This window comes from Quercus suber, unplaced genomic scaffold (genome assembly GCF_002906115.3).
Source record: "Quercus suber isolate HL8 unplaced genomic scaffold, Cork oak 2.0 scaffold_955, whole genome shotgun sequence".
NCBI classification, from domain to species: domain Eukaryota; kingdom Viridiplantae; phylum Streptophyta; class Magnoliopsida; order Fagales; family Fagaceae; genus Quercus; species Quercus suber.
Genome location: NW_027070375.1, coordinates 95,088 through 167,176, shown reverse-complemented (window position 1 = coordinate 167,176; position 72,089 = coordinate 95,088). Strand labels below are relative to the sequence as shown.

The following is a 72,089-nucleotide window of genomic DNA, read 5'->3' as shown; positions in this document are numbered from 1 at the left end:
AACATCCAACTTATACAATATAAATAATAAACACACTTAACAAGAACAAGTCACATTGTATAGAGAAAAAAACAGTACTAAAAATAGGATGAATGTTCTTTGGGACTTTTTGATAGACCATCCATTCCAATCTTCGACACCAACAATGGATGGTCTAACCAAAAACTCCAAAGAACAGAAGTTTTCCAAACCAAGTATACAATCAAATACAGAGGCCTAAAAACTTAAAAAGCATGGACACAAACACGGACACAACAACCTAGCAATTTTTGAAATATTAGGGCACAGCACGGTGGAGATCCAACAAGTAATTGATTATTTAATGTCTTTAGGTGTATTTTATTTAATTTTTAAGTATATTTTATATTTATGTTAAGTTTTCAAAATAAGTAACAAACTATCAAAATCTATAGAAACGTATCTAAGATATTCTTTTAAATAAAAATTTCAAATTTTCCCCCCAAAACACTGAAGACGCATCCAAGAGTGTTCCAGAAATAGACGCACCAGAGATTTTGGAGTGTTTGTGCTTCTCAACTAACAACTTTAATGCATAATATCATCAACAAGGTTAATATACTACTGCTAAACATTAATACCATTTCTGATCCACTTAGGTTGCTGTCTAAGGGAAAAGTAGATAAATCTCAGCATGCAAATCATATTAATCCAAGTTACAGCTAAGGCAAATCTATCAGTCCAATAGATAAACATTCAATGACTGCCTAGGTAGGGAAGAGGCCTAATAAAGACTTCAAGATACCCAAAAAAAAAAAAATTAATAAGGACTCAAACCCAATCTTATAGTCAATTTCTCTACTCCCCATTACCAACAAAAGGGTTAATAACATAACCACAAATGAGGAATCAGTGTCAATCACCAAGTATTTGGTATAAATGGTCTACTCAATTAACTTTTTCTTACTGTCACCAAAAGATTTGTAATGGCTAAGTTGTGGTCTTATTGTGATCTAATCATAACATGCAATCCTGATCAACCTAGTGAATGACCAAGCTACCAGTCAGTCAGACTGTAAATTTCATCTATGTCAACTAATAACTTCAAGTGGCTTTCTGCAATTTCCAAAAAAAAAAAATATGGGACAATTCCATTTACAATTACCCACCAAATTCTCAATACATTTCCCAAACCATCAAACAATTGTTTTTCCAAAAAAAAAAACACACAACCCAATACAAGAAACATCATTGAAAATATGAATCTTAGCAAACCAAAAACCGCCATGAGAGTCTATCATGGCAAACACCTAGTCAGGCCTTCTGAAGCAAACATTTAAAAACCTATTAAACATAAACACTGCTTAACCTTACAAGATCTACTTATTTAAGCACTTTATAATTGCACAATCACTAAACATCAAAAATACAAACGCTCTTGTTGCTATAAATGAAACCCAAAATTAAATAAAACAAAAAATTAGTTAGCTGTTTCTAAAGTCAAAATCACTAAGCAAAGAAGCAAAATTTACACTCATCTAGTTCTATAATAAAATTTTAAACATTCCAGTATATATCTGGTTCTTAATTCATCAAAAAAAATGGGATCAAACTTTCAAATATACCAGATCCAATAGATTCAAAGTTTAAAGTAGCACAAGCAAGCATACACTAAAACCAGTAACGAAAACCCTAGATTTTCCACCTTACTAACTCTAATGCCCAAAAAAAAAAGCCCAGTACACCGTTTCTCAAAAAAAAAAAAAATACAAAACCTTTTAGTTCCCGAGAAAAAACAGAAGCCCAAAAAACGCAAAAACAGAAAGAAACAACACTGAATATCAGAGTCAAACGCGTTTTCACTTCAAAGTAGCCGCATTAGAGTAGGTTAAGTAGAAAAACTCCCACTTTCCCGACTCCCAAACACAGGAAAACTCAGAGATCCAACTTTAAAAGTTTTTCAGCCACTGTCTTTTTCCCCACAGTTTCTCAGCAGCCAAACAGAGTAACAACATCACAGTTCCACGACAGCAAAAACAACAAACATCAAAAGAAGAAAAAGAGCAGATCCAAGGGCTTACTCTTGATAAGCAGCGAGAATGAAGACCGAAGCAAAGAGCACTCTCCCAACAAACGAAACGAAGGCCATGGCTGTACGGACAACAATTCAAAAAAACACAAAGAAAACAGAGATTCGAAACTTGTTGGTGGCTCGAGAGTGTGTTGTAACACAAAGAGAAAATAAAACCAAAGACACAGAGATATAAGGAGCAAAACAAGGAACGACGTCGTACGATATTTAAAGAGAGAGAGAGAGAGAGTGACTTTTTTTTTTGTGTTTTTCGCTTTTGCCGGCTAAATTGGGTCTGAAATTTTCGGCTATACCGCTCTCTCACCGAGTTTAACTTTAATTTAAATATAAATATTTAAAAAAAATTAAAAGTCTATGAACTGGTTAGGCGTACTCGCGGGTGTGTAGGAAATAGGTGTGAACTCGCTGTGACTGGGTGGCGGTGATTTATTAGCCTTGGGTTACACGTATGGTTAGCCAATGGGGTTTGTTGGGTTGGATTTATTGTTGGATAGGTGGCAATATTAGGGAGCGAGTATGGGTTTGGAAAGTGTTGGAGCTGTGGCTTTATAGATTGAGGGGGTACAGGGATATGGTGAAGGCGCGCTCATGGTTTTGTCACAAGCTTTCCATTAAAATCTAGTTAAGGGCATATTGCATTTAAAAAGTCTAATTTATTCATAAGCCATTGATTTTTTTTTTTTCTTTACTTTTAAGGAATATTTTGAATACAACGTTTGGTATAGATCGAATTCAATTTTTTAATAATCAGTAAAAAAAAATTAATTAAAATTTTTAATCTAAAGTTTAAAATTATACATTGCTCTCTTAAATTCAGTATCAAAAATAAAATTAAGGTTATCAAAAAAAAAATTAGGTATAAATTATTTAAAACAAACAGTTAATTGCAAGAAAATTTTGAGTTCAAAATTCAAATTCTTTTTCCCCCAATTATTCAATTATTAAAAAACAACTATGATCTTCTTTTTTAAAAAGTAAATATATAAAATGCTAAAATGCAAAACTGGCACTTTAACTTTCTTCTGATTTCATTTCACTTCTCAAACTTTATTTTCGTTCATTTCAGTCCTCTAAGTTTCAGATTTATTCAAGTAAGGCATTTCTGTTAACACTTTTAAAAAAAATTTAAAAAAATCTGAAAATTATTTTTCAATCATTAATTGAATTTTTTTAGTTTCAAAAATTTGAAGAAAATTTTATAAAATTGAAAAATTAACCATAACATATAACAAAATTTGATGAAAAATACTTAATTGAATAAACTTGAAAGTTAAAAAACTGAAATGAATAAAAGCAAAATTAGAAAACTGAAATAAAATTTGAAAAAACTTAGAAGGTCAGTTTTGCATTTTATCTTATATAAAACAAATAATAACTTCATTAGAGTATTAATAAATACTCTCTCCATCCTAATTTGTTTGTTATATTTTAAAAATTAAACTTTTTAAGAGAATATTATTTATTATCTTATTTTTTTTATAAAAATATATAAATTTTTAAAACTATCCTTAAATAAATTTATCAAAAAATTGGATTATTAAATCTGAAATTACCGTGTAAAGAAGGGTAATGATAATTTTGAAAAGTATACTATGGAAAAAAGAGCAAAGGATTGCCAAGCGTGAAAAGTGAAATGAGTACAAACTATAATAAAAAAATGACTATAAAAGAGATAAATAAGGCATGGGCCACATGGCCCGCCATACGGCCGAAAAGCATAAAAGTAACAAATTAAATGACTCTAATCAGTTAACACTAATTAAAATTTTGTTCCTTCTCAAAAAAAATTAAAATTTTGTTTTAAATAAATATAATAGGACTTGAACTTATAACATATGTTACATTATGATTATTCTTTATCATCGTATTAATATATCAATGAATTTTTTTTTTTTTTATGTAAACTAGATTTGATCACAAGCTCTTTTTTAGATTTAAACTCTAAATATCTTACTGGATGACAATAAAAAGTTTAATTGAATTAAATATAAAGTATAATATCTCTAATGAGTTCAATAAAAGTATATTAAAATCTTGGATGAACCTTATAAAGCATCAAATTTTATAGAGAGATGCTATATCTATAATAATTTTACAACATTTTTACAACAAATCACAGGTGGTTAGTTGTTATTTGTTCAAATTTGAAACTAACACTAAGATTACTTTTTTGTCCTAATAATAACAACCAGTAACAACCTGCCACTTAGGATTTATTGTAAAATTGTTATAGACATATTATTTCTCAATTTTATATCCAAATTCCATAAATTTGACTCTTATAGGATCACTTTTCACCCCACCCAACTAAGAGCATCTCTTAAAAATGGTCTGGACTGCACTACTAGAAAGAAGCTTACAGGAATTTATGACTAAACAACCGCACGTTAGCCTTTTTCTTTAAAGTTACATTAATATTGATATTAGTGTTTTGCACTAGCGCCCTTCTGCGTGTTTTCCTTTCTGCGTGTTTTCCTTCCATTTTTCATGCTTTTATGGTCCTTTTTTTTGGGGGGAAGGGGAAGTCATACCAGTCAATTATAAATTTGAATGTCAATTAAAATTCAAAGATGTGCAATTTCCAATTGGTGGGTTGGTAAACAAGGTTGATAGAAGTTGGAATTTCTTTCATGACTGAACGAACGTGATTAATAAGTTGATCCAACAGCCAAGCTTCATCGATTAAATCCGGGTCATTACTATTTACTACTTACTAGTAATGCTGGATTCTCCAAAAAAAAAAAAACTTACTAGTAATGCTTACATTTTTCATCAAAAACCGAACCCGATGGAAACTATGGATGATTCTCATTCAGCAGTTGTAATATGTAAGAGCATCCACAGTCGGAATTCCAATCTCATCCTATTTTACCATTTCAAAAAGCCACTTTATTACTTATACAATACCATTTTAACATACATTCAACATCCCAACTTTTATTTTCTTATTCTACTCATTAAAATAATATATTTACACGTTAAAATATATTATCCAATAAAATGCACTCCTCTTAGAAAAATCAAAAAACCCTGTTCCAAAAAAGAAAAACCCAGAACCCACCTTGCCACCACCACGCCACTGGCCAGCAACCACCACTACAACCAAACTCACCACCAACAACAACCACAAGAAACAACCATCAAGAGGAAAAGAAACACAAAAAATTACCAAAAACTACCACCACCGATTGAGGAAATTGCTAAGAAACACAAAAAAATTACCAGAAACACACCAAGAAGAAAAACTACTTCAAACCCACGCTCGAGGAAATCACTTCAAACCCACCACGCCGACTCGCCGGTCTCCACAAGCCATCGATCAGCAACCCCAAGCCACCAATTAGAAAATCCAAGCCACCGATCAGCAACCCCACACCGCTGATTTGAAACTCAGGCCATCGAAAATACTCTATCACCGATTTGAAACCCACGCCACCGATTGGAAACCCACGCCATCACCAATCAGCAAACACCATCACCGCCACGCCTTCAACGGACCTTGCTTCGACCAATAGCGAGTCACAGAGTGAGAGAGCGTAGATGAGAAAACTGAGAGAGAGTTGAGAAAGAAAGAAGATGTCTCACCTCCAGAGACAAAGAGAAAGAGAAGACAGAAGAGAGAAAGAATAAAAGTGATTAAAAAATTTATACAATAGTGCTACAGTACCATTCTGTAGAATGGCACTGTAGCACTATTCTAAAAAATTTTATAATTCTTCAGTTATACAATCCCAGCTGCTGACTCTTTTAGACTTGAAATGCCAAAATTTCATAAGATTTGGCATTTACAATTTCGAGTGCGGATGCTCTAAGGGAGTATAAATGCTTCAAAGGTATCAATGATACCTGCAGTTTGGTGGCATCTAACTTTAGACAAATAAAATTAAAGCTAAAAAAAATGTTATAATATTCACATAGTTGGGTCGCAGATGGATGAATATATGGTTGAATTCTGATCAACTTGTTACTTGTACATATATAAATTTGGCCAAAATGGCATTTTAGTAAATAGTATTTGTGGTGATGGGAGCATGTACACGATCAGATCAAATGCCACATCACCTGGGGTTGAAGTTGAATAAAATTTTCTTTATAAGAAAATGACTGGGCAAAGGCAAGCCAATGGGAGAGAAAAGAAGGTTTAGAACAAGCCAACCTCTCCAGATCTCAATAATTATAAACAAGCAAAGAGTGGTAAAGGAAAAAAGAAAAGTTGCCAATTCATATGCACTTGTAAAGAATTTGCAAGATTGAATTCTAAGTCAACTCAATACAAAAGCAATGAAGAAGTAAGGTCAGGCATGCATGTTCCTACAGGAACAGAACCCTGTTATTCAATTAAGTTAAGCTCGTGGCTGACTTGGGCATTTCTTTTCCTTCCTTTTGCTTTCCCTGTATTTTTATGTGTTTTTTAGATCAGAAACTCTAGAAATGCAGAGTAACATGCTTCACACCACGTTATAAAAGATGCAGTTGCACATGAATATTACAACTCACCTAAATGATATATAGAAGATTAAATGCATGCAATATCCGATGCTATGTTCAAAATCTTTTCCAATATTAAATACTGTGTGTACATAGAGAAGACAGTTTGATGGTATGGACGGTTAATTAATCGCATCGCATGGTCCAATACCATCCAAATGTATTCATTGTTACTTTGAGTAGTAGATGGCTTTTGGATGAGATATTAATGATAGTAAATACAAGTTAGTAATCATTTACTCTTAATGTATAAGAAAACCTCTGTGAATTTATATTAATTCTATAATAAGATGGTGGGAGACACTATAGACTATAGACAGCTCTTAACTTGGATCCAACTTCACCGTCTTTTATTTAGACTCTTAACTGTTTGGATTGAGGGGAAAGGGAAGTAGAGTAGAGTAAAATAGAATAAATTTAATTAGCCTAAAGTTAACTTATTTTCGGCAAACTTTAATCTACTCTCCCTCCTTCTCTCCTCCATCTGAACGGGCGGTAAAGGTAGGTAGGTGAGTGAGAATTACACATCTATATATATAACTTCATGGCATTTTCAATGGTAGAAACTCCAAGTTGATTGATTCTCAGCCAAAAAAAATAAACCTCCAAGCTAAGAGGCAAGTACATATTAGTGACCTGTTTTGCTAAGTCGGCTAAACAAATGGTCACATTGGAAGGTTGTATCTTCGATAAATTATGAAAATCAATTATTGCAAGTCTAATTTTCAAGTTTCAAGTTTCAACTCAATGTATGCGATCGTTGTTCCCATGGTACCAGATTATGGTGTCAATATAATAGAAAACACACCTATATGCCAAATCCCATGGTATCAGATTATGATGTGTACAATTCAGAGCATAGTCCAAACCAAATCCGCCCCCGGGTCCCCCTTTCCTTTTTTCCTAGCCCAAAATCTCTCAATAATGTCACGATGCAATCTGTACCATAATTATTGATATGTTCAATACAATCCAAACTAAAATAGATTGTACCATTATTATGGGTATATTCAATATAATAAAAACAGAAGTTTCAACGTCACCAGTTAGAACAGAGTTTAATGTCTTCAATTTAGGGTTGTAAAGAACACGTTTGGGGTTAGTGTCAAAGTTCTAAAGCTAAAGGCAAAGAAAAGAAGAAGGTTTAGTAGAAAGATGCTGGTGCACAACAGTGAAACTGTAAACGACAGATAGCTTTGGTAGTTAAGCTACAAGTAGCTTTAGTGAGTAGTTTGGATATTTATCAGCTCACAGATGTAAACATAAGTGGTTAGACCACACGTGTTGTAACTAACTTAGGCTACGTTTGGGAAGATGTAAAATATTTTCCGAGTGTAAAATATTTTCAGTTGAAAATATTTTTGAGAAAGGAAAATATTTTCAAGTATTTGGTTGCATTTTGAAAATTGATTTGGAAAATATTTTAAGATGTTTGGTTGCATGTTGAAAATGCTATTTTTCCACTAATTTCTTACATTTTCTCAGCCAAATAAATTTTATAATAGAAAATTTCAATATATAAAGTTAAAGAAATAAAAATCAAAACAAAACCTTTCATTAAACTCAAAAATTCAGTCAAACTAAGAGAGGGAGGAAGAACGAGTGAGAAACTGAGGGAAAGAGAGAGGTAGATCAAGAAAAAGGCAGAGATTGATCATGGGTGGGTAGATCTAGAGGCAGCAACGATGATTTTTAGGCAAAGACGATGAGATCGGTCATGGGTGTGTCGATCTAGAGGGTTGCGGCAACAATATCAAGTGGAGGAGGAGATGATCTCAGATAGGCGGTGATGACGAGATTGAGAGGACGAGAGTTCAATCTAGATGGCGGCAGTGACGTGCTTCAGGCGCTAGCAGGCTTCATGTCCCATGTTCAAGCTCTCTCTCTCTCTCTCTCTCTCTCTCTCGGTTCAGATAGACATAGGAAATGGTTTGAAGGTAAATCTAAAGTGTAAACCATTTTACACTTCAAGCCCACCTATTATATGGTCAAACCATTTCATTTTTGGGTTGACTGAATTTTCAATCCAAACCAAACACTCTTCCTCATGTAAAAGATTTTCTCAATTTCTATTACACCCGAAAGAAACACAGCCTTAGATTTTAGTTTGTTATCCCTATTCTAGTTGTGTATAACAAATTCTTTTTGTGTAGTTTTTCATTCATTCAATGAAATTCACTCAGATAATCCAAAACCCTCTCCAGCTTTCTTCAATTCTAATATGGTATCAGAGCTCGAGCTTTAATGGCGTTGTGAGAGACCTCGACAAAAGCGTCCCTTAAAAAAGAGATTTGGCTACCTTTTAGGGCACCTCTTTTTTTGAGTAAGTGGTATAGAGTCGTCACTTTTTTTTTTAATAAAAAAAATAAGAAAAACTAAGTATATACAAAACATGACTAGATTGTTCTCTTCATTGATTGAATAAATTACATATCTTGAAAAACTTTAAAATTACAAAGCTTTGGGTCCTAATTACAATCTACCAAAAATACATGGCCTGTTGTCTTAGTTACATTCTACCAAAAAAAATAAAATAAAGACAAGGCTAGATCTACTTAACCAAAAACCTAAATCTGGAGGTTAGGTTACGGAATGGAAAGGTGTTAGGCATTCATTTCGCCCAAGCAGAGTATGGTCTTCTAGACTCTTGTGACCAATGTACTTTTTTATGCATGTCATGAATGATATGTTGAACATGTGACACTAAAATTAAATCACACAAATTTATTTATAAATGAAGTCTCTTCTATTGTTTAAAAAAAAAAGAAAAATAGATCTGTTTTGGTGATAAAAAAAAATGGTTTTTAATGACAGAAAAATCAGATCTGTTTTGTAGTATTTAGGAAAAGTGGTTTTTGGAGATAAAAACTCAGATATGTTTTGTGATGATAAAAAAATGGTTTTTAATAACTAAAAAAATCAGATCTGTTTTTATATGTTTAAAAAAAATGAAAATATTTTTTAAGAAGAGAGTTTCACTCATAATATGAATTTATGCAATCATGAATTAAAACAAACACAAACATAGTAGTACATGATCTCTTTCTTTATTTCAACAATTTACATGTATTAAAAAATTAGATTTGTATCTTAAGAAAGATACAAATTGGTTTTGATTTGAGAAGATTTTAGATCTGCATCTCATATAGATGCAGATCTCTTTTTGTTTGAGAAAAAATCAAATCTACATCTAAGAAAGATGCAGAACTGTTTTTGTATTAAGAAAAACTTAGATCTACATCTAGAAAAGATGCAGATCTATTTTTATGTTGAGAAAATTTTAGATCTACATCTAGAAAAGATGCAGATCTGTTTTTATGTTAAGAAAAATCCAGATCTACATCTAGAAAAGATGTAGATTCGTTTTATTTTAATTAAAAAAAAAAAAGTCATTCACATGCAGATTATTGACATTCAAGAAAGAGATTATAACAATCACATAAAAAAAAAAAATCATGTTGTAAACAAAACAATAATTAACAATTCATGTTATGGACATTTGAAAAATAAAAAGATATAACATGCATCATCACATCATAAGTAAAAGGGTTAAGAAACGACACTTTGCATGAGCACTCTTTGTTCTTGAGAGGATGTTTTAGGGTTCAAAGAGATTTATGCAATTCTCTTTGAAACCTAAAAACCCTAATTTAAGCAGCAACACTCAAAGAAGGGATCTGAAAATATAGGCAATTTGAGAGCCTAAAACGTATACCTCCCAGAGCTTAGAAAAAAGATGTTGAATTGTGAGATTCAGTCTCTATCTATAGTGATCAGAGGGCTCTAAAAAATAGGTACGAACGATTAGGGTTTGAATCCAGTTGCGTCCTTTTGCAAAAATATCGAAAATGGTGTGCCTTATCGTCACCCGAAGGCCGTTGGGCCAAAGCCTAATCAAGGAAAATTCGGCCCCTTTAGAGTGCCGAATTGGCCTTTGGACTTCGAACGTTCTTTCGCGTTCGGGTGCTATTTGGACTCTTCTTCTTAGGTTTTTGGCCGATCCTTGTACTTAGTCGTGTTTTCATCCTCCGTCTACGATTTTTCGTCTCTTTTTTGGATAATTCAAGCTATTTAAGAACAATTATCTTGTAGATAAATATTTTAAAATAAATCTTGATAAAATTCAGATTACCCACAATTTTATTGTTATCCAATCATCCATTTTATTCCTATGCATGCAATCCTCTTTTAAACACTAATTATCTACCAATCACAAAATTATTTAATTAATTTTAATGGTTTAACCAATCAGAATTAATTTAAACTAATCATGCGTGGTCGACCTTACCTAAATGTAATGCATGTTGATCGTGCAAACTTGATCATGCGATATCTTTCAATCTAATGATCCGATTTGGAAACCAGGAACACCGCTATGACCGTTAGAATCACAAGATCATTTTTATGATATGCAATGAATGAAATGATGCATGTAATGCAAGAATAAATTGATGCATGTGATGCAATTATGATTTTCGGGGTACATGGATGGTCATTCAAGTCATTCTCCTTGATTAAATCATGGGTGCAAAATTGAGTATCTACAGATGTCAAATTCTAATCCAAGCTTAAACACAACTCATTTTCTCATCGTGTTATTTCATCTATGGAAGATCCAAGCAGTTCATTCTTCCTACATCATGGTGAAACACCTAGAGCTATTCTTGTTCCACATCTTCTAGTTGGCGATAATTTCCTTACTTGGGCGAGAGCCATGAAATTGGCAATGGATGCTAAAAGCAAGCTTGGCTTCATCAATGGAAGCATCACCGCTACAATGGCAGTCTATTTAAGAAGCAAGCTTGGTCAAAATGCAATTTGATGATTTCTTCTTGGATTCTAAACTCAGATTCATCTCAAATCTCTACTAGTGTTATCTATAGAGCCACAACATTTGAGGTATGGAATGTACTCAAGAATCATTTTTCACAAGCTAATGGTCCTAGAATTTCGCAATTGCAAAAGCAAATCTCTGGAATTATGCAAGGAGATTCAACAGTGACCAATTACTTCAGAAATCTTTAAGTATTGTGGGATCAATTGCTGAATTTTAGGCCATGCCATGTTGTTCTTGTGGCAAGTGTGTCTATGGTGTCAATGAGAAGATCAGTAATATGCAACATCAAGATTCCATTATGTAATTCCTCAATGGTCTGAATGAGTCATACTACCAAGTTAGAACTCAGATTCTAATGATGGATCCTATTCCTTCAATTGATAGGGCTATTTCTTTGGCTATTCAAAAAGAAAGACAAAGGTCTTTGGGATTCAATGTCTCTCCTTCAATTGAAACCACAGCCCTTGCTATCAAGAATCAAGGATCTAACTACAATGGTAATCAAGGTAGCAACAATGGAAAGAATTTCAAAAGAAATACTAGAAAAGGCAAACCTTAATACAATCATTGTGGCAAACTTGGCCATATAATGAAGAAGTGTTATAAGCTAGTTGGTTATACACTAGGCTACAAGCAAAATGGAAGGCCTTTGTACATGCAAGTTAGATTTGTAAAACTCATGTGGAAAGTGTGTGAGATATCTAACAGTACATTTTGATGAAAAAGCTCAAAACAATAAAAATGGGAGCTTTAACACCATGATGTCAAGAGAAAAATAAATTAATGCAAGGAAAGTAAAGATAACAATAGGATGTACGTGGAAAACCATTTGGAAGGGAGAAAAAAACCACAGGTAAGCAAGGATGAATATCCCTTGCTCTGTCAAGCTTTGTATTACATAAAAATGGAGATTTCCCTTGTATAGTGGTGATATTCTCACTAAAGGAGGGATCTTTTCTCTACCTCACTTCCTTACAAATTTTCTATCATTTTCTCTATTGTTCTATTCCTGGTTCTTATCCTAATAGTCCAGCAACATGTTCCTCTTATAATCTAAGGAATGTTGTTTGGTACAAGACAGGTGTCACATTATGATTCTCCCATTTGAACCCTAATACAGTTGTTGTACTATGTAGTCACTAAAGGAGAGAATGAGCACGTTGAGGTCAGTATAACAGCGTGAAAAGTAACCCTACCACCACATGGGGGGTAATCCTTGGAGAAGGAAAGGGACATTATGTGCTTGAGAGCAATGCACATGTCCCCAACAGTGGTCCAGCACAAGCACAGCCAATGGGAGGGAAGGAATTCACAACCTCTGACCAAAGAGAATCACTATCCCCCTTTTATAAGTGTTAGGTGTCCATGTTAGGTGCAAATCTCACTTTGATCATGCCATTGGCATGGACCAGAGATCCCTTATCGCAGCCAACATTCCTTTTCCTTGTTCATAGTCATTCCACATGTAGGGTCTAGATCCAACCATGTCAGCATTCTCCCATGCCGTGGCTGGTGTACTATATAGCCTTCAATGACAAATCAGGTTTATGTGGAGGGAGATACTCTTCAGTTTGAAGTTTCCTTCAACAACAATCCTTATTCAACAACAATCATTTTCTCTTCACATCATAGCAGTATCATCAGTTGTTGTCTTTACTAAGTTCCTAGATTTCTAATCAAGCCTCTATGTCTGGAACCAAAAAAGTGACCCATTCAGCCAATTCTACAGTGAATCCCAATGCTCTTTCAAGTAATATACTATCTTATGACCCATTTTCATATTCAACATGTGTAAGCATGCAACATTCTATATTTGCTATTAATCCTATCAATAGAACTACCTATGAAAATGAAATTTGGGTTTTGGACACTCGTGTAGTAGATCACATAGTCCACTCCATTACCTTATTCACCAAAATCACTACTTCTACTTCTACTTTTGTTCAGTTACCTAATGACAAAAAGACAATTGTCACACACATGGGCACAATTCAAGTGACATCCACACTAGTTCTTGAAAATGTGCTTTTTGTACCTTCTTTTAACTTCAACCTTATTTCGGTTAGCAAATTGACCAAATCTCTATCACGTTGTGTTGTTTTTCTTTCAACCTATTGCCTCATACAAGACCTTACATGTTAAAAAACAATTAGAGTGGGTAAGTTGCACAATAAGCTTTGTTTGCTGCAAGATTCTGCAAATTGCATTTCTATTTCTCTTGTTTTATAGTTTATCTTCAAGTCCCTTGTAATTTCAGTTTCTTCCAATGTTTTAAAACCATATATGTGGCATATGGGATTAGGTCATGTGTTTGATAATAAAATGATAACTTTGCAATCTATCATTCTTGATGTACTCAATTTCCAAAGTAATAAAGATTGTCTTGTTTGTCCCATTGCCAAACAAAAAAGACTTTTTTTTCCCTTCTCTTAATCATATGTCTATTTTTGTCTTTGATTTTATACATTGTGATATTTGGGATCCTTCTGCTTAAACCACACAAGATGCTTTCAGATATTTTCTTTCTATAGTAAATGATTCTTCTAGATCAACACGAATTTATCTCATGAAATATAAATCTAAAACTAGGTTTCTTTTACAATATTTCTATAACATGATTTGTACTCAATTCAACACAAAAATTCAAGTCATTAGAACTGATAATGCACAATATTTTTTTATGAAAGATTTCTTTGCAATTCATGGTATAATACATCAGCATTCTTGTGTTGCTACTCTACAACAAAATTTAGTTATAGAGCTCTTAAATTTCAATCTAATGTGTCATTATATTTGTGGGGTGAATATTGCCTAACTGCTGTACATATTATTAATAGATTGCCCTTACCAATTCTTCAAAACAAAATCACCCTATGAGAAATTATATAACGAAATACTTTCATACTCTCATATCAAAGTTTTTTGTTGCTTATGTTTTGTATCAACCTTAAGTCATAATAGATCCAATTTAGTCCTAGGTCCAAACCTTTTGCTTTCTTTGGATATCCTTTTGGTGTAAAAGGATATAAACTCTTAAATCTGACTACCACTATCAGAGATGCAATATTTTTTATGAAGCTACATTCACTTTCATTCCTTCCAATTCTTTATTTTAATCACCCTCTTCAATTCCTTTGCCCCACATATTTCCTACTTCTAATACATTTTTTGATTCCTATATAATGGATAATACCATTCTAGATACCATGGATACTACACTAGCTAATATTGCAATTGAAGTAGAACCTTCTGATAATGTTACCTTTACAACTAATGCAGATAGTGCAAATGGTATAACTGCTGTAGGTTCTTATTCCATTCCAAATACTGCAAATGATACTAATATTGTTTCACTCAATCCTACCCGATCTTCTGTTCCACCCTTAAGGAAATCACAAAAACAATCTACACCACTATCTTATTAGCAGTTTTATAAGTGCAACTCTATTACTTATGCTAAGCAAACTCAGTCCAATTCTTCCATTATGTCAGGGAAGTCATTTCTTTAGGAACAACAGCTTAATCCTAATAAATCGTCTCCTTCATTTAACCATTTTTGTTCCCTTATTTTTACTACTCTTAAACCTAAAGTTTACCGTGAGGCTGTCCAAGATCCCAAATGGCAAGATGCTATGGTAGCTGAGATTGCAATTTTAGAATCTAATCATACTTGGACCCTTACACCTTTGCCTCCTATTAAAAAGGCAATTGGGTGCAAATGGGTTTACAAAGTGAAGTATAATTCTAATAGTACCATTGAAAGATACAAAGATAGATGATTTGTTGCTAAAGGTTTCACATAACAAGAGGGCTTTGATTTCACTGAAACTTTTCCCCCAGTTGCTAAAATGCCTACTATTAAGACCTTGCTTGCTATTTCTGCCATAAGAGGATAGTCATTAACACAATTGGATGTTAATATTGTTGGAAATATTTTAGTAAATAAATAAGTTTTGATACTAAAAATAATATTCTAAATAATTAGCTAGAATATAAAATAAAAAATAGTTTAGAACAATCTCATAATGTTATAGAATCAAGCTGCAAAAGCGTTGTCCTTAAAGGTTGATTCGTGCCACTTGGAGTAAAACTCAGTGCAACTAGTTCTCTTAGCCAAATAACCCCCAGGGATTAGACTATAGTGTCAACGTTCGTAATGGATGCACTTCCACTCACAGAGATTTAAGAACAACCCTCAATTTCCTTTCTTTTAAACAAAAATATAATTGTAGAAAAATATGTGGGAGAGTAATATAATAGAATTGTGTATATCTAAATATAGAGTACTAAAATATGACTTACAGTAAAGGGTGTGATGATGGGTATTACATAGGCTATTCATGACAATAATAGTCTATAATTATTGGTTACTAATAACCCATAAAAGCCCAACGGCTATATTATCCATTATTGTCCAACAATTATTCTTCTCATAAATGCCCAATGGCTACTTTACTCATAAATTCTCAACTGCTAGAAAATAAATAATAATAAAAGTGTTTGGAACACACACCCATACCAACAATTAATGTTTTCCTTCATATAGAGCTTCATGAGGATGTTTATATGCAACTTTCTCAGTGTTTTCATAGCAAGGGGGAGTTAGTATACAAGCTAAATAAGTCTTTATATAGGTTAAAATAAGTTAGCAGACAGTAGTACTCCAAATTTTCTAGCACCATCATGAAGTGTGGATTCAAGCAATTAAAATTAGACTATTCATTGTTTACTAAAAGGTTTAACAATTCATTCATAGCCTTATTAGTATATGTAGATGACAATCTTATTGCTAACAATGATGTTGAAGCTATTCAAGAACTCAAAACATTTCTAGGTCAGCAGTTCATGCTCAAGGACCTTGGAACTCTCAAATATTTTCTTGAGGTAGCTAGATTTAATCAAGGAATTACACTATGTTAGATAAAGTATGCTTTAGAAATTCTAAAGGATTCATTGTTACCTAATCCAGAAATGAATAGAAGATTGGTTGGTAGACTATTGTATCTAACAACCACCAGACCTAATATTACATACTCAATTCATAAGCTTAGTCAGTTTATGGCTAAGCCTAGAAAGCCACACTTAGTTGTAACTTACAAAATTTTGCAGTACATCAACTGTTGTCCAGGACAAGGAATTCTTCTTTCAACAAAGTTAGAATTACATTTAAAAGCTTTTACAATATCTAATTGAGCAATTTGTGTGGATGCTAAAAGGTCCACAATTGGTTATTACATTTTCTTAGGAGACTCATTAATTTCTTGAAAATCCAATAAACAATCAATTATCTCAAGATCATCTACTGAAGCCGAATACAAAGCCATAGAAGTGACAGTATGTGAAATTACATGGTTATTGGCTTTATTGAAGGACCTTGAAGTTACTCATCCATAACCTATCATGATGTATGGTGATAATCAAGTAGCTATTCATATTAGGTAGAATCCAGTGTTCCATGAAAGAATCAAGCATATAAAGGTGAACTACCACCTATAATGAAAAAAAAATAAGTCTCACGGGTATATATATATATGAGTGCTCATTTGGTTTTCAGTCTCTCCTTTGAATTGGCAAGATGCTTGGCAGAATTGTTGACATAATCATTCTTACAATCAACGTAATAGGCTTTATGCTTGAAATTATTTCCTACTTTACCGCATTTCCTTTGAAAAAGGGTTTCAAAGGTACTTGTGATGGCATCAAAGCAAGTAAAAAAGCGTTGATGACGTAGATGGGGAAGAATACTACCACGTTAGGGCAGATCTGTGATAGTTGGCTTCGTTTGATTAGGTTTGGCACAACTAAGTGGACTAGGCTACAAAAGTTGTTTCCATCCGTTAAATTCGAATCTAAGCCTCCCAAGTCGTCTAACGCTAAGCCTGACAAAGAAAACAAGCCTTGACCTGTTGACTCGTGACTGCCTAAGCCTTGACCCCACCTAATCTAAATCACAATCAGAATCAAAATAAGAATGAAAATGTTTTGTTGTTTTTCTTTATGTGTTGGTTCCTTATGAGAAAGTTGAAAATCCCTAGAATCTTTTTTGTTTTTGCCTTTCTTTTTTGTAAAGTTGAAAATTAAAAATGCATTAAGTTCTGTTCTTCTATTAATGTGTTCTATTCTTTACTTGTTTTGGTTCTTATTGTTACTAGTCGTAAACTCATGAGTTGCGTGTAATAATTTTTTTAAGGTAATTTCATTAAATATATTTATTATTATTATTGTTGTTGTTGTTGTTTTAGTTATTAACAATTGATTTTTTGTTATCTTTTAAGGTAATAAAAACCTTACATATACTTTTTTTTAATGTGAATCTTTACATATATCTTAAGTAAACTCTATATATTCCACTTTTTTGGATGTGTAAAATCAGAAACTACAATTCCATAATGATAGCAGCTAATTAGTTTTATCTTCTTTTTTTTTTTTTTTTTTTGTGATCTTACTTTTAACATTTCTTTCTACTTTTTTTTTTTTTTTTTTTCGTGATCTTACTTTTAACATTTCTTTCTACTATTATATATTTAGTGACTAATAATAATTTGCATAATAGAGACGTTAAGTCAGAGGTAGCATCATTCATTAGATTTTTAAAAGTAATGGTGTATGAAGATTATATGTATACTTTTTTTTAACTTAATAAAAACCTTCCGTATTCATTTTTTTTAACCTTTACATATACTTTAAGTAAACTCTATTTATTCCACTTCTTTAGATGTGTAAAGTCATAGACTACTACTCTATAATAATAGTAATTTCTATTATTATTGGAGAACATCTCCTTTTTTAAGTGAATGTAACGGTTGATTTTATTACACTATAAAGTTTTTAATGTTTTCCATATAATCATCTCTATTTTCTTTTTTACTTGTTCTTGATATGGTTATCTTTATTTTATTTTTTCTTTTTTCTTTTTTAGTTCTTTAGAATTGTGTATTGTTTTCTTTTCACGATTTTATTGCATTAAATATGCATTATAGCCTATCTTTTTTTCATTTAATTTTGATACCCTTAACTTAGTATATCTATAAGTATTAGTTTCTTTATGTTATATTTGGTTTGATATCCTCATTATTAATATATATATATATATATATTTAATTTAGTGTTTCTAACGTTGTGAGGTAATGTCTTTGAGTCCACATGGGGTTACCAGGCCGGCTCTGATACGTTAACTATCATGATTCAAGGAAAAGTGTTAGCCATGTTTGCATTATACTTCAAAATGACTAGTCACAATTGAGACTCCTTATAATTGTTAATAAAGCTCATATTTACCCAGTAAATACCTAATGTGGGACTCATCACACACCAGCTCAATATACACTATCAATCAAATTGGGACATCTCCAAACTCGATAACCAAATCAGCAATCTGAAAAGAGAAAAAAGGACTATCGAAGTGCACCGGTGTGGAGCCGGCAAAGGACCCTTCAATGATTAAGTTAGTATTTCTCTCAATGACTCAAATATAGGAAGTGGATAAATAGTTGTACATACCTTTGCTTAGTGAGATTTGGCCCTTTACATAGAGAATTTGGAGTGGGTCTATTTGTTAAATGCCACTACCATCATGGGAGATGTGTGGATTTAGTGGGGGAGAGTGGAACGAATTTCAGGGAATTCACCCCATGTCTCTAAATAGTTGATCATGGCATATTTGGCTCCTTAGTTGATGGGAGTTCTTGAAATTTGCTAAGTGTTTATCCATCATTTATAAGCTCTTATCTTAGACGATCTACTTTCCTTTGTACAAACTCTATTTCTCTTGAGGTGGTTTTCCTTCAATCTCCTTAGACGACTCTTGTGGATGACTGTTGACTTTTTGGCTACCCATCAAAATCTGTTGTATCACAATAACAAAAATAAGTGAACCCCCCCCCCCCTCCCCTCATAAATATTCTCCCATTTCCACAATCAAGGGATGTGTTACAATTAGGTAGGCTATTTTTTATTTTCTTTCTTGCTAAAACTTCTTAATCTCTCCAAAAAATAAAACAAAATTTTATTTGAAACATAAATGTACAAAAAACTTAGATATTCCTTTGTGGATTGCAAAGAAAATGAAGGAACAAAATTCAAATAGCACCATCAAAGTCCAATCCCAATCAAACTCTAAATCAAAACTCATTTGAATTGAAAGTGAAGAACACCCTAAAAACCCCCTTCGAAACCTACCAACGCTAATCAATCATTCTAAGCCTCAATTGGACTAGATTTGATTCATTTGAAAGCAAGTAGCCCCCATTTTGTAAATCTTGACTTGTAAATGACAACGACCGTATAACAACCCCAGATCAGTGATTATCATCGGCTTTTAAAGAAGATTTAGAGGTTTTATTAAAAGGATTGAAACCAAAGTAAGTGAAAGATAGGAAATTGGGAGCGACAAACACTGGATTGTCAAGGAAATTATTTATTCAGTCAAAAAAGAAAAACTTATGGACAAAATTTAGTTACAAAATTGATTGTAGTCTTAGGTTACAATCTTACTCAATATCTTTTTATTAGATGTGAATTTGAATAAATGCACCATTGGATTACATCTTCTTCTTATATATTATATATTTGCAAAATTTCTAGAAAATTAAAGATCAATAGCTATAAAATCAATAAATTGTTTAAATTGAGTTTTTGAAGTTTAAAATTATGTATAAAATATAAGTTTATAGATCATATAATAAATAATATTCGATTGACACAAAATTTGACATGTATATTAAGAGTATAAAGAACACACAATTTAACAGTTAGATTTTCAAAATATGTAATAATGTTTATTTTATTAAGTAATATTGTAACTTTAGGTTATAACCAATTTTGTAACTAAATTTTTATTCAAAACTTATTTTAGTAGGGTATTGTATGATCACCACTTGTTTAAGAAAACAATGGTTGAAGAGAGAAGTCAACATTGAATAGAAAGAAAAAATAAATAAATAAAGTTTATTTTTCATATTATTAGATTTATTTTAATTGCTTTAAGGTTTTTTAGGTTAGTATTTTTTTTTTTGCTAAACAATTTTTTTTAGGTTAGTTAATTACATGGTCCATGTGACACAATTTAATTAGATTAATTAGAATAAAGAAAAAATAATGAGTTAATCTTATATTGGAAAATGAGTGTGAGTTAAAGAGGTTTAAACTATGTGTTGTGTATCCAAGAGTTATGCCCTTTTGAATATATACCACTGTCAATTTTTTTAAGACCTTCTTCCCTCTTCCTGTGTGTGTTAAAAATACTTACGGTATATTTGGTAATTATTTATTCTCCTTATTTTCTATTTTTGGGACTAAAAAACTTGTTTTTTTTTTTTTTTTTTGAGAAACAGACTAAAAAACTTGTTTAGTAACCCAAAATTAACAGAAAACAAAAACTGTTCTCAAAACTCAATTTGTAAAGGAAGCTGAAAACATGCAAACAACATGTTTCAGTTTATAGTTTTCAAAAGTTAATGAAAATATGCATTTGATTTAATAAATTTGTCTCATTTAATAAGTTAGTATTAGAGTTCAAATCCTAGTAACAACATTTTTTTTTCTTCAAAAACTTTTTTTTTTTAATTTCAACTAACCAAACATGTTTTTTTATTTCAAAAATATAAGAAAATTGTTTTTTCTTTATATTTCCAAAAACAAAATTTTAAAAATAGAAAACAAAAATTATTATCAAACATATCCTTAGTATTTAAAAAAAAAAAATGTTTTTCAGTGCAAAATGTGAATAGGAATTCCTATGTAAATAAAATTTAAAATTTCAAAGCTTAAGGGTCTGTTTAGATATCTCTTATTGCTAAAAACTGAAAATTGAAAATACTGTAGCAATTTTTTTTTAAATGTGTGAATAGTGCCGTAGGACATAGTTTTAAAGAAAAATTTGCTGAAATATGTACTTGTGGGTCCCATGAATAGTGCATGGGATCCACACAAAAAAACACAGACATGCAAGTCCCCTGTTTTCAGTGCAATCCAAACATACACTAAGAGTCCGTTTAGATACCACTTATTTTGCTAAAAAATGAAAACAAAAAATACTGTAGCAAAATAATTTTTAAATGTGTGAATAGTGACGTGAGACCTATTTTTAATTTTTTTTTTAATAAAGTAGTTGTGGATTTCGTAAACAGTGCACGAGACTCACTGAACAGTGCATAATGTCTCCTGAATAATGCATAGTGCATGGGACCCTGAGTAATCCGCATGCATTAAAGAAAAAAAAAAATGGGAAGACGCAAACGCATAAATGCCGCTCACAAAACACAATCCAAACGCTTATTAAGTGTGCATTTAACTATAAATTAAAAAAAGTCAGCTTATTTTACTATTCAACTTATTTTTGCTATTATTCATTAATGAATCTTATTACACTTTTTAGTACTATTTATGGGTCTCATTATATTATTTCAACTAACTTTTGTCTTTATCTCTTGTATTTTTAGGAAAAAAAATTTATTTTAAATAAAATAAATAAGCATATCTCAAATAAACTTTTAAACTTGATTTTTTGAAAAACTTTTCTCTAAACACAATTTTTAATAATTATAAATAAAATACTCTTATTCTAAAATTTTTTTTTTTTAAAACTCCAGAAATTTAAATTTTAGCACATTAATTAATTTTGCCGTAAAAACAAAAACCGAAAACGCAGTGGAACAACAAGAGGAGCAACGGGCAACGGGCGATTTGAAATCGGAGTAGTTGTTGCAGCAAGCAACTCACTCCTTCTCTTTCCTTCACCATGGTAACAACTCCCAACTCTCAAACCTCCGAATCTTTTGCTTTCACTTGCACTGCTACTCGGAATTTTAAAAACTATCGTGATTATTTATTACTATTTTGATTTTGGCAGGATTACCTAAAAACCGTGGTACCTTCACAACTCACCGCCGAGCGAGGCCCCAATCTAGTCGTCATCAATCCTGGTTACTACTCTAACCCTAACCCTCTCACCACGCTACTGTTTTATTTTTTACAATCACAAATTGCAAAAACACCTTTCAGGTTCTGCAAATATCAGAATAGGCCTCGCAACACACGACACTCCCTTTAATATTCCTCACTGCATTGCACGCTATACCAGCCAAGTCCCCAAGAAAAATGTTCAAGACCAGGTTCGTTGTTACCGTTTTATCACTTACATTTTCAAAGTTTTTTAATTTATGATTTTCTTCTTGTTGATTCTTGGATTTGGTTTGGGCTTTTTTCAGATGCTCAATTCTCAGATTACTACTGCTCAGCACATGGAGCGTGAGAAGGCATATGATATTGTGAGTCTCAGTCTATGCACATTGTTATCAACTTTATCTTCACAGTTTAGGGAACATTTTTCATTATTTAAATTGTAATTTTGGTTGTTTAATTTTTCTTTGTTTTTGAAAAGATCGCGTCGTTGTTGAAGATACCTTTTTTGGATGAAGAGGTTGCCAACAATTCTTTCCCTCGCAAGGTATGCCTAATGATTGGTACAAATGATTCTTAGATGAAATTAGATGTAGTTATGGTGATTTAATTAACATGACCTGTTTTTTGTATTGTTTATGGTGTTATGTAACGTTTCCTATAAACAACAACACCACCAACAACAACAAGCCTTAGTCCCAAAATTTTGGGGTAAACTATGGATTCTCAATCAACTAGTCAGGGTCGGTCACATGTATTGTTTTCTTTTATTCTATTCTATCCAAACTCATACTCTATCACTTAATTGACATGTTCTTTTGACCATTTCTATAGTGTTATTTTCTATCCAAAGTCATTTTCTTCTATTGCCTACAGAGCAGCCCTTAGTCCACAATCAATTTTTTTTTTCATTTTTCCTTTTCTAATACTGAACTAGAAATTCATTATTAGGGGCAGAATACAAATTTCATTCGCTTTTTGGTTAATCTTAAAATTTCCATCAAATTCCCTTCCTAACTGCTGTGTTGCTCTCTTGGTTTCTCTGTTCTTGCTTCCTCTAACTGATGTCCCCTGGTCTCATTCAATCTCAAAAGTTTAGTTTCTTTCAAAATCACGAATGGTCCATTTGGATTGAGAGGGAGTAGAGTAGAGTTGGCCGGAAATTAGCCTAATTTCCGGCCAACTCTACTCTACTCCCCCTTGCTCCCCCTCCCTCCCCCCTCAATCCAAACAGCCCATATAGGAAAAGATTCTTGGAGAACTGTGCAGACCATATACAAATGTATAAAACTACTAGAAATGTTAGTAGTTAATTTTTTGTTTTCCCCAATTGGAGAACTATACAGGCCATGTAGAACAGCTTGCTCATTAGTCAGTAAGTTCTAAGAATAATGAAATTGATTAAATTGTTGTACAGATGGGACGTGTTGATGGGTATAATCCACATAATAACAAGAAGGAAACAGCATTTACTTGGACTGATGTATATGAGAAGGAACCAAATTCATCTTTGCCATTAGGTAACAAAAAGTTTATAACATTTTTCTGTTTTGTCTACTTGTTACTGACTTCGCGTGCACATTTTTCTGAGCATCTTATTTGAGGTGGACAAAAGAGTGGTCTTTCTTTTTCTTCCCTTTTGGATTTCCTAGATTTGTGTACTTTTTGGCTAGTTTATCTGGCTTTCCTTAGTACACTGCCTGTGTACTTGGGGAGCATCATGTACTATACTTATTTCCTTTTAATATATATTTCTTTACCAAAAAAAAAAAAAAAACAGATAAAACCTTCCAGTTATAGAAGCATTGCTTGAGATAATGCTTTTGAACCAATTATAAAAGCACTTCAAGTGGTGTATTTAAAGCCAGTGAGGTCCTACAAAAGTGATAAAGAACTAAAAGTGCCACCCAAGTTGGTGCTTCTAAAAAGAATTATAGAATCACTACTATTAGAATGGTGTCTCCAAAAAAATTATGACAGTAATTGAAATAGTGCCTTTTCAAATTCAGTGAAGGCATTCCCAAAGAAAAGTAGAAGCACTGTTTGAAAGCACTTCCCAAATTATTAAGCCTTGTTGCATATAAATAGGGTTTTTTTCACATGCAAGTTTCATCCAGAACTAAGTTACACACACACACACACCTTGGTGTTTTAATAGAACATCCTTTGCCCTTGTTGTTTTTCATTAATTAGTTGCAGTCCTAATGATTTCTGCGTGTATTGCTTGGCAAGCTTTGGTCTTGATCCATCTTGATATAAGTGAGTGAGTCAATGCTGCATGCTTAAACTGGGAGGGATTAGGGAAAAGAATTGAACCATGTTAGTTTTCAGTTCCCCATGTTTTGTGAATAATCTCTCAGGTCAACTGGCTAATATTTTTCTCCATTCCCACACACTGGTGGTCTGGGGTAAGGTCTGCAAGCATAACTTACACTGACTGGCCTAATCTGGCCATAGAGCCTGTTTTAAGTTGTTTCTGCAATCCAAAACATGGCCCACTCAGCAGTGAACATCATGAGCAGTCTCATTTAACAAATTCTTGTTCCTTATTGCTACATTGCTGGTTTTCTAGGTCATAATTTTCCTCTTCTACCACTGCAATGGTTTTTAAATTTATTTTTCCTTTGCTTATTGTCAAGCAATATACCAAATGTTGGGTTGTTAGGAAGCAAAATATCCATACATCCATAAAATGTGTGTAACTAAAATGAGAATGTATGGTTAAGTGGAAATACATAGAAAGATAGGATTCAAAATTGGTCAGAAGCCAGTGGTTAGACTTTTCGAGATAAAGCTTTGCCGGTATTATATAGCTTTTGTCAAAATAAGCATGCTGGTATTTAAGGCTACTGTAATCTTGTATCAGTATATTCTAACTTTATTCAAAACTCAAGGCATCAATATATGTCAGTAAGTGTGATGGGTTCACAGCATTCTATGTTTATTGTACATGCACAGTTCTCTATGCCATTTGATTCATCCTTTGATTGATCTTAATCTGGCAAATCAGTTTGATCTTAGTTCCTACCAAATGCTATTTCAGCTTGATCTTAGTTTTTATACCTTTGTATATGCATATATTCAAATTGGTTATTCAGGAAGTTCGATAAATGAAGGAGTGGCTAATGAGTCTTTGGACCAGCATGAAGGCAGCAGTTCTAAGGAGCTTATTTCTAGCAAACTTAAATTCAGACAATTCATTTTTGGTGAGGAAGCTCTTAGAATATCACCTACAGAACCGTACTGCTTACGACGGCCTATTCGCAGAGGTCATTTGAATATTTCACAACACTATCCCATGCAGCAGGTATAGTTTTTATGTTTATTAGCTTCCTTATGCATAAAAAATAAATGATTTCCAGTAGTCATATACATCAAATGCAAGTTTTCTCTTCGCCAGGAGGAAATGCACATATTCTTCTTAGGATTCAGTGTCCCGCGTGCTGCCCCAGTTTGTTAGAAACATAGGACATGCAGTTGCAACTTCCCCAATCTATTTTGTGGTCCAGATCCTGAAATTTAGTGCCTGATTAAATATTTCCTATTCCTTATTATTATTATTATTTGGAATTTTATTCTAATGGGATATATTAGGATAATGGTCACAAATTGCAAGAGGAAGGGAAAAAGGTAATGGATAGATAAGAAACCATTTTTACACTTGAAACCTGATTTCATTTTCCTTTTTCTTTTTTTCGGATAGATAATAAGACTTTTATTGAAAGAACTAAACATCATGTTCACGATGGTGAACGCTCTAAACAAGAAACAAATGCAAATAGTTCAAGAACTAAAGCTAACAAATTGTAAGAATTCAAAAATTGAAATACATTGCGTCAAACCCCAAATACAAGCCCACTAAAAAAAATTACCAATGAGAAGAGATTTTAAGAGGTCTAAGGGTCTCTCATCGTCTTCAAAGGTACGGGTATTGCATTCTTGTTAAACTAACCACATTAAACATGCTAGGACCATATTCCATGTAGTTGACAGGTGCTTTCCAAACCAATTCTTCCAAGCAAAAAGATGAGAGCTAACTGTTTTCAGCATTACCCATTGGATCCCAAACACCTCAAAAACTTCACTCCATAAAGCATGAGAAAACTTACAATGGAGTAGAAGATGATCCACAGATTACCTATCACAATGACACAAGCAACACCTATTAACCAAGGACTGAACTCTCTTAATTAGATTATTAACGGTGAGTATCCCACCCCTAACTGCTGTCTATAAAAAGAAAGAAATCCGTTTGGGCACCTTTGCACACCAAATGCACTTCCAAGGAAAACATCAGTGAGAGGACCAGACAACAAATTATAGTAACAATGCACATCAAACACACAAGTTTGAGTCAACTTCCAGGTCAGGTTATCATACCCCTCACCCATTGGCATAGAGGAATAAAGAAGCTCAAAAAAAGAACAAACATTTTCACCTCTCATTGAAATAAAGGAACTTTTATAAGCTATATAAGCCTATCCCAATCATACGTTCTTCCATGGTAAGTGAGCTACTGCATACATGTTCCTGTACTGTATACCATCATGTTTGTTCCAGATAACACTACTCAATGTTTTGTTTTGTTATCATTCACCTTGATCTTGCAAATTCTGTGGCCGACAAATATGGAAATGTTGGTACCAATCTTCCTCATGGAATTCTTACGCTTCAATTTCTAAAGAAAGCACAAAACAAGACTGTTTTTCAGTGTTTCACAAACTACTGTGCCTCACATTTTGCATATTTTCAGGTTTTGGAGGATCTGCATGCTATTTGGGACTGGATTTTGATAGAGAAATTGCATATCCCTCTCAATCAAAGAAACATGTACTCTGCTGTTCTTGTTGTGCCAGACACATTTGATAATCGTGGTATTTTTATCTCAAATAGTTCTTTATAGATCATGATATCTACAGTTGGAGAAATCTTCTTCTTAATCTTTGCCATCTTCTGCTATGCTGTAAAATTATCCTCGAGTTGTATACAAGTTTATTTCTGTCTATGACTCTGTCTCTGTGACCTGAATCATTGTGAAATTGTCAGTGACTTTAATTGCTCCTCGTCTCTATAATGTGTATAATTGTTTGGAAGTGTCTAGTGTGTTCTTAAATTGTTTCTGGATCATACTCCTTGTTTATAGGAATTCCTTAACATCTATCATATGCATCTTAAATGCCTAACCCTATATGTATCGAGGAGGTCTGCATGACAAGTACATTATAGACAATTAATTTTGAATTTTGGAGTCTCAGTTGTGTGTAGATTTTTCTCCTGCTTGAGCTTAAAGATAATCTCTTTGTAGATTAAAATTTGCTTACCAGATCTAGAACTAAGACATCATACTCATGCTTCTTAAAAAGCTTTTCGTTTTTATGTTGGATACTCTTTGTACTAGCACACTTAATACTCTTGAAATTTAAGAATTGTGGATATTCATGGCATTTATATTTGGTTTTAAGGAAAAAAAAAAAATTTTAAAATTAAAAAAAAAAACAGAAAGAAAATTTTTGGTTAAGCTTTTCAATTTTAAGCATCCCTGAAACTTTATCTCATTGTGGTTGTCAGTCTGCACTCTGCAGTAGTGTTAGTGTGCATCTTATTATATTGTAGTGGGAGTTCAGAATGATGTCATTTTTTATATATTGACTTTATTGATTTCAAAGGCACAAGCTCTGCTACCTGGTTTAAGTCTGTTAAACTTGTCCCATAAATTTGGGATCTAGTCCCCATCTTAGGTTGAACTACTCCACCTATTCACCCATCCACCAAAATAATTAATATTTTCAAGTTGTGCCGGTGGCTGCTGCATACTAGCTAACATTTTTTGTGGCTAACCGCCTTTGATGTTACGGGATGAAGCCATACTGATATAATATTGGGTATTTTTTATTCTGCAAGCGTAGTTCATCTCACTGCTTGACATGCCATTATAGGAAAGATAATGAGTAGACTCTGGTAAAAACTGCATTTTATAGTTTTCTTGTGGTCTAAGAAATAAGGATATTTTACTTGCACATCTGTGCTTCTTTTTCCCATCTTTACTTATTTCTATCTTTTTGAAGAGAAAAAATTGGGGAACTATTTTAATTTCCTATTTGTTGTCTGTTTGTCACATGCAGAGATAAAGGAAATGTTAACCTTAGTGTTGCGAGACCTGCGCTTCAGCTCAGCAGTGGTACACCAGGTGAGATATTTAATTATTTATTAAAATTTTCAAATGCTGACTTCTAAATTTTCTGTTCATGCTGGGTTCAAATTATGTCTTATATTCACCCTAGTTTTTTTCTTGAGATATTTATTTCTTTATAATTTGTACTAATCTTATCAAACTGGAGACTTGTAAGTAAAATTTATTGTTGTCTCTTAGAAAGAGGAAGAATGACATGATTTTGTCCTTCTAGAAAGATTCCATTGGTGAGGTGTTTCTATTATAGACTCTTCTAGAAGATACTATTCGTGAGGTGTCCTTACCAACTATCACTATCAAAACATTCTTTGTTATATTTTGTAAATGCTTCTTCTACATATGTGGAATGGATTGGGTGAGATCTATATGGAAAAATAGTTCCTTTTCACATTTTCTCTTCTCATTAACATGGTATCAGAGCAACGAATTTGAATTGTTTCCTTGCCTCTAATTCATTCCCATGCCTGCCCTTTGTTTTTCCCCTTCCTTTTTTTACCCTCTCTCTCTCTCTCTCTCTCTCTCTCTCTCTTATTTTTTATTCTCAGATTGCTCTGTTGGTTGGTTTTGGTTGTATTGGGTTGAACAATTTATTGGTTTGAATGATGTTGGGATGTGTCTGAAGATATTGGAGCTAACTTCTGTCATCATCATCATCATTGGAATTGAATTCTGGTAGTGGAACAGCAGAACAATGTCCACGGCTGTTGTGTTTGCGGCTTCCTGATACTCAGAATGGCTTTTTTATTTTTTTAATTTAAATATTGTTGGTTGATGTGTCGATGTTGTTTATGTGAATTTTTGGTGGATCTATGAGATTTTAGGTGGTTTTTAGTCAGTTCTGACACTATCATGGTGGTTTCTGATGCGAGGAGTTGCACGTTTGAATGTTTTTTGGTCGTCGATGACCTATGCTGATGTTGGCATAGTGGTCTTAGGAAGTTTCTGAGTGTCACCACTCACCAGTGTTGTCAGAGTTGGCAGTGACATCTCCTGTTTGGGCCTCGATGTTGATTGTTTCCTACCCTAGACAGGATAGCTTAGTCTGGATGATATTATTTGTTTGGTTGTTGGTGCTACTTATTCTCTATCTTGGATGAGGATATCTTAGTCTAGATAACACTATTCTGTTTGCTTGTCTGGACTCTGGTAAACTCAGTTTTAGGAGGATAATCTAATTATGTTTCTCACGCTATCTAGTATAAAATTGAGCATTTGGATCACTTTAATGCCCATTCGATCTGCAAAGGCTATTTCAGAGCATTTGCAACATATCTATTTTGGATCAGAGAATTTCAGTTGCTTGTATGACAAGCAATGTTTTGGTCTTGAGCAAAGGAATCAGAGATAGACTGTTACTCACAGGTCATGCGTGTAGTCGAAGAGAGGAACTTGTATCGATCACTCACAACTACCATTTTGTATATGGGGAATGAGATGTTGTTCGATGTCTTAGTGGTTTGAAGCCTGAGTATGAGCTAGTCACAGATCTTGTGTAATCATCTTTCCATGGGATTTATTCTTGACTTCAGTTTTCTACTCTTTCTGGATAATGACACCAAGCGCTTTACGTTTTTTGCCTTTTGTGGGTTGTGAAAAATAAGTTTACGCAAGATTAAAAAAGAGAGGAGTGAAAATCAACATAGAAATTTTACGTGGTTTGACAATGTGCCTATGTCCACAGGAGTGAGCGGCTAATAATCCACATTATGAGAAATTAGGGTTACAACAATGTTTATATAGCATAACCCTACCTGGTATGAATTCCCAAAATACCACTATACAGTACCGACCATTTGGCTAGTGGCCCAGAATCAAATACAAGCCAACTCCAACATATACATAGTTATCTCTCTATCACAAGACCAAACATCTCATACGAAATTAGTGTGGTGAGATAGCTCTTAGAAGCCCCAAAACTCTTAAATTGGGATGATGCTATTTGAACGATTGAATACATAAAGAGAGCTCTAGGACGAGGCATATTGTTTAGAAATAATGGTCATCTCAAGGTAGAGGCATAACTGATACAGACTAGTAGGATCACCTTCAGATAGAAGGTCCACCACAAGGCATTGCACCTACTTGGGAGGAAATCTCGTGACATGGAAAAATTAGAAGCAAATTATAGTTTCCTGATCAAGTGTAGAAGCTAACCTCTAGTAGCTAATTTGGTTACAACACTTTCTTCAGAAGTTAGGCTTCTCAGCAGCTACTCCTATCCCACTATCTTGTGATAAGCATGACGTCCTACGGATTGTTTCCAATCTTGTTTTCCATGAAAGGACTAAGCACATTAAATTAGACCTCTATTTCGCACAAGACAAAGATACTAAGTAGAGCAATAGTTACACAATTTGTGAAGAGCCTTATAGCTCAACTATAACTTCTTGGTGTTTCCAATTGAGACGTCCAAGGTTCAAATCCCTCATTTTCCAATTATCGAATTATCAAAAAAATTGAAAAAAACCAACTTGCTGCTGTCTTTATAAAGCCATTATGTAGGAGTTTATTAGGCCTATATGTTCCAACCTAGGTTTATATGACATATATGCTCTAGCTTGAGGGGTGTGTTAGAAAAAGGAAGAATGCTATGACTGCATCCTTCTAGAAAGATTCCACTGGTGAAGTGTCTCTATTCTAGGCAATTCTAGAAGATACTAATGGTGAGGTGTCCCTACTAGTTGTCACTATCAGAAATTTTTTTGTTATATTTAGTAATTGCTTCTCCTATATATATGTGGAATGGATTGGGTGAGGGCTATATAGAAAAATAGCTCCACCTTTTCATATTTTCTCTTCTCATTAACATTCTCAATTTTGTTGTTGATCTTTCTTGAATGCATTCCCACATGTAGAATAAAAATGTTTTGGCTGTAATTAATGATTCATCTGGGATTTCCCTAGTAGATGATGATTTATACTGAATTGGGTGATGCAGGAAGGTCTAGCTGCAGTTTTTGGGAATGGGTTATCAACAGCATGTGTTGTAAACATAGGTGCTCAGGTGACATCAGTCATTTGTGTTGAGGTAACTGAAATATGTGTGAAACCTATTTTTTGCTTGACATTCTGAACCTTTTTCTGCACTTCTGAAACCAAATATGTAAAAAACTTCTTGTTTTGTTATCCAGCTTGCATATGTAAAAAATGTGTGAAATCAAATATGTAAAATCAAATATGTGATGATTTATTCGTTTTGATTTTGATTTTTCTTTTTTTATTCTATTATGAAGATTGCACATTTAGCAAAAATATTTTCCTTCTTCACAAAAGCTTACAGTTTTCCCCATATATTGCACTATTATAGACAAAGTTTCCCTCCAAATCAGTTTGGAAATTTTTTTTACAACCCATTACGTGGCAACTCATAAAACCATCCACTACTACCTTCAATGCTTCCATAACAACTCATAAGGATCGGCTCTGTTAGCTTAACTACAGATCAAAACCATGTGAGAGCATGTTGCCACTCCAGAATATATATATATATATATATAAATTTTAAATAAAGAAAGGGAGAAACTCTAGTACACTGTACGCAGCTAGTGTGCAGGAGCCACCACTCCAGAATAACTGTCAACAAAACTACTGCCAGAGGTATCCTATTGACGCCTCCATCAAAACCCCACAAACCATGGTATTATTGTTAGTAAAATGTCTCTCTTCCTCCCTCCCTGCCCCCTAAAGTTTTTGGTATTTAGTCGTAGCACAACGAAGCCTATGTTTTGGAAAGTAGGGTTTCCTGCCTATAGTTATCAGCTTATTGTGACTTTGGTTTTCAGGATGGAGTGGCACTACCTACTACGGAAAAGACGTTACCTTTTGGTGGTGAGGTTTGGTCTTCAACTCGTTACTTATGAATTAGCTATAAATTTACAAGGATATTGTACACCCTTGATAATTGGTTCTTTAGTTGTTACTATTGGAAAAGAGATTTTTCTGTGCTTTCTTCACCGTTATTAGTTAAGTATATGAGGAAGTTGTTCATCCCTGAAGTTGCATTGTTTGGAACGTAGACACCAAATTTTGTCATTTCATCCTCTCTCTCTCTCTCTCTCTCTATTTTGTTTCATTTAAAATCAAATTCTATACCCATGTCACTCCTATTATACTTGACTAAACCTCGTCTAATTATTTATTTCAACAGTGTATGCCACCAATTTTTGCTTCTCTCTCTCTCTCTCTTGTGAATTAGCTTGTGAGGTCAAGCAGTCTCAACTTGTGACCTTGCTGACTGATTTCTTGTTTTACAGGTGCCTTAGACTTGTATCATATGTTGCCACTGCATTTCTTTGCTTTTGCATGTGCCCAATAGTCCTAGACAGTTTTCTTTCTTTTATTTCCTGTATGCGTTAAATCTTTCTTCTTAAAGGCGCATGGCACCAAGTATTTAAGTGCCATGCGCCTCAATTGGTATCATGCCTTGCTGCTGCATTGATATGTTATCTTACAAATAACCTAATCTTCCTAGTTAACTTTCTTTCTTTTTATTTCCTGCTTGTCACACCTCTAAGTTCTTTAATTATCCCAGTCAGTTTTCTTTCATCTTGTAAATTTGTTTTCCTCCTTTTATTGAAGTTCCATGAAATCAATATCTCTTTTTCAAATTTTTATTTGACCTTCTCTTTCTTCTAAGGTTTCTGGAATACTGCTGTTGCACTTTTTTGTGCTTGTTCTGTGATAGCCCAGTCTGCTCCGTATTACACATAGGTGATTTATAGAGTTGGCTTTGATAATGATTTGTTTACATTTTCAGGATATATCAAGATGCCTTCTCTGGACTCAGAGGCATCATCAGACATGGCCACAAATCCGTACTGACATTTTGACAAAGCCAATAGATCTGTTGATGCTTAACCGACTGAAAGAGACATATTGCGAAATTAAAGTGAGTTCTCTATTTTTCCTTGGGTTAGCTGATTTTTAATTTTCTTTCTCTCTCTTGATTAACAATAGTGGTAGCTTTCTTCACTGAAAGAAACCTAGGTTTTTCTTAAGAATCGGTGTTTTGGCAAACTGCATGTGAGTGAATTTTATAGTTACTATCAATAGTTTCCTGGGCCTGTCCTTGTACTCTATAGCTTGTCAATAATCTTTAATTGCTTTAGTTTGTTTCGAGTTTGCATTTTTTTATCTAGGCCATGTTGGTCCCTGCCTCATGTGGCCTAAATTTTCATTAAAATTTAAGATTTTAAGGTATATTGAGAATTTAAGGTGCAAGAAGGGGGAAAGTGGGAAAAGAAAACCTTAAAGCTAGGAAGCAACGGACACTTCATTTGGGGTGTCGTACCCATGTCGTACTTGTGTCCGTGCTTCCTAGCCTAAAAGGCATAAAAGATTTTTATTAATAGCAGTGAGTGGATGCAGGGAAAGTGATGTGCTGTGATATGAATTAGAAGATGTGAGTTGCTTAGAACAAATTGATAGGTGGTTAGGCACCTTTGCAAAGAACACAAAGTTCTCAAGAAAAGCTCTAAAAGGCTTATTTCATTTACATACAAAAACCGATTTACAAAGTGCTTACATTCTGGTACTTATACTAGTTGTTTGACATTGTCGGTCTTCTAGATGATTGGCTAGTGTCTAAATCCTATTGGCCAATGCTTAAACAATCATTTAACTAGCTAACTAATTAGTTACAATAGGACGAGGGTAGCTGCAGACTTAGCTACTGGTTTTGTGTCCAGCTACAACTGTAGAGCAACTACTTAAATGCCCTGTATCAGAGTTATATGTAAAATTCATTACTTATCAAATTTTGAGGATTCTGAGATCGTTGCCAGATCTCAAACTTATTTTCTTTAAAACGTTGTTAGATTGGTTGTTAGTAGTGCATAGTTTCTCTATTGTTGGTCAGCAATTTGATAGATATTTATAATTTGCATGCTTGATTGCTGGTCCACAGTTGTATATGCCGTGTATACTTGGGTGACTCTTTCTTATCTTAATAAAATTCATTACTTATCAAAATAAAAAAAGCGAGTTATATGTTATAACATTAAAGAGTCCACTACATGTTAAATACAGGTTGAGTGATTGCTTATATGAAAAAGTTTGCTTTTTAGTAATTGACATGAATGGTGAACAAAATAGTTATATTTTTAATAGTTGATGCAAATGGTGTCTATCAAATATGTTGGAGTATTTAACGTTTTATGGGCATGAATGAGGTTAAGTTTCCTTGCTTCTTTGGTTGGACTCTTTTCTAATAATATTTTCCCGTGCTTAGGAGGGGGAACTTGATGCTGTCACTGTTGTTCATTCTTATGAAGATGGCTTGCCAGCTGGATCTCACAAGACAAGACTAACAGCTCTTAATGTGTGTCTCTTAAAACTAAATCTCGTTTTATTTATTTTTTTCCTTTCAAGTGTACCTAGTTTGGCAGAACAATTTTCCTTATGGATTTTTTAATAGGTTCCTCCTATGGGTCTGTTCTACCCATTGCTTTTGGTTCCAGATGTGTATCCTCCACCACCCCGTTCTTGGTTAGTAGTTCAATTGGTTTGCACATGAAGAAATCGGTAATAATTTGTGATAGTAATTTTAATTTTTTACCTCACTAGGTTTCATGACTATGAGGACATGCTTGAGGATACATGGCACTTGGATTTTCCCAGAAGATCTGACATATCAGATGGTTTATATCCTGGCATGAATGTTGGATTACCAATGTGGGATACCTACCCTGTTTTTACAGCTAGACCAAAGAAAGAAGAGAAGGTTGGCGTTGCAGAGGCTATCACGAGTAGCATTCTTTCAACAGGTACGTTTGGATATATTTCTCTCACTGTGTCTAGTAAGTGATACTAATTAAACTGTTTGGTGCTCTATTGACAGGGCGTATAGACCTCCAGAGAAAGTTGTTTTGCAGCATACAATTGGTGAGTTTTTGGCAGCTCTGGTGGACTCTGTGAGATCCTCTTTTAAATATTGAATGTTGGCAGGAGGAAATGACATTTTTTTTTGTGCTTTAGATTGGTGGAGTGGGTTTGACAAGTGGTCTTGTTCCTGCAGTTGAGGAGAGGTTTGTTCAACTCTTGCTTTTAGAAATAATGAGTGTGATTTTGGGTGCTAACAGCAATTATGATATTTTATATGATGTTCTGCATAAAATATAAAATAAAGTGTGAATCTGAATCTTGACAAAGAAAACCCATCAAGATAGACATTCATTCCTTTTGCTGGATTATTGCCTAACCATGTGTATCAACATCAGAGAGTACTAGCCTTTTGCAAATAAACTAGGTTAAAAGACTGCAGTTGTTAGGCCAGGAAATGTACCAGTTTGTTAAGTTATAGGTCTTCTCCAGTAAAGAAGGTTCTAACAGGCTGATTTATTTTGGTGTTTTGTGCTGTGATTTATTCCTTGTAGGAGCGCTGTATAAGGTCGATATTACATTTATTAAGTACTTTAGCTGTGAGGGATTTTACCAAAAAGATTTCAAATAAATTGACTTCAAAAGAGCATATGTTCTTTTCATAGTCCCAGATACCTTGTATTTTGAGTTGATTCACTATATTAGGGTGCTACTACCAAATTTTCTGTTGCTGGATCTTGTTACATTTTGTGTCATATTCACCCTTTTTCTGTTTGCCAAGTTTGTTAGGGGAAACTACTGATAAATGCTACTTTTGTGTTATACTTTATTTGATAGAATTTCACAGAGAATTTCATACTTATGTAATGGAGCCCCTGGAGGACTGAATCTGTCCAATTCATTTTAGTCTTTGCCATGACTAGTGGAGTTCCCTTTAATTTGCAGTGCCCGCCCCACTCTTCCCATTAATTTGTTAATTTTAACCCTGATTTTTGGTGGTGCGGTGAACATTGCAAATTTATTTCAATTAGAGTTGATTGTAAAAATTTGTAGTTTAGTATAGATAGTTAAAATTATACATTAAATCAAGTACACTGTTAAATGATTTCTGAAATGTAGTGGACTTATTCAGTTCTCTTGTGAGATTCCAACACCCTAATAATGTTTAAATGTCTTATTTGTCATTTATTGTTGCAGAGTTTTACATGCAATTCCTTCAAATGAAGCAATTGATACTGTTGAGGTTAGTTTAAACACGTTATTTCCTTCTTTGTCAGTTTCATTGTTTGATAATTGATGTAAATAGAATCTGCTTTGGTTGTACTGCAGTACATTCTGCTTCTTGGAAATTGCTTCTGCATTCAGAAAATAGCTTCTTAACACCAATTTTTAACTAAGACCTACGATACACAATACAACTTCTTTGAATTTCTGAACTTTTAACTTCGGAAAAATCATATTTTGATCTTATTTATTAAATGATGAAATAAGAATATAACTTAAATTCACTTATGGATCATAAAAAGTAATAGCAGGACCTTTTTGCAACTGGGATTTCTTTTTTCATATTTTATGAATTTTTGCTGCTAGATTCAAACTTCTACATGTCAAGGAAACCAATCAAATATATATATATATATATATATTGTAGAGTATGTCAGTGGAACACTACCATCAAACTTTCATCTGGGAGCTTAAAACTTGAAAATTAGACTACCAAAGTAATGGTCCTTGTTGCATAGAGATGTAAGTGATCCAAGGCATGCACCATGTGCTTTAGAAGACACAAGTTTTGTCAAAGTGGAAGAGAGTGATGATAGTTAAAACAAGTGGTTGTTTTCCTTGGTTAATTGGACTTTAATAAAGGGCAAAAGTACAACTGTACCTAGAAAAATTAATAACTTTAAAAAGTTGTACATTAGCTGAATAAGCTAGAAAAAAGCCAGTAAACACAATATTGATAATTGCTGTAACTTATCCTTTACTATATTTAAAAAGTCAATACCACTTTATCACTAAATTTTAAATAAGGAGGGTAGTTTTGAAAACTTGTGCATTTTTTATTTGAAAGACAATGCATTCAATGATGTTCCTCTAAAAACTGGATTTTCTAATCTGGATCAACAAAATGGGGCGTAGAGAGTAATATTTATGGTTTGCAGGACATTTTGATTCACAATTTGGCATGTAGGACAGTTGTGTAAACCATTGCACAAACTTGTTTGGACTCAAATTATGGGCAAAGAATTTATCCCAAAAAAAAAGCCAGAAAAATAGAGAAGTAAATAACACCTACCAAGGTTTGAATAAAGGGAAAAAGTGGAAATAAATTCAGCTAGGTTAGAACCCTAGATGGCTGTGAAAACCAACCTTCACAAACCAAAAGTTTCCCATATCTCATTTCTATTTTAGCTAATTTGTTGTAAGATAAACATACACTCCCTAACCCTAGTTACTAAAAGTTATATAGACATAACAGCTTAACAATCCCATAGGCGAACCAGTACAGCAATTATTTAATATACCACCAACACCCAACTGGTCTGACTTTTTTATTAAATTAGCCCTAATCTTCTTCTTGTACTGATGAATCTCTAAATTCAGGCTGATTGCTGCTGCATCTTTAAGAGTACAAAATTCCTTCATTCACCCATACAAATGCAGATTGTTTCCTAATAAATATAAAGGAAATGCAGAATTAAAGCTATTGGAAATTAATGTCAAGAAACTTGAGCATTTTTAGAATTTCTGGTGTTACTTAACATCTTGGTTATTATAATGCAACCAAAAGGTTAAACATGGATAAATAATTGCTTTTATCTTTTTTTTTTATCAGTGAGTTTTGGGCCGAAGAGGACGGCAAAGGACTGATTCAAACTTAGATAAATAAATGAGTATTTAAAATTATAAATTATAAAATCACACATAGATGGCCATGTCTCCTTGTCTGGATTTTATGAATTGCCATATCCAAGAACTTGTGTCCATGCTAAAATGCGACAGTCATCCATACCCACAAATAATAGCAAAATAGTCGTAGCTTAGATTGATATCACTGGTGAAAAAGGAAAAGACTTCTCTAAAAAATTTATATATAGAAAGCTATGCTTAAGGGGGAAGAAAATTTATATATGTATACATGTGTGTGTGTGTGTGTGTGTGTGTGTTAGACTTGTATTCGTAATAGTATGAGTCTCACTTATACAACTGGATGCACAGATCTAGTTGTTGGCTGTATACATGTTATCATATTTTGAGCTTTTGAGATTCCTCTAGTGCCTCCTATTATCATATATTGTCCACTTTTTTCAGTTGTAGATGATAAATTTTCTGATCTTAATGTATTTTAAATAGGTTCTGCAATCACGAACAAATCCAATTTTTGTGTCATGGAAAGGCGGAGTGGTAAGTCAAGTGCACACTGCTGTTCTCTGTTATTCTAGAATCCCATTTTTCTTGTAGTTTGTCCTTGTGAAGTTGATTCTGATTAAATTATGTGTTTGTTTTCTGCATATGTTGACTGCAGTTTCTGTCTTTATGATTGGCTGATGAGATCTTTTGATTGAATATCTCAATTCCTTTCTCTGTGCTTTGGTGGAGTACATGCCACCATAGAATATGAGAAATATTATCTGACAGTTCCTGGGGGAAAACATGCCTCCATAGAATATTAGAAATATTATCTGATAGGTCCCAAACAAATATGACTTGGATGACCTTTTTGCAATAAATATTATAAATGGCAGAATAAATGACAAGACTGAACAGTTAACAAACTTCAGTAAATACAAAATTCAGGAAATATTAAACATGTATGATGAAAGTGAGAGTACCTCTTTTGGGATGGCTTGGAGAGCACACTTAATTGGCTTCATCTAACTCTTCTCCCTCTAATTACTTATGCAAAATTCAGGAAATATCAAATATGTATTATGAAAGGGAGAGTACTTCTTTTGGGATCGCTTGCAAAGCACGCTTAATGGGCCTTATCTACTCTTCTTTTTCCTCTAATTAGTTAGCAGAAAAGTTTAAAAAGAAGAAAGAAGAAAGTTATTTAATATGTGGGAGGTAGGGGTTGCATTGTTTGCCAATGAACTATGGCTCAACTAACTCTTACTCCTCCCATAATAATGGGATGGAAAGTGAGGTTGTGGATTCAAGACCCATTGGGTGCATGTGTAACTTACATTGTTCACATATATGTGCAATGGTGACAAACAAGATAATGACACTTGTTCTTCTTTAGGATTAATGCGGTTATTTGTTTTATTTTGCAAGTTTGAGATAATCCAATTTAATATAGTTAGACTATTTCCATAAAAATGCAAATTTTGGTGAAGTTCCCAAAGTGATCAAACTTGACATATTTATTTGAAAATAAAATATTATATGAGGAAGACTAAGTGAATTACCTTAGCACTGAATTATGTAACTATTGAGTAATGTATATAAGGGCCAAAAGCCTCTTGACCTATTGGCACCTCCGGCTCCCCCATGGGGTGAACTTAGGCTCAACTGACCAGCTCCCCCCACCCCGGTGGGGGTGAGCTTGACTTCCTCTGGCAAGAAAGAGAAATGAATATAAAGGTAAACCTACTTTTATTACTCCAATAAAATTGAGGTTTAGAGATAATATATCAGAATATAATATTTGAGGAATCAGGTTGATTAATGGAAGGAGTCAATAATGTGAAAGTCATGAGCTGATATGTGATGAGCTAAAAAGTATGGTTGCATGATTCAACTATATTAGCGTTTCCTGCTACAATTGCTTGTATTTTTTGTAATGTGTCGGTACTGTTTGGATTTCAACTTATAATATCTACATATGTAAATTTGTGTCAAACAGCAAACTTTTGAAAAGAGAAGTTTGTTATTAGAGAGATTATTGTTGAAAGTCAAAATTATGTAGAAATTTTGCTTCCCCCTGAGTTTTACCTATATTGGAGTTGTGCTTGCACCATTTGACAAAAAGTATCTCATGCATTGGATATATGTATAATTCCTCTCACAATGTGGATCCCATGAAGTTGTGGGGTCCGCACACTATAAGGTATGGGTGCATAAATTTGATGTATGAGATAATTATTGCTCTTTGACATAGGATTTTAATTGCTTTACTTTTAAGAAATCCTTTATGTCACAACATCTTAATGACAGATTCTCGGGATTCTTGATTTCGGCCGCGATGCTTGGATACATCGAGAAGACTGGATTCGCAATGGAATTCACATTGGAAATGGCAGAAAATACAAGGACTCTTATTTCCTTCAAGCACAAGCAATGTGTTACATAAACTCCTGAAAGGTGACAGGCCCTCCTGCTGCTTTTTTATACTTGCTCATGATAGATGGTGCTTTTTGCAACTTTCAAGCAAAATTTAATCAATGTTTTTAGAATTTCTTCTCCCATTATTTACTGGTTTCACTTTAAACTTGCAGGCTTGACTGTCAGACTGCCCTGGGGGGATTTAAACTGTGTGTGTGTGTGTGTGTGTGTGTTTGTGTACAGTGGAAGATTGATGCTTTGCTTACTGTAAGGATCTAATAGCCCAGCTTTAAAAAGAGAGTATCATTGATTTTTTTTTTTTGGGTCAATATATGTTCAGTTCTTTTCTTCACTTGCACGCAAAATCGAAGTTTTGCTCTTTTGGAACCTCAAATCTACCAGGTAGAACAAACCTTAAACCCAGCCTTTTGATTGATTTTTCCCTCTTCTCCTAACGAGTACCAGGATAGTGACCTTAATCTGAGGCTAATTTTTTTCTGCTCAAAATTCAGATCACCGGATCTTAGGGATTACAATCTATTATCATATTGAGGATTTTTTTTTTTTTTTTTTTTTTTGGGGACTAAATCTAATGCTTTAAAACTTGGCTCTTATTCTTTTGAATGAATACAACCCATATTATGTAACCAGCGCATGTGAACGAACCAGTAGAACATGCAGAGACTTGGCTTGCAAACAGACTAGACAAATTAGCAGATGAGGTTCAGTTGGGATTATAATGGAAACCTTGCTGTCCTAATGTGGCAATATACGGTGCAAAAGGGTCTGATACGTTTAGTTGAAGTTGATTATGATCAAATAATGCCAACAATGAAACTCAAAACTGGGAATATCTACCAGCCTTGAGATCTTACCATAACTACTAACTGGTTTCATATTTGTGATAAAATTAGAAGGTGCCAGCTGTGGACCAACAAGGTCCACTACTTAGATTAATCTGGGAATGTACTTGATTAACATTCTTCAACCTCAAGTCAAAAGGACAAGGAGAAAATGAATTATTCTTCAACAGTTCTGTTCTATAAAAATGAGTATATCTAGGAACCAAAACGCAGAACTGGCTCCACAATTTTATTATTATTAATTTTTTTTAAAGCCAACGAATTTCGTAGCTTGTGCTAAATGAAGTCTCTTGGTCTCATTTCTAAGTTGTTAGTCTACAACATCCCACATCGAAAAGAGACGAGCGGGATATCGAAAATAGCCTTCTATAAGTATGGTTCGTAGTATAATAGCGAGATTTAAAAGGGTCGGTTGGCTAAATATGCCACGCTCGCCCTAGATTGGTGAGTGCTGTATGGAAATCAAGACATATGGCTGACATAATTTGTGGAAACCAATAGGGTTGGCTCCCTCTAGCCGACCCTCCATAGCATTACATCAATTGTCTCAATTATCTTATAGAAACAAAGCCTTGTCTTTCAACTGTCAGGCTTGAAGGCTTCTCGCTAACAAAATCCCACGTCGAAAAGACGCGAGTGAACATTGAAAATAACCTTCTATAAAAATAATTCGTGATGGACTGTGTGGAGACCGAAAAGGGTCGGTTGGCAAAATATGCCACGCTCGCCCTCGATGGGTGATAGACATATGGCCGACATAATTTGTGGATACTTATAGGGTCGGCTCTCCTTAGCCGCCCCCGCAAATCTCATGTCAAATGTTTCTAGCATGGTACTGAAATTCCAGTGACTAGTGTCTCTTTTTTTTTTCCCCTTTCTAAATTTGCGAAAGCTATATGCTCTACGATGTAAGCAAATTGTATTGTGGCCTCCCATAGTCTGAATCTGAACAACTGGAAGTAATACCCAACCTTCCAATAAAAAATAAAAAAAATTTGATTCATACCCTCACTTACTCGTGCCAAGATAGTCAATACCGGCCGGTACAGAAAAAAGTTTTTATTTTTTTTATTTTTAAGTTTTGTGATTTTTGAATTTTTGTTATGGCAGAATGGTAACTTATTTACATTAACTTATTAATATTATTTGTTTTTTCAGTATGCAATGGTTACTTTTAAGCTTTATATTTTTTATATTGTGTTTTTTTTTTCTTTTAATTGATACTAAATTCTAAAACTATGAATAATTAGTTCTGAATTGAGGAAATATTTTATGGTAAACTTTTATATTTATTACACACACACACACACACATATATATATCTCTATTTATTTATAAATATAAAAAATAGCGGTAAACCTGAAACGGTACACCGGTATCCGAAATATATCATACCGCTGAAACGATATTGACTCCCTTGATACTTTGTGTACGGCCCCCGCACCATGTCCTATATTGGGCTTTGGACCCTGGCTTGGGTATATGGCCCATAAGGCCAATCTCCTTCTACCTGGCAGCCCACCCCCGGGCCACGCGTGCTGCAGGCCCAAGCCTTGCCTCTTCATCGTTTCTCGGCAAAACCTTCCCGAGCAGTGATAAATATTCGACTCTCGGGACGCCCCACCCTGTACCTACCCGGCTGTGCCTCGGAGAGGCACCACTGTCGAGAACTATCGTAGAGGTGGGAACCAAGTTCCAACGCCACCCTCACCGCTTCCCACTACCACCTGACCACCCACTTACGATCGATAATACTGGACCGCCGGTAGCACTCATTGGCAAGTAATTATGACCTCTCCACTGAACTATGGACTATAAATACAAGAAGTTTTGGGAAAAAGGGGGGCTGAAAGAAGAGTGAAAACAGCGAGAAAGAAGAGTAAGAAGGTGGCCCGGACCCCCAAGGAGAGGAAAGCGATCACATTAAGTCTTAGCGTTAGGAACGACCCAGTGTAGGAAATCCAAACCCATAATACAAGTAGGTTGTGAGTCCAAGTGAGGCCCAGCCCAACGGGTTTCAGTTTTGAGGCGCACAATTGGCGCCGTCTGTGGGAAAATCCTACTAAGCAATGGTTCCGCCGAGACTCGTTCACAGGAAGATGTTTGGAAGTAATGCCGAGAGCGGCTCGGCAGGGTCTTCCCGGGGCTCCACCTGGCGGGAACAGAGGCAGAAGAGACGCGAGGATCCGGTTTACGAGCAATTGGAAGAGCGATCCGGTCTTGGAGAAGGGTCGTATCAAACGGAGAGAACGGCATCCCATGCTTCCCGGCACAGGCAGCCCGACGCCAGGGATGAAGAGCTTGAGCGGCTGCGAAGGTTAGTACGAGACCTGGAGTTGGAAGCACGAAACAAGCGCCGCCGAGCCGGTCAAGACGACTGAGAGAGAAGGCCTGACGCCGAGGAGGAGAGACGCGGGGTGGGGTCGAATCAATTAGGATCCCGCCTCCACAGGGAGCGCTCGCACTCGAGGGAGTCCCGTCGCCGTCGAAACCGCTCCATGTCAGTGGAATCTCACCGACGGCGAAATCGCTCTCGGTCGCGGGAATACGGGAATCAGGGCTCAGGTTCTCCAGAGGGACGGCCGAGGAATGTGGCCATGGATGCAATGAGCTGTGCGTTGCGCAGGGCGGCTCGGTCCCCATTCTCAGCAGACATTGAGCGAGCACCGATGCCGGACAGATTTACGCGCCCACCGTTCAATTCTTATGGTGGGAAGATGGACCCCGTGGAGCATGTCAGCCACTATATCCAGATGATGTCTCTGCATACCCGCAATGACGCTCTGATGTGCAAGATTTTTCCCTCCAGCCTTGGTCCCACGGCCTTAAGGTGGTTCAACGGGTTGCGCAAGGGCTCCATTCACAGTTTCGCCGAGCTAATACAGGAGTTCGGTTCCCGTTTCGTGACGTGCAGCCGGGAACAGCAACCGGTAGACGCGCTGCTGTCTATGAAGATGAGGGCAGGGGAAACCCTCCGTGATTATGCTAGCCGATACTGGGAGCTCTACAACGAGATTGGCGGAGGGAACGAGAAGATTGCAGCGAGCACTTTCAGAATGGGATTGCCTGACGAGTCGGGGTTGAGGGAATCATTAACTAAGAAACCTCCCGAGGATATGAGGCAGCTGATGAGGCGCATTGAGGAGTACAAGCGGTTGGAAGATGATAGAATACAAAGCAAAGGCAAGGCGCAGGTGACGGATCGTCCTCGGCAGAGCAGTGTTCAACAGAGGGCACGGGAAAATTTGAGGATTCAAGAGCCAGTAGCGCCAGTAAGGGAGGTGAACGTGACGTTCAAGGAGCCCGTGCATAAAATTGTGGATAAGATCAAGCACGAGCCGTACTTCAGATGGCCTAACCGGATGGCTGGCGACCCCTCTAGGAGGAATCGGAACCTATACTGCACCTACCACAAAGACCGGGGGCATACTACCGAGCAGTGCCGAGTGTTAAGGGACCACCTCGGGCAGTTGGCTAAGGCAGGACACCTCAAGGATTTTGTGACGGATGCCGGGGATAGAGGAACAAGGCATGGCGCCCCACACGGAGGGAACCCCCTTCCGCCCCCTCTTGGGGTAATTGATGTAATTCACGTCACCCCGAGTGGCATTTCGACGGCAAAGGGGAAGGAGGTGTTAACAATGATATCGGTAGAGGGGAGTACGGGCATGCCGCCTCCCGCGAAGAAGACCAGACCAACCCAAGAGCCAATCGCTTTCGGCGACAGTGATTTGGAAGGAACCATTCAGCCGCACGACGACACGTTGGTAGTCACGGCAAGGGTTGGCGGCTTCGTCGTGAAGAGAATAATGATAGACCAGGGAAGCGGAGCGGATGTTTTGTACCCAGACCTATTCAGGGGGCTTGGGTTGAGGGATGAGAATCTGTCAAAGTACAACACTCCCCTGGTTGGGTTCGACGGGAAAATGGTGGCTCCCGAGGGGCAGATCTCTCTGCCCATGAACATGGGGGGCAAGGAGGTAATGGTAAGTTTCTTCGTAGTGGCCTCATACTCCCCCTATACGGCGATTCTTGGGAGGCCATGGATACATGCAATGGGGGCTGTCCCGTCCACTCTGCACATGAGGGTCAAGTTTCATACCGATTGTGGTGTCACGGTGATACAAGGAAGTCAGCAGGTGGCCAGGCGATGTTTGATCGCCATGGTCAATTGGAAGGAGCAATCAAACCAGAAGGATCAGGCCAACCCCAAATGTTCGTCGTCGGGGATGCCCTTATAGCAATTACAGAGCCCGCCAGAGGAGGTCGCGCGCGCCGAGAGCATGCTTAAGGTAAAGGTGTTGCCGGATACGGACAAGTACTTCCAAATAGGGGAGAGCATGGAGGACCGGGAGAAAGTAGAGATGTTGTTACTCCTAATACAGAATGTGGACGTATTTGCATGGAGTCCATACGAGGTTCCCGGGGTGGACCCCGAATTCATCGTGCATAGACTTGGAGTTGACCCCTCATTCGCCCCTAAAAAGCAGAGGCCGAGGAGATTAGCCTGGGAGCACTCCGAGGCAGTAAAAGCGGAAGTTCAGAGATTGAAGCAGGCAGGAGTGATTCGGGAGATCTTCTTCCCGGATTGGTTGGCGAACACCGTGGTAGTGAAGAAGAAGAACGGCAAGTAGAGGGTCTGCGTCGATTTCACCGATCTAAACAGGGCCTGCCCAAAAGACCCTTTTCCCGTGCCCAAGATTGATGGACGCCACGTGTGGGCACCCGAGGATGAGTTTTCTGGACGCTTTCCAAGGGTATCACCAAATCGCCCTGGCGCCCGAGGATCAAGAAAAAATGGCGTTCATCTCCCCGGAGGCGAATTACCACTACACGAGGATGCCCTTTGGATTGAAGAACGCCGGGGCCACCTACTAACGAATGATGACAAGAATTTTTCGAGACAAGATAGGGCGCACGGTCAAGGTATACATCGACGACATGGTGGTTAAGAGCAAACAGGAAGCCCTGCATATGGAGGACCTCCAGGCGGTTTTCGAGGTTCTCCGACGACACAAGTTGCGCCTTAATGCGGAGAAGTGCGCATTTGGTGTCGGGGCCAGGAAGTTCTTAGGGTACCTGATCAGTACACGGGGAATTGAGGTCAACCCCGACCAGATAAAAGCTGTGAGAAGACTGAAGCCACCGAGCAACCCGAAGGAAGTGCAAATACTAACCGGGATGCTAGCAGCCCTTAACCGGTTCATCTCAAAATTCGCAGATCGCAGCCGACCGTTCTACCAACTGCTGAAGAAATGGACTGGATTTCGGTGGAGCAAGGAGTGTGAAGAGGCCTTTGTGGATCTGAAGGTTTATTTGGCGTGAGCGCCCATGCTTACGGCACCAGAGCCAGGTGAGGATTTGTTCATGTATCTGGCGGTATCCGAGCACGCCGCGAGCGCTGTGCTACTAAGGGACAAAGGGATCCAGGAACCCGTGTACTACATCAGCAAAACTCTTGTCGACGCCGAGACGAGATACTTGCCCATGGAGAAACTCGTATTAGCCCTGATACACGCCACCAGGAAATTGCCGCACTATTTCCAAGCTCACACCGTACACGTCCTGACCGAGTACCCATTACAGTCGTTATTGAAGAGGTCGGATTTCACGGGCCGTATAGCCAAATGGGGGACTCGACTCGGTTCCTTCGACATACGGTACAGACCTCGAAGCTCGGTGAAGGGCCAGGTCCTCGCGGATTTTATTGTTGAGTTTTCGCCCAGAGAGAAGGGAGAGATGGTTTGCCAACTAGAGGCTCGACCGTGGAAGGTATTCATAGACGGCGCGTCAAGCTCCACGGGCGCCGATTCAGGAGTTGTTATGATCACCCCCGAAGGAATACGACTAGAACACTCGTTTAGATTGGGTTTCAAGGCGTCCAACAACGAGGCAGAATATGAGGCTTTTCTGGCCGGACTGAGGGCAGCTTCGAGCCTGGGGGCTCGGGAGATTGAGCTATATTCAGATTCGCGTCTGGTGGTTAATCAGGTGCAGGGCAGTTTTAAAGCCCGAGATCCCCGGATGAAAGCATACCTAGAACAAGCAAGGCTAGTTTTGGCCCGCTTCAACACGGTGAAGGTTTTCCACATAGCCCGAACACAGAACAGACATGCTGACTCCCTAGCCACGCTGGCGTCGTCAGTAACCGAAGAGATACCACGGCAAATCAAAGTCGAGCTTATCCTGGAGCCGAGCGTCAGGGTAATGAGCGACTCGGGAACTACAGGGATCAATGCCACCGCAATCGCAGCCCCTGCCCCGTGCTGGATCGACCCCATAATCGACTTTCTGGCCGACGACCGACTGCCGAGTGACGAAAAAGAGGGCATCAGGGTCCGTAGGATGGCTCCTCGGTATTGGTTGGCGGAAGACCGGACTTTGTATCGAAGGTCCTTCGGACGGCCGTACCTCTTGTGCTTACGCCCAGAGAAGGTGGGCGAGCTCTTGGCGGAGCTCCACTCTAGGGTGTGCGGTGGCCATGTCGGGGGACGTTCATTGGCACACCGATCAATGACTCAGGGGTTTTGGTGGCCTCAGATACAGAAAGACGCCGCCGAGTATGTGCTTAAGTGTGAGCGGTGTCAAAAGCACGCCCCTCTGATCCATCAGCCCGCGGGCCACCTGAACCCGATCAGCAGTCCCTGGCCTTTTGCACAATGGGGGCTGGACATCATCGGCCCGTTCCCTCGGGCGACGGTCGGCCGAAAGTTCGTTTTGGTGGCCGTCGACTATTTTACCAAGTGGGCAGAGGCGGAAGCTTTGGCTAACATACGAGATGTGGAAGTAAAGAAATTCGTATGGAAAAATATCATCACTAGGTTTGGGGTGCCGAACACTATCATATCGGACAACGGGCTACAGTTTGACAGCCGGGCGTTCCAAGACTTTTGCGGTGGTCTCGGTATCAAAAACAGGTACTCAACTCCTTCTTATCCACAGGGCAACGGTCAGGCTGAGGCCGTGAATAAGGTGATTGTGAGTGGGCTGAAGAAAAGGCTGGAGGGCGCAAAGGGAAACTGGGCCGAGGAACTTCCAAATGTCTTGTGGGCATACCGCACCACTCCTAGACGGTCCACCGGGGAGACCCCTTTCTCTCTCACGTACGGAGCGGAAGCCGTGATCCCTACCGAGGTGAATCTATGCAGTGCGCGAGTAGCGAGGTTCTATCACGCCCAAAACGACGAAATGATGGCAGGATATTTGGACAACGTGGAAGAGTACCGCGAAATGGTGACAATACGGCTCGCGGAATATCAGCAGAAGCTCGCCCAGAGATACAACCGAGGTGTAAGAACGAGGGAGTTTGTCGCCGGGGACTTGGTCCTCAGAAGAGCCGTGGGCAACATGCGGAACACTAGTGCCGGGAAATTGGCACAGACATGGGAGGGACCCTACAGGGTCACAGCCGTGGCCGGCACCGGGGCTTACTTCTTGGAAGACCTAGACGAGAGACAGCTGCCCCGACCGTGGAACGTCCATAATCTCAAGAAGTACTATCATTGATGGGCAATACGCCGGGCATAAAGTTAACCGCAACCTATTGTATATGTTTTGTAGATATACTAACGATGTTTTTTTTTAAGCAGACCCGCATTATTCTGACCCTGATCCTCGGTTCGATCCCAATCACCGAGCAGTGGAAACTTGGACTATTCACTCTAAGGACAGAAACCTGACCCTCGGTTCGATCCCTATTACCGAGCAGGTGGAAACCTTAGCCTTTTTGTTCTAAGGACAGAAACCTGGCCCTCGGTTCGATCCCTATTACCGAGCAGGTGGAAACCTTAGCCTTTTTGTTCTAAGGACAGAAACCTGGCCCTCGGTTCGATCCCTATTACCGAGCAGGTGGAAACCTTAGCCTTTTGGTTTTAATGACCGAAGCCCGACCCTCGGTTCGATCCCTATCACCGAGCGGATGGAAACCTTAGGGGTTCGAGGACAGAAGCCTGACCCTCGGTTCGATCCTACCACCGAGCAGGTGGAAACCTTGCCATGATCGGACACATCACAATAAAGAGGCAACCAACAAAAGTTCATTACTCAGTAAATACGAAAGAGCAACACGATAAAGCATTCATATTAAAGCATAAAACTTAAAATTAGCGTTTTGTTGCCAAAACCCGGCAACTCGAAATAAAGAAAAGACAACATAAACAAATTATCCCGTCACCACAACCCGGTGACATAGGCAATTCCACTCACTGAAATTCTTAAAAGAAGGAAAAATAAAAAAGGGCTGGCTTTCAACTTTAGATGTCTGCCACATGTGCGGAGGATGCGTCCTCTTGAGAGCGTTGGTCGGCGTGAGGAGTTGGCGGCTGGATGTCCTCCCCGGTTCGGTCCCCGACATGGGGGTGGCTGGTCCCCTCCAAGTCGGTCGGCACTGCATGAGAGTCGATGGCATTCACCAGTTCCCTCATGCTGGAGGTCTCTTCTTCATCAATAACAAGGGGTGCGGGATTCTCGGTTTGGGGGATGCTCGGGAAAGGGATCTTGTTGTGATCCCTCAATGGAGAATCCTCGGGAATCCCCAAGGCTTGAAGAGCGGCGAACCAACCCTCCTCATATCCGAGCCTGTAAGCCTGGCAAACGACAGGTTCCGCCGAATTCTCGGCATCCGCGAACCCCTCGTTATACCACTTGTTTTCACAAGCCTCCAGCGCCGTCTTTGAGTCGGCCAGTTGCCCTTCCAGCATGGTATTCAAGCTCTGGGCCTCTGCCAATTTGAGCTCGGTGCCGCCCAGTTGCAGTTCCAGTGCCTCGGACTTCGTTTCGGCAAGAGCCTGGGCCTTTACGGCTGTAGCAATTTTATTCTCTGCCTCCTCGGCTATTTTCGACTTCTCCTTCGCCGTGGCCTCGGCGACATCCTTCAGAGCCTTCTCCCGCTCAACCTCCTTGGCCAGCTCCTTCATCCTCCCGTCCACAACGTACGACATTTGCGCAACCTGACCACACAATATTCACTTTGTAAGGTAAAAGGGAAAGTACACGTGCATAGGCAAATAGGAAGCCGAGAATCGTAAAGAGAAGTAAAATAGTTACCGCTATGGTGTGCCACTGCAAACGCCTCCCCAAAGACTCGTCCGTCGATTCCGTGAAAGCGTGCAAGTCCTCGGGCAAGAGGATGCCGCATGCCAGACTCTGCGCCACACGGCCACCATAACCTTTGTCCCATACTCGGGCACTGGCTGTCGATGGAAGAGGCTCACCGCCAAGTTGGAAGGAGGGTCGCCATGCTGCCGGAGCCCGGGAAGTGGACGCCAGGTCTATCCCGGTTTGCGCTACCGGTTCCCGGATGACAATACCGGCCGAGGGTCGCGGGGGCACGTTGCCCGAGCCCGTCTGAGTTTGATCGGTTGTGCGCGGCCTTTTTCAAACTCGGGTTGATGGGACAGCGGGGGGCAAAGCATCTTGGCCGGAGGTTGGTTGTCGCTGCATGGCAGGCCGGGCACTCGGGACGAAGCGGTCGATCGTCAACTTCCTCCTAGCCACCATGGTGTAGCCTTGGCCGGATCCTGTTTCAGAAGAGTCAGTTGGTTCTGCAGCTGCACCCTCCACTTCCCGAACAGGAGCCTCGGGCTCTACAGTTCTCTCAGGCTGAGCAGGAGCTTGTTGGATTTGCTCGTGGGCGCGTCTCTTACGCTCGGCAGATACGCGCTCGGCTGATTCGTCACGGATGGGCTGTCGCTCGTCTGAACAAATGAACCGGGAGCCGAGATCACGTGCCTCGCCTACGGTTACCCCTGAGGTGAAGAAGTTCGCGTGCCGGACGTCGATGTATGAGAGGAGAGGGCTGTCAACTAGCAAAGCTTGGCTGAACGCCTGCCAAGTTGAGTAGACGGGATTGACACCGAGGATGAGGTGGGACGCTCGGAGTTGTCCGTCCGTGTGCACGAAGATTTTCGACCTGAGCACGAAGTTCAGGTCCCGAACATGTACCACTCTGATGTCCGACCTGAATCTTTTGCTCTTTGCACGAAGGAAATAAGGGTTAACAATTACATAGCCGCACCAAAATCAACAAGACCAAAGTAAATAAAGGCTAGTCACCGACCAATGTCGCGCGGCGAAAACGCACAGGGGACCTCCTCGGCAAACCAATTGCCGCTCACCCGAACGAAATCTTTTGCCGAGTTACGATTCGAATCTGGTAGGCATGAAATAAGCCGTACCCTCACATCCCTAGTCTTTATATAATAGTCAGACTCGATATTGCCGCACAGACTATACATCTGATTAATGTCAAAATGATTTAGTTGCAACCTGTACAACTGGTTCAGCCTACTCACGCAACTCACTACCCGGTAAAAGTTAGGAGGGAGTTGGTCGGGACAAAGGCCGTAGAATCTAAGGGTGCTAAGAATTAGAGGGTCAACTGAGAACCTGAGCCCACCCTCTAGAATGGCCATCAAGGGAAAGAACACCGTGTTTTCACCACGGCGCCTCTGGATGTCGATATCGCCCATATTGCAGTAGGCAATATCTACGTCACTAGGGACATTATATGCTTCCCTAAATCTAGCCAAAGCATGTTCGGAAGAAAGGAGGTGCGAGTAACTCATTTTTCAAAGCGAGTGTTTTCTAAAGAAAATCAAGAAAAGAAATGCTATGATTATCAAAGAATCAACTGAACTGGCTAAACAGAAAAAGTAAGAAGAGGGAAAGGAACTTACTGTGGGCTCTAAGGAGGAAGTGTGTTCTGGGCCAGAGGCTGAACCACGAAGGAGGGATGCTCGGCAGAGTAAGATATTGTAAAATGAGGAATGCGAAAGTGAGAATCAGTGACTAGAGGGACTATTTATAAGCGTGGGGAGTAAAATGAGAAGCATTAAATAATCCACTGGCGGGAAAACACGCGGACCATCGCTTTAACTGCCACACGCGTAACGCCTCGGTTCACGAACCGTCAGACAGTAATGACGGATAGGCCGTCAGTTAACTCCAATCGCGTCTTTTGAGACACGCATTAATGCGCCCATCAACGACCGAGCACCGACCCTTCGACTCCCCAGACGGGTATCCACCCCCTGCGACCCTTGATTCACCCTCGGGAATGGGGAGCGAATCAAGGGGGGGCTATTGTATGGCCCCCGCACCATGTCCTATATTGGGCTTTGGACCCTGGCCTGGGTATATGGCCCATAAGGCCAATCTCCTTCTACCTGGCAGCCCACCCCCGAGCCACGCGTGCTGCAGGCCCAAGCCTTGCCTCTTCATCGTTTCTCGGTAAAACCTTCCCGAGCAGTGATAAATATTCGACTCTCGGGACGCCCCGCCCTGTACCTACCCGGTTGTGCCTCGGAGAGGCACCGCTGCCAAGAACTATCGTAGAGGTGGGAACCAAGTTCCAACACCACCCTCACCGCTTCCCACTACCACCTGACCACCCACTTACGATCGATAATACTGGACCGCCGGTAGCACTCATTGGCAAGTAATTATGACCCCTCCACTGAACTATGGACTATAAATACAAGAAGTTTTGGGAAAAGGGGGGGCTGAAAGAAGAGTGAAAACAGCGAGAAAGAAGAGTAAGAAGGTGGCCCGGACCCCCAAGGAGAGGAAAGCGATCACATTAAGTCTTAGCGTTAGGAACAATCCAGTGTAGGAAATCCAAACCCACAATACAAGTAGGTTGTGAGTCCAAGTGAGGCCCAGCCCAGCGGGTTTCAGTTTTGAGGCGCACACTTTGTATTCTACACAAGTACACAACATGAAACAAATTCGCTTGTGATTACATGCTATACAACAAACTAACATTTCTCAGGCCTCCGATAGTACATAAATAAATACCGTTACTACTGCTTTTAAATAAATAAAAGAAGCTCTTCTAGTCTTCTTTAACAAAAATATTGATAGGCGAAGGGATATAACCGGATCTGGCTAGGGTGTTTTCACCATGATTTGCAATATAATTGATCAGAATCAAATCTTCTTCCATGGTCAATGGCCCTTTTCTCACTTTCAGCATTTTGGGATAGTTTATTCCTATTTATTTTTGGGGGGAGGGACATGCATGGCCCTAGTTACACTAATCTCTGTGCACACACATAAAAATCGAAAAACTTATTAAAAAAATGCATAATAAAGAAAAATAGGCACTAGTATTTTTAATTGAATTCAAATTCTCTATAGTTTTTATGATGCTCTACAAAGTAGATTACTTTAAAACCTCATTTTTCATTTAAAATTAATATGAATTCAGCTTCCTGAACATTAACGTTAGACCAACACCGCTCACTAAAAATCAAATAAGGTTTGATGTATTTTAGTTTCTATTTGGATTTGAGAAAGTCCCAATCAACCAAAACAACTCATTAGAGGGGCACACTTAAGTCAGATTTTAGAAGAGTCTTGTTAAATTTTGAAAATGCAATGCCATAGAATTTATTGATGTAGTATGGGTAAGCCACAGGACCTTGGTGAAGAATCAATAGAATAGGGGTGGCAATTCGTTTTCGTGGATCAGGTTTGTGTCGTGTCAAGTCATGAGTATTCGGCTATATAGGTTAACCCAAACCAGGCTTGTTTAGTAAACGTGTCAAAAATTATCAACTCTAACATGACATGTTTATTAAATAAGTCAACCTGACTAACCCTTTTAATTAACAAATTATGTAAATGTCAATACAAATAACTTGTTTAATAACCTGTTTAATTAATAGGTCATACATAACTTGAATAACTTGTTATCAATTTCTATATATCTAAACTTAAATACAATTACAACCACAAATTAAACAATAATAACAAAAGCTCATATCTTTATAAGCTAAACGGGTCAAATGAATTTGCATGTTGAACATGAACACGACATGTTTATTAAATGGGTTAGTCGTGTAGACCTGAATATAATCTGAACTCGTTTAAGCCTCAACACATGACTTGTTTATAAACAAGTTAGTCGTGTTAGATTTGCGGGTCGTGTCGGATTCGCGGGTCGTGTCAAATTTTGTCACCCCTACAATATATATAATTGTATCTATTTAACCAAGATTCAGAATTTTTATCCATGCTACATCAATAGATTCTACGTATCATATTTTTAAAGTTTGCAAAGATTTTCTTCTAAAATCCGACTTAACTGTATCCATTAGTGAGTTGTTTGGTTGACTGAGAAATTTTCAAATACAAAAAGAAATTGAAATACATCAAATAAGTTTAAGAAGCTGAATCCGTGTTTTTTTTTTTTTAAAGAGTAGTTAGTAAATTAATGAAATGACATTATCTTAAACCATTAATTTTAAATGAGGGATGAAATTTTAAAAAACTTTACCTTGTAAAGTACTCTAGAAACTCTCGAGAATGTAATGCACTTAAGATATTGGTTAATAATTCATTTAAAGAAAGTTTTTATAGGAAGAAGAAGAAGAAGAAAAAAAAAAGAAAAAAAAAAAAAAAAAAGGCAAATATGCAAAACTGATCCTCTAACTTTTAGCCTTTTTCATTTTAGTCTTTTAACTTTCAGTTTTGTCATTTCAGTCCTCTAACTTTCAATTGTTGTCAATTTGGTATTTTGTTAACCATCTGTTAAGTATCTTGGTTAAATGAGCAAAAAACAACGCCGTTTTAGTTTTTTTTTTTTTTTTTTAATTGAAGAAAGGAAAACTCTGTCTGTATGGGTAGAACATAGCAAAGAGAACATGAAGAAAGGAAAAGAAACCATGTGCTTGATCGATTTTTGGATGCAAGAGACTGTGAAGGACTTAACAGTGTGCATGTACTTCATTTGCGCTATTTGGTCGCTAGAGCTCTATACCTCAGAATCTCACGCACCACCGTGTGCGTGTACTTCATTTGCGCAATCTAGTTGCCGGTTATCAAAGAATCAGACTCTGGCAACCATATCGACTCGACTTCTTCACGCACTTTCGCCAAAACCTCTAGATGCGAGTCGAGGAGAGTCATTAAGTTTGCCCCAAATAAAGAACTACAAATAATCTTTAAAAAATTTAATGAACACCTTGCTATGCTTACTGAAATCCCCCTAGTGTTGCCTAGTCCATTTGTTTATTCTTGGAATAGGCCCGAACAAGGAACTGTAAAGATAAACTGCGATGCGGTAGTAGGGCTGAACCATTCATTTATTGCCATTGTGGCGAGAGATTGGAGAGGGGACCTAATTTTCTCTTTGTCTAAACGGGTGGAAACCAACCTCCCTCTCCAAGCAGAGGCGGAAACCATTAATTTGGTGACTTGTGTAGCTGTTAATCGTGGGTTTAAGAATGTAGTGGTTGAGAGTGATGCCAAAGCATGTATTGAAGCTCTTAAAACCCCCACTGATGCCGTGCCTTAGAGAATATCAACTATAACTGCTGATACTCTTTCGTGTGCTTTCTGTGGCCAGCAATTTATTTTTAGGTGGAATTCGAGAGAATCAAACAAAGCAGCCCATGTATTAGCTGGTTGGTGCCTTAGGAAAAATCTGTCAGGTTGTTTTGGTCAGGGTCATGCTCCAACCCCTTTTATGGATATAATTAATTCAGAGTTTCTAAATGTTGTAGCTGCTGTTTAGTCCTTGTTTCTTTGTTCTGTTAATAAAAATTTTCTGTTCATCAAAAAAAAAAAAAAAAAAAAAACGTATAGCCCACAATATAGATAGCATTAGCCTATGCTTGAACAGGACGTCGGTGATCACTCCCTTTGAGCAGGCAAGGCAAACATCTCAGCTTCCCTTTTTCCGGTACTAGAACTTGAAAAATTGAAATCTAAAATCTTGCATTTGTAACTCTATTTTTAAAAAGTAGTAGTATAAACTTTATACATAAAATATTTCTCAAAGTAATCCATTCATTTCCAAATCCCAATTTGATCAAATTATTCCAACAATTCTCTATAACTTTTTAACAGCCCGGCCAGCCAAGGTAACAAAATTACCTCCAACATACATGCATACATTAATCACACACATGACAAAAGAAAAGCTTAGAGCAGCTTTTTATTACTATTACTATTACATAATCAGATGTGAAATTGTTTCAAAGCTTAGACGAGGCCACGACTGTTTTAGGAACCAATCCGAGCACGCCACATATCTCCGGATACAAACTCTTCCTGATCTCCGCATACACCTCACCGTTCCACTTCCTCTTCACCAATTGCTCCCCAAGGCGCACCGCAGCTTCAACCACACCCTCCTCGCTATCGTGCGCCGCCGAGTCCACGATTCCCATCCTCACCGCCTCTTCTCCCTTAACCTTCCTCCCGGCCAGCAATATATCACGCCGAGCCGAGGCGGAGCCGATCTTTGACCTCATCAGAGCCGTGAAGTAATCTGGTAAAGTGAGGCCGATATCGACCTCGCTCATGTACAGCACGCCCCGATCGCGCCTCATCAGGACGTAGTCGTGGCTGAGCGCGAGGAGGAATCCGGCGGCGGCGGCGTGGCCGGGGAGGGTGGCGATTGTGGGCATAGGGAGGGAGAGGAGAGCGGAGACGACGGGTTTGAAGGAAACGACCAAGTGGTGGAGTCGATCTACGGCGCCGGAGGAGGAGCCGGCGGATTGGGCCCACGCGAGGTCGAAGCCGTTGGAGAAGAATTTGCCGTGGGCGGTGGTGATGAGTGCGGAGCCATGGACAGCTTGGGATTTGACTTGAGAGAGAGCGAAGATGAGAGATTCGATGAGAGTTAGGCTGAAACGGTGGTCGTCGTCGCCGGTTAGGGTTAAGAAGAAGAGGTTGCCGCGCTTCTCTAATGTGCACATGCTGATGCCTGATGGATGGTTACCTTACTGCTTACAATATCTCTCTCTCTCTCTCTCTCTCTCTCGTTATTGTGTGAAAGCTATCACATGCTGATGGATGACTTTTTCCTTCTTACTTGACAGAGGTACCATACTATTATCCCAGCAGTGACGTTGACGACGCTGAGTTGTACCGAGAAAATGCATTTTACCATTCTAAGCCCCCGTTTGGTTTGTGTTTTTAAACAACATTTTTTAGTTTTTAAACAGTATTTTACGCATTTTAACAGACTTTTTTACCTACACGTATTTCAAAAAATTACAAACAACAATTTTCAAACTACTCTACCAAACACCCCCTAAGTTATTATACTCTATTTTTTTACATTTTCTACTCTAAATTTTTTGAATATTGCACTCTAAATTATTACTTTTATTATTCTTTGCACCTTACACTAAGTTTGGTATTAACTTGAATAGAAAAGTATGACACTATATGAAAATAGCTAATTGTCACTCTTCTCAATCTATTAAAAACAAATAAAAAATTATATTTTATCTCCTAAAACTATATTCCTTATTACATTTTGCACTCTAGATTTTGAATTTTCATCCAAGTTAACACCAAACTTAATGTTGAGGTGCAGAATGTAACAAAAGTCATAATTTATGATGCAAAATGTACATTCAAAAAGTTTAGAGTACAAATTGTAACGTATAGTATAGTTTAGGATGATAGTGTATAATTTCCCTCTTTCATTAATGAGATAGTAGTATTGACAAAAAAAATATTTTGTATTAAATGATACCACGTTATCCATATCAAAACCCAATAAATGAGAAAATTGTGTATAAAAATAATTATCCATTAACACATGTCTTTCATTTATTAGTGGGGTAGTAATTTTTTACTAACATGTCTCTCACTTATTGGATTTTGATACCAAATACTTTTTCAATACGAATACATCTCTACTTGTTTTACATTTTTACACCATATCATAGATGTTATCTGTTAAGTTGTTATTACTTCTAATTTTAACCTATTACTAAAATTACTTTTTTATTCATTAATAACAACTCTAAACAATTTGTCGAGTCTTTTGGCTAAATATTACTAAATTTAAAACATATTTGCGTTATACGTACTGTTACAAGTTATTTAGGAGAATGAGCAGAAAGATTGAATTTCGGCAACAGTGTTGCCAAAATTCAAGAAAAAGTAGGAGAGAGAATGAGAAAAATGGAGGAAATAGAAAAAAACTTGAATTTCAGCAACAGTGTTGCCGTAATTCATCTGCCCAATTTTCCTCACCTGCCCGGATGTATGAGTGTGAGAAGTGTAATGAGTGAGTGCCCAAAAAAAAAAGTTATTGTGGCAATGGTATTACCGAAAATGGTAGGGGAAAAAAAAGTGAATGCCAAAATTTGAAGAAGAATTAAAGAAAAATATAATGTGCTATATACACAATATTTTCACAATAAATCACAGGTAACTAGTTATTATTAGTTCAAATTTAAATTTAACATTGAGATTACTATTTTAATATAACAATAACAATAAGTAACAACCTGATACTTAGAATTTGTTGTAAAAATTGTGTGCACTTATTATTTCTTTAAAAAAAAAAAAACTTTTTTCCCAATTGTGGCAATGGCATTGCCGAAATTTGTCTATCACTTCTATTTTTCTGTAAGTATCTAGTTTCCCCATAGGTTTGAGTCCGAGGACCATGCAATACCTTGGTTCTGTCTAGTACCCAGGTATAATGGTGTGATTAGTTTTCCCCTAGGCTTGGGTCCGAGGACCATGCAATGTCTTGGTTCTGTCTATCACTTCCATTTTTCTGTAAGTATCTAGTTTCCCCATAAGTTTGAGTCCGAGGACCATGCAATACCTTAGTTCTGTCTAGTACCCAGGTATAATGGTGTGATTAGTTTTTCCCTAGGCTTGGGTCCGAGGACCATGCAATGCCTTAGTTCTGTCTATCACTTCTATTTTTTTGTAAGTAGGGGTTTGTCCTAGGACCGCTTTACTGGGGACGATTCCTCCTTGGGTCGGATTATGATCTTTACACGTGGCGTTGATCTTGCCTCCAGCTCGAGCCCTCATCTTTTTCATTTATGAAGCGTCCTTTGGCCGTTCGTGTTCCGCGCTTGAAGCTTCGGTGCGCGAGACGCACCTTCATTAATGTCCTCGTGAATTAACACGAGTCCAACGGTCTACGACCCCCTTGGAATTTGGTAGCTTCATTATTAGCCCTGCTGATAACTCTCTTTTCGAATTCTGCGTGAATTAATTCTCACCAACCCTCATCCTCTATATAAGGCTTTCCGGGGGGATGGTTTCTCCATACTCCATGAACCTCCCAACACAAATAGAAGGAACACACCCTTTCAGCTCCCCAAGCCCCTTTAATAACCCCGCCGGAATTGTAACCGGAGTTGGCAGACATGGGGCGGCTTTGGGCGGATGTGAGGACATCCGTGCCAAGAGCCGTTGTGGCCGCAGCCCCCACTGGGCTTCCGGTGCGGCAGAATCTAGGCGTAACCCCGATGGCACCATACAAAGTGGCCCAGAAGGATGTCGTTGAAGTACCTAATGTCTCTCCTCGGAGCGCATCCCCGACGAAGGAGACGTGCGAATTCATGTCATGGGCGGTGCTCGAGTGTTGCCGTCTCCAACGGCCAACGCTCGTGAGGATTGGAGAGAATCAAGGGAACATCACGGGGGAGGGCGTCCCGGAGCCCCTGCATCTGCTCTTCGCTTTGTTCAAGCTCCGCCGCCCCGAGAAAGGAGTTGTTGGTGGCCTTGAAACAAGCTGGCCCTCCCCCTTCCCTGCTTTTATTGTCAAGTTCTCCCATTCTCTTGATGCCAATAAAAGCATGGGTTAACACTTCCCTCTAACTAGTTTTAGGGCGGGTCCACCTGGGCCTCTGATTGTAAAACTAGCTGGTAGGAATAGTTGTAAAGCAAGCCTGCCTGAGCCTCTGATTGTAATCTGTAACTTTTCTTTTTATGAAATAATATCAAGATTTCTCTTTTTGCTATCAAATCTTCTATTTTCTTGCAAAATTTTTTTTTTCTTCGCCAACCTATTGTAAAACGACCATTTAGAACAATCGCCTGGTACGCCGGCGGCCAGCGCATTAATCCTCCCCACAGACGGCGCCAATTATAAGGACTCAATTTGGGTTGGACCCAGAGTACGAATGGGTTTTCAGCCCAACAAGCCCAAACAATAAATTTTTAGAGAGTGGATCGAAGGTTTAGGCGTTGGCCGGCATTCCGGGAGCATGAACTCTCTTCTTTTATTAGAAAATACTTAGAACTATTTACAACTGGGGGGATGCTCCTCGGACCATGGCCGAGGAGCCCTTTTTCTTCTTTTTTTTTCTCCCCCCCCTTCTTACTTTAATCGCTCCTCTTTATATAGTCTTCATTGTCCTATCTCGTTCTTCCATTTGTTGATCATCCATTCGCCTTTCTTCTGACCGTCCGTCATATCAGAGGCCTTATCAACATTCAAGTGGTTCACACTGATCAACGTTGCCCTGCTAAGGGGTTGCATCCCCATTAATGCGGCCAGAGGGGTTAGGTGAATGCATTAAGTGTGGAGGTAACAGCTTGCTCTGGGCTTGTCCCTTCCCAAAATTATCCTTAGTATGCCGAGGACGAAGAGGTCCTCGGCGTGGATCCAAAAAAGAGTCTCTCCATAATTTAGCCTTGGATGGTCATCCTTCCTCGGCGCGGGCCTTGGGCCTACTACACTATGGCTGAGGCGATTAGGCCCACGGGCCCCACACTACTATTTTATAATATTTTTACAAATTATTAACATGACAAATTATTACAGGTTTACATCACATTTTTACTTATCAATAATCACTCACTATGTTAGTCGCTTGTAAAAAGTTTGTAACTTCAGCATTTTCCTATTGAACTAGCATGTAACTCGCTTTATGTGCTGCTACAATTCTATCTACACTAAGATTATGTAGGGTTAGGATTTGCGGCCCAAGCCCAAAACAATGAATTTGTAGAGTATGGGTGAAAGAGCTAGGTTAAGTATGAGATCAACAACAACGAATCACAACCTTCAAGCACAAGCCAACATGAATTTACACGTAAAGAATGGATATCCGAAGAGCTATATTATTGATTATCTGATGAACACAGATATTAGGGTTACAGTCAAGTTCTCTCTCTCTCTCTTTCTCTCTTTTTTTTTTCTCCCCCTATTTGTTAGGAGCTTCTTTCCTTTATATAACCTCCATTCTCTTCATCTCCATTGTCCACTTATACCTCATCCGTGAGTCTACTTGAGTATATGTCACGTCAAGCATCTTCTTTAGCTCTGTGTGAGTGGCGGTAGGTGAGGATACACTGTTCAGGGGTCTTCTCCACATAAATGCGGCCAGAAAAGTTGCTGCAGAGTATTAAATACGGTGGTAGCAGCTTTCCCTTTAGATATTTCTCCATCCTTATCATCTCCCAGTGTACTCAGAGCTTATCTTGATCAGGAGGAGTCCTCACAAGATCATCTTGACATTTTATACGTTAAATTGATCTATACTATTCGCGTTAGAGGAATATAACCTCCTCAGACAGAAGATGACCTCTTCGGATTGTAATTACTCTTCCCTCTGAGGGTCCCACTTCCAGATGGGCCTTGCCCTTACCATCTCCTTCTTCTCGGTCGCACAGTAGCCCTCATATGAGCTCTCGGCCCACTATGTTTAGACTAGGCCCTTTTCCCCCCATAGATTATATTTAACATTTTTTTTTTAATTTTTAAAAAGACCTTATATTTAACTTAAACCATGATAATTTCATGTAATTTTTTGTTAGCACTTATTTTAATATTCTAACATACAGTTTTGATTCAAATTAACATGTATATAGTTTCAATTTGGTCAACAAAAAATATTTATCATTTTTTTAATTACTAATATGAAACTTATCAGTTGCCCACATAGTGCTTCTAGCATTTTATATACTCCATAAAATGTCACATATTATCCCAATATCAACCTTAAGTTGGTTTAAATCATATGTATTTATAAATAAATAAAAAAGATTAGATTAGGTGTAATTCGTTTTTTATTTTATTTTATTTTATTATGTAACTCATTTACGATCCATTTGAGAACAGTTTATCTAGCTAAACTGAAAATTTTTTGTTGAAAATACTATAGATAAAACAAATAACTAGTTGAAATAGTACAGTGAGATCCATAAATAGTATCAAAAAGTGTAATGATACCCATGAATAGTAATAAAAATAAGTTAAATAGTAAAAAAAACTGTTTTTTCAGCCAATACCAAATGCAACCTTAATATTGGAATCTTTTTTTTTTCAATGAATAATTAACATGTCACAAAAATTAAAACTCTTAAATTATAACAGTGCGAGTGTGGCAATATGTTTTACCAAATATTATCAACATTTCCATAGCACTTAATCTCTCTTCCATCCAGTCAATTATATTCTGTCCAACTCTTCTCCATCCAGTTAATCATATCAGATTATGTAGAAGCTTTGAACCAAAAAAAAAAAAAAAAACATGTCCCAACAATTGGATGTGCAGGCTTCGCACGCAAAGCAGGTGAGGCCAATGCAAATGTGAGCGGCAATTAGCACAAAACACTGGACCCATTTTTTTAGCCCAAGCAAAATAATGGACCTCAAAGCTAGCTAATGACTTTTTAGGAGTCAATGATAATAAGGTGGTTGAATTTGGTAATTTCACATTACGTATTTTATATAAACAACAACCACACATCTCATATCCACATTCTCAATAATCCAACTCTTTTTGTCTCTCTTCTGTCTCTCACACTCACATACCTTATACATATGGCTGGGGAAACAGTAACACAAACAAAGTGGGAAGGAAAAGCCTGTGTTGAACTAGCAACTCCAACAGCACAAGAAGTTTGGCCTCTGGTGGAGGACTTTTGCAACCTACACAAATGGCTTCCTACTATTGATACATGTTACCAAGTGGATGGGACACTTGGTCAGCCTGGAATGGTCCGGTACGTCGCCACCACAACAACAACTTCATCTTCCAACAGCACAAGAAGTTTGGCCTCTGGTGGAGGACTTTTGCAACCTACACAAATGGCTTCCTACTATTGATACATGTTACCAAGTGGATGGGACACTTGGTCAGCCTGGAATGGTCCGGTACGTCGCCACCACAACAACAACTTCATCCAACGGCAATGAAGAAACGATGATCAAGTGGGCTAAAGAGAAACTGCTGATGATTGATCCCATCAAGCGGTGTTTGAGCTATGAGGTTACTGATAATAACATCGGTATGAAGTCATACGTGGGGAAATCCACAGTGACGCCAATCAACGATGATGGCAAAAATGGGTGCAAGATCGAGTGGTCCTTCGTCTGTGATCCGATTGAAGGTTTGAGATTTGAAGATTTTCTCTCTTATATTGAGACTGCTCTCCAGTCAATGGCAAAGAAAATGGAAGATGCCCTCCTATCCACTGGGTGAAATCTGGCCCTACATGCTTTATATTTGTGTTGTTAGTTGTTACAGTGGTTAGATGAATAATTTTGTCATGCTTCAGCATATATATATATATATATGATCCTTTCTCAAAAGCCAAAATACTGATTCAGGTATCTTGTGAGAGTGACGATGTATGTGCTGGATGTAAAATATCCCTTCTGGTTGTATCAACAACGATAAGAAAAAATTTGCAGTGTTTATGTATTTTGACGTGTTGTACGAAAAAACTTATTATTATACTGTGTTGTGTTCATCCCATAAGTTGAACATTGATTATTGACTATATTCATAATGTGTTTGTAGTGTTTATGTATGAAAACCTTATTTGTGTTCATCTCTTAAGTTGAATATTCATTATTGACTATATTCATGATGCATTGTTATTGAATTAGTTGAGTATTTATTGTATATGTCAGATATATAATGGGTTGACATGAGCTTATAAAAAAGCTTAATTGTGACTAAATTAGTCATTTAAATGTATTGTACAAATGAGACTCGAAAACGTTACTTTTCAATTTATGTTTTGAAGAGTACGCCATTTAAACAAAAGAGATTATATAATTGGACCCAATTGATACTAAATTAGGTGGTGTTTCTTGTATGGATATGTATTATATATATGGCGGAGCCGAAGGAGCAAGAGGGGGCAACTGGCCTCCCTAAGCTACCAGAAAATTCTTCCATAGTAGTGCTCTACTATGGGTCCGTTTGAATAAAACTTATTTTACTGAAACTAAAAACTGAAAATACCGTAGCAAAATAATTTTTAAAAGTATGAATAGTACCGTAAAACCCATTTTTAATGAAAAAATTGCTGAAAAGTGATATTTGTGGGTCTGTAAATAGTGCACAGATGCACTATTCACAGTTGAAAAGTCAACTTTTGCGGCTACTATTTATGAATAGTGCATGAACAGTAGCCACATTACTCCTTGGAACGCATGAAAAAAAAAACTCTAGCAAAATAATTTTTAAATGTGTGAATAGTACTGTAAAATCTATTTTTAATAAAAAAGTTGCTAAAAAGTGATATTTGTAGGTCCATAAATAGTGCACAGATGCACTATTCACGACTGAAAAGTCAACCTTTGTAGTTACTGTTCATGAACAGTGCATAAACAGTAGCTGCATTACTCCTTGAAATGCATTTAAAAAAAAAAAAAAAAAAGGTTAAAAATGCGCAAAGAAGCAAAATGTGGTCGTGGAGGTGAATCCAAAGCCACGCTATATTAGAAAGTCTTTATTGGCGCCCCCCACGAAAGAAAACTTAGAAAGTCTTTATTGGCGCCCCACACAAAAGAAAACCTCCCATAAAAAAAAAATATATATATATATATATATATATATTCTTTCCTAACCAAACTAAACTTTTTCATTTTTTCCTAACCAAACAATGAGTTAGTGTGCATTTTGCCCCAAAGTATTAAAAAAAAAAAAAAAAACTTATTTTACTATTCAGTTTATATTTGCTACTATTTATAAGTCCTACTACATTTTTTGGTACTATTTATGAGTCTCATTGTACTATTTCAACTAACTTTTACCTATATTTATAATATTTTCAGCAAAAAATTTTCAGTTTTAGTGGGTCTCCCTTAAAAATTATAAAACCCTCTATTGTTTGTCACAAAATTTCACCCCTCTCACGGCATGTTAGGGATTGAAAGTTGAAACTATGTGGGTCCCACATTATAATAAAAACAAAATTTCAACCCCCAACAGGCCAAATGGCCAATACCAAACTGTCAACACCAAACCCAGCCACTAAAATTCAAAACCAAACTTAGTATCAATGACTACCTAGCCACGGCGATCTTTGTAGTCTCAATTAGAGATGACCATTGGTTGGGTATGAGTTGGGCATTCCCAAACCCAATCCAATAATTGTACCCATGGATACCTAATTCACTTATCTAATTAGTACCCATATTCTTTTTTTACCTAGCTTTTTTACCCATGGACAACCAAATCCAGCCCAAACTTGAATTTTGAGTTTATTTATTTATTTATTTTTATTTTAGTGATAAGATTTTAAACTGACAAAAAAGGGGAAAAAAAATCTATATTGCCAATATTTTAATAGTTATATGCAAAATTATAGTGTTGGACTAAAGCCTCTATTTCTTTTTCCCTTGAGTGACAGCAATAAGATTTATTGCTTCCATATGCACAACAATTTGCTTTGTCATTTTCAAGCAATATTCACTAAATGAGAAATTATTAGGTCCACCTAGAGGACTGCACTTGGTCCTCCCTGGCCTCCTGACCAATAAAATGTTGTTATTTATGCAAATGTGACATCACTTGATAATCGTTTATTTTTTATTCTTTGTGCTAATTAAGAAACTCACTCACACATTTACATAGATTACATCATCTCATTAGTTGGGATCACTACAAAAAAATGGGGCTATCCCAGCGTTTTCAAAACCGCTGGGATAGCCCTAAAAAGCGCTGGGATAGGGTCAAAATTCCTATCCCGGCGTTTTTTTTCCCGGCGCTTCAAAGCGCTGGTTTTTGAAAGTCGGGATAGGGTCACGCGGACCTGTACCAACGCTTTTTAAAAGCGCTGGGATAGGTCCCGGCGCTTTTAGACCCTGTCCCGGCGTTTTTACTTGTGTCGGGACAACCTTTATGAAAATGTGAAAATAACCTATACTAGCGCTTTTGAAAGCGCTGGAATAGGTACTACCTATGCCAGCGCTATCAAAAGCGCTGGTATAGGTCATGAATGAATATAATTTAAAAGGCCTATGTCAGCGCTTTCAAAAGCGCTGGCATAGGTCTTGAATCAATATAATTTAAAAGGACCTATGCTAGCGCTTTCAAAAACGCTGGTATAGGTCCTTTTTTTTATATATTTTTTTTTTTTTTTTTTTTGCCAACCTACTGTAAAACGACCACTTAGAACAATCGCCTGGTGCGCCGGCCAGCGCACTAATCCTTTCCACAGACGGCGCCAATTGTAGGGACTCAATTTGGATTTTCAGCCCAACAAGCCCCAGACAATAAATTTGTAGAGAATGGATTGAAGATTTAGGCGCTGACCGTCGTTCACTAAGCATAAACTCTCTCCTTTTATAAAAGAAATACTTAGAACTATTTACAACTGGGGGGTGCTTCTCGGCCCATGGCCGAGGAGCTCATTTTATTCTTTCTTTCCCCCCCCCCCTCTTCTAACTTTACTTGCTTCTCTTTATATAGTCTTCATTGTCCTATCTCGTTCTTCCATCTGTTGATCATCCATTCGCCTTTCTTCTGACCGCTCGTCATATCAAAGGTCTTATCAACACTCAAGTGGTTCACACTGATCAACGTTGCCCTGCTAAGGGGTTGCATCCCCATTAATACGGCTAGAGGGGTTAGGTGAATGCATTAAGTGTGGAGGTGACAGCTTGCTCTGGGCTTGTCCCTTCCCAAAATTATCCTTAGTATGCCGAGGACGAAGAGGTCCTCGGCGTGGGTACAAAAAAGAGTCTCTCCCTAATTTAGTCTTGGATGGTCATCCTTCCTCGGCGCGGGCCTTGGGCCTACTACACAATGGGCTGAGGCTATCAGGCCCACAGGCCCCACAATTACTTAGAAATAAATAAACATATAAAAGAAGAATATTTAATAATAATAAAAATATGATACACTAATATTTAAAACATTATATTTTTTTTTGTCCAAATTTGAAAGAAAATGCTAAAATTATTGCAAATATTATTACTATATAAAATTTACAAATTGATATAACCGAAATATGTGATGCTACTAAAACAACAAAATAAATGAATGCTTAAATAGTTGAAATAGTTTCAAGTGATGTTAAAAATAATACAAATTTTATTACTTTTTTTTAGAAGAAATTTTATTACCTATGTCTTCCAAATTTTATTATTTTCTTGAAGTTGCACCAATCACATTTATGGTTATATTAGTTTGTAAAGTTTTGTAATAAAATTCGTAATAATTTTAGTATATTTTTTTTCAATTTTTGTGATTGGTGACATATTAATTTATAAGGTTTAAGTAATGAAATTTGTAATATTTCTAACATTACTCAAAATCAAAATCACCTTGGAAGTTTTTTATGGATTTTTTGGTCTTATGTTATGTGATATTTGGTAGTTTCCCTTCTCTAGAATTCTTTTGTCTAGAATTCTTTTGTAATAAATGCAACTTGATCATGAATCATTTTACAATAACAAATACACTTAAGTTGCGTCTGGTAAATTGAATGGATATTAGAACAGGAATTGTAATATTTATGGTGGGCCTTTTTTGTGATGTTGGGCTGAGCTACCTCCTGCTGTACTGAGCCCAAGTGTTCTGGATGAGGGAGTTGGGACCGATCCAATTATAACCCACCTTAGTTCGGCTTGTGCACAAACTACTCCCCGTTTGCCAAAAACTTTGGTCAAGTGCCCATGATAGGCGAAGCTGTTATAGGATAGCTATGGTAGGTAGATAAAAATAATAAAAAAAATACGTTCGCTACTTCGATAGAATAAAAAAATAAAGGGCAGTGGCAAGAAACGCCTTGTACATGCAATGGCAAAAATAAGTGGAGAAGAAATAGTAACGCGTTGTTGAATCAAAAAGGGAAATGTCAATCTGCCATGCTGAGTTATGTTACAGGGTTGAAACCAAGAAGGGAACCATTTCCTCAATGCGAATAATCTCCCCATAAAGAAATTAATCGCTTTAAGGGAATGGACCTAAATGGTCTGTGCCCAAAAGAACCCTTTGCCTTTGACAAAGAGCGGGGCTTTAGAGGGAGAGAGGAGATTAACCTATTGGTGCATGCCTGCCATTCTATACTCTCTGTTTTTTCGTTCTTTCTAATTCTTATTTCTTTTATTTTCTCTTTTCCTTTCTTAGTGCTTGCTTATATGTTGTGATTCTCTTCTAGAGGTTACTATTACCATCATGGTGATCCCCCCCCCCCCCTCCCCCCCCCCCCCTACTGTGCACGACAAGGGTCCTTTATATAATGCATGTCGTGATTGACTTTTACCATTTTAGCTTTTAATGACCTTTATTTGGTCTAAGCATCATTGTCGACCACCACTGGTTTGTCAGCTGTCCAACCACCACCACTTACCTGTGTTGGCTACACTACTTCCCATTATTAGACAAAGAATATTATTTTGTTTGCTTGCTCATTGTGGCACTACTACTTGCTACGGTGTGGGTGCTCTTTCTCTCCCTATCCCTCATGGCATGTACCTAGTGGTTCTAACTCATTCTTACTTCTTTTGGGAGGTATGTCATCCTAGCATGACATTTCCCTTAAAAAAGCCTGAGCAGAAACCCCATAATAGGTTTTCCCCTCTCCCCACCGCCAGACCATACCCTTTCTTACCTCTAACCCATAACCCACCACTTTTTGTATTGGCTGGGTACAAGCTAGTGATGTTTGGGCCTTGCGCGTGCTCTCCTTTTGTGTATGTCCAAAACTTGCCCGCTGCTCATGCATTTGTCGTGCCCTAGAAGCTCGTCTGCATATTCTGCCGGTCCTCTTTGACTTCTTACGGTGTGAGCTATTTTCTGATTTTTCGTTCTTTATGACCTGCTCCCTTTAGAGACTGGGTTTTGCTGGGTTGTGAGCCTTTCCTCTTTCTGTCTACTCTTTTACTTATTCCATAGTCTTGTTATCATTTCCCGCTGTACCATTCTGCCATTTCTGTTGTGATGTCATTTGACCCAAGCCTGCTAGGCCTCTTTGGGCCTACTGCTTATTCTTCTCTCAATGACTCAATATGGTCATTGGATTCATACTTATGTCATTTTGGGCTTTTTTATTACATTGCTTGTGGGCTCTTTTGTCCCATTTATTTCTTCTTGAGCATCCTTGGCCCATTTGCTTTCCTTGGGCATTCTCGACCTTTTTTTCTAATTCTGCGTTCCTATGAGTTTTTACTAACTCCTTTGAGTTTCCTTGACCCAATTGCCTTATCCTTCATCCTTAGGGCTCATGGGCTTTCCATCAGCCCCTTACTTTTTTTACTTGCATTACTTCGGGTTTGCTGTGACCCATTCTCACTTTTTTACATCACATACTGCCCATGGGTTTGCTACTTCTCTCTCTCCAAGCTCCTTTAAGCCCGTTTGCTTCCTTAATGCCTATTTGTTTATTTTATGGGCCTATGATCTATTTTTCCTGCTACTTGGGCTTAAGGGTTTTTTTATTTTTTTTTATCCATTCACTAACTCTTCTCTACCCATATTGTTGGGCTTCTTCCTTTTATCGGGCTTCCCAAAATGAGCATCAACAATCTTTATTACTAGAAATAAAATGTATTGTAATGTAATAATTAAACTTATTCATAAGTTTGGTTGTGAGTTATAATATTAGAATAAAACTTAAAAATTTATTTTAAGAAATATCTTACTCGTACAATTATATCTTCTTAAAAATTATTATTTTTAAAAATTAAAAAAAAAATGTATTTTTTATGATTTTTTTTATTTTTATAATTGTTAGATGTATATGAAAAATTTGTTTATTTGGAAATATATTAAATTTTGAAATTATTGCACTTACTAAGGAATAAATAAAACAACCATTTTAAAGAGGAATATTTATTCCTCATTTTGAAGAATAGCTATTCATAAGGAATGACTATTCTTTATAATAAAAACATAACCAAACTAAAGAATAGCTAAACCATAGGAATAATTATTACATTACAGTACCTATTACAGTCTATCAAACATGTTCTTACCGTTTCTGATTCTAGATGAAGCCTTCCAAAGTAATTTGAGAGAATTTTCTCAAACCCATTACATGGTGATTTATAAAACCATCCACATATATTATTTAAACAAGTTACATGACTCGTCAAATAAATCAAGTTACATGATCTAGTCTCCCCATCTTGATTTCTCAAGTGTTGGACCAAGATGGACCTAGGCCCTCTCACTTTTTGTATTTTCCCCCCTTGTTGGGTTGATCAATAAAGTATGCATTGAGTAGAAAAAGGGGAAAAAAAAAAATCTATATACATAGTATAGAGACAATCTAAATATTCCATTTATTTTTCTTAGGTGTAAAATTTAAGTATTTAAACTCTCAATACAACTTCCCAATGAGTTTCATACAATCATATATGAAAGCAATGATGTTAAGAATGTACTTATAAAAATAAAACACTGTAAAGATAAATTCAACAGATATATGTGTATATATATATATATAAGAAAAATTACAACTTACCCACTTGTAGTTTGAAATTTGATACTTTACCCACCTGAGGTTAGCTTAGTTAAATTTTTGTGATCCACATCTATTAAAAACAGGGTTAAATATGTAATTTTGTGCTACTTTGATGTTTCTCCCCTCAAAAAACATAAAAAAACATAAAAATACAAGATCAAATGAGATAAAAAGAATCCAATGGAACATTTGTATCATGAGATTTTAAACCACAGATAGACAATTTAAATTTTGGTCAAATTTCAGGTGGTTAAAGTATCGAAATTTAAGGTAATTATTGGGTACTCCCGGAGTATTGTAAATACATACTCCCTCATTTCATATAACTGTGGGCCTCCTTAATTAAATTTATGGTGGAACCCATAATTCATATGAAATGGGGGAGTACACATTTATGGTACTCCCAGAGTAATCAATAATTTTCCTAAAATTTAAATCACATATAAGCAATTTAAATTTCAGTCAAACTATAGGTGGGTAAGTTGTAATTTACCCATATATAAATCTAATAAGGTAATGAATATTTCTTTTAGGCATAAAATTTAAGTATTTAAACTCTCACTACAATTTCCTAATGAGTTTAATGCAGAAAAAGAGCCCGAAAATCTCCTTGGATTCTTAGAAAATGTACTAAAGTGAGGAAGTCAAGCCCAAAATTCCAAAATTTGCCATATATATAGGCTATTGATGCATTACAAGAACAAGCTCAAGGTGCTATACAATAGAAGTATGGTAAAACATTTGAAATACATAAATTTGAAACTTTTCATCATATATAGTAGGAAGATAAATTTGAGAGTAGTAGTGAGGGAGGGAGGGAAGACTCATATATGCCATTGTTTTCACCCCAATACTTCAAAATGTGACTCTTATACTACTGTTGTATGGGATTTTGCTTTAAAGTTAGGGTTTTTGTAGGTGAAACGTCCTCCATTATGTTTGATATGATTGGAGAGTTTTATACCATCCTTTGGTTGCTCTTAACGATTGGTCTTTCATCATGGAGCTCTAAGGTGCTAAACTTATGTTTTGGTTCGGTTTACTTTGCTTGGATAAAAGGATGACTTGCTTTAAGCATCAATAAGGGAAAATGTTGAGCAAACGGGATTGGGTGCTATTCCTCACCCATTTTTAGCATCTTGGGAAGCTGGCCGTGTTAGCATTATACAACCAGACAAGAAGCTAAGTTTGGTCCAAAATCCTAAAATTGCAACGTCTGAAAGTTTTAACCACATTTAGCAG

General features: G+C 37.2%; 5 protein-coding genes and 1 non-coding gene across 6 annotated transcripts in view; 4 read left to right on the top strand and 2 right to left on the bottom strand.

The window, feature by feature from the left end:
* Window positions 1-2,322, bottom strand: part of LOC111993885 (uncharacterized) — a 4,075-nt gene extending 1,753 nt beyond the window's left edge. Inside the window, exon 1 of the mRNA XM_024025714.2 lies at window positions 2,040-2,322. Coding sequence (XP_023881482.1) covers window positions 2,040-2,107 — 68 coding nt within the window. The 5' untranslated portion in view covers window positions 2,108-2,322. The remainder of the gene's footprint in view (window positions 1-2,039) is intronic.
* Window positions 2,323-21,983: 19,661 nt separating this feature from the next.
* On the top strand, window positions 21,984-40,903 carry LOC111993883 (actin-related protein 9). The gene is made up of 21 exons (XM_024025712.2): window positions 21,984-22,116; window positions 22,225-22,297; window positions 22,377-22,486; window positions 22,583-22,642; window positions 22,756-22,821; window positions 23,692-23,794; window positions 25,373-25,581; window positions 27,028-27,148; window positions 28,397-28,461; window positions 31,403-31,492; window positions 32,247-32,297; window positions 33,221-33,352; window positions 34,694-34,783; window positions 34,880-34,950; window positions 35,029-35,228; window positions 35,303-35,346; window positions 35,440-35,489; window positions 36,481-36,526; window positions 38,638-38,688; window positions 40,444-40,590; window positions 40,725-40,903. Exons 1-20 carry the CDS (start codon window positions 22,114-22,116, stop codon window positions 40,585-40,587), a joined length of 1,779 nt encoding a protein of 592 aa, XP_023881480.1. The 5' UTR covers window positions 21,984-22,113; the 3' UTR covers window positions 40,588-40,590; window positions 40,725-40,903.
* Window positions 40,904-41,814: 911 nt separating this feature from the next.
* Window positions 41,815-41,942, top strand: LOC111993895 (U11 spliceosomal RNA). The gene has a single exon (XR_002881017.1). It is a non-coding gene; the product is annotated as a U11 spliceosomal RNA (small nuclear RNA).
* Window positions 41,943-44,083: 2,141 nt separating this feature from the next.
* On the top strand, window positions 44,084-45,655 carry LOC111993882 (uncharacterized). Its single transcript, XM_024025711.1, has one exon. The coding sequence runs from the start codon at window positions 44,084-44,086 to the stop codon at window positions 45,653-45,655; it is 1,572 nt and encodes a 523-aa protein (XP_023881479.1).
* Window positions 45,656-56,189: 10,534 nt separating this feature from the next.
* LOC111993892 (enoyl-CoA delta isomerase 2, peroxisomal) lies at window positions 56,190-57,247 on the bottom strand. Its single transcript, XM_024025721.2, has one exon. The coding sequence runs from the start codon at window positions 57,119-57,121 to the stop codon at window positions 56,396-56,398; it is 726 nt and encodes a 241-aa protein (XP_023881489.1). The 5' UTR covers window positions 57,122-57,247; the 3' UTR covers window positions 56,190-56,395.
* Window positions 57,248-62,900: 5,653 nt separating this feature from the next.
* On the top strand, window positions 62,901-63,879 carry LOC112006976 (lachrymatory-factor synthase). Its single transcript, XM_065768531.1, has 2 exons — window positions 62,901-63,166; window positions 63,330-63,879. Exons 1-2 carry the CDS (start codon window positions 62,962-62,964, stop codon window positions 63,620-63,622), a joined length of 498 nt encoding a protein of 165 aa, XP_065624603.1. The 5' UTR covers window positions 62,901-62,961; the 3' UTR covers window positions 63,623-63,879.
* Window positions 63,880-72,089: the final 8,210 nt, after the last annotated feature.

What these genes read in the sequence shown, in the direction of transcription:
- LOC111993882 (XM_024025711.1), top strand. Translation starts at nt 44,084, where the DNA reads ATGCCGGACAGATTTACGCGCCCACCGTTCAATTCTTATGGTGGGAAG.
- LOC112006976 (XM_065768531.1), top strand. Translation starts at nt 62,962, where the DNA reads ATGGCTGGGGAAACAGTAACACAAACAAAGTGGGAAGGAAAAGCCTGT. An exon ending in CGTCGCCACCACAACAACAA is followed by an intron (nt 63,167 to 63,329) that starts CTTCATCTTCCA and finishes CTTCATCCAACG; the next exon opens with GCAATGAAGAAACGATGATC.
- LOC111993892 (XM_024025721.2), bottom strand. Translation starts at nt 57,121, where the DNA reads ATGTGCACATTAGAGAAGCGCGGCAACCTCTTCTTCTTAACCCTAACC.
- LOC111993883 (XM_024025712.2), top strand. An exon ending in GAGTAGCATTCTTTCAACAG is followed by an intron (nt 35,229 to 35,302) that starts GTACGTTTGGAT and finishes CTCTATTGACAG; the next exon opens with GGCGTATAGACCTCCAGAGA. An exon ending in AAGCAATTGATACTGTTGAG is followed by an intron (nt 36,527 to 38,637) that starts GTTAGTTTAAAC and finishes TATTTTAAATAG; the next exon opens with GTTCTGCAATCACGAACAAA.